Below are 72089 nucleotides of genomic sequence, written 5' to 3'. Positions count from 1 at the left end.
ATTTGTTGTGACTCTTTTGCTTTGCAATTTTGTGGAAAATGTCAAACACTCACTAATCTGTAAACATACATGATGAGTGACATGCAGCACAGCGGTTATAAATGACCACTGTTGTCTTTCATATCAGTGGTTGACAGGCTGATGTATGTCGCCGTTCAGCCCTTTGAGGTTTTAGTGGCACTGAGCAGAGGGCTGTAGTTGACTGTATTGAATTCCCCTGGTAATCGTTACTTTGAGCTGCACTTCCACTGCACCAATTCTCAAATCGCACTGACAGCCGATTCATCAGCCTGCCATCAGAATAGATCACAGACACTCCACACACCTTCAGCAGCATCAGTGGTGGGAGAGGGACTGGTTTGAGGCTATTGGATAAAGTTTTATTATACAGATGGAAATGCCATATTTATCTTTTCCTTGTATTAAGATAGCATGATATTTCTTGATGTGGATTTTTTCATTAAAATTGTGCATGACAATTTTATGTTAATATTAATTAATTAATGCATTTTTTTATGAAAGAAAAAGAAATAGGGATGCACAATAGATCAGTATCACACCAGTTATTGACCACATCAGTTTTAATGATTTTTTATTTATTTATTGGTTGTGGTTTATATTTAGTATTTATTGGTTGATACTGAATAGGTAATTATGCATGCTCATTTCCCTTTTTTTATATAAGATTTGTGCCATCATCTAACGCTTAAAGTTGAAAGATGTAATGCTTATCAAATCTCACAATATGTATAAATTGTACATCATAACTTACATTATATCTTATAATACAGCATTATTGTGATGACTAAATTCACTTTTTAAAATTTGAACCATTTTTAAACAGCATTTTAAATATTTGCTGTTGACTTTTTGTATTTTATTTTTCATTTATTTAGACATTTGAATTGATTGGCCCATCTGTGTTACCAGAATTTTAATACTGTTGCACATACGGAGAACAGGACTGTGTTTATATTATTGGTTTGGACGGGTCTCACTCACCAGCTTCATGACGACACACACAGCCAAAGATTCACTAAACTCACCCAATAATCAATTCACATTTGCCCCGTCGGTTTCATCTATCGACACATGGCTGTGAAATGACTTCAGTGCACACTGATAGTGGGCCGTTAAACGCAAGAATTACACATGTGCACACATCTGTTACTGTCAGGGCACATCTGTGCATGGCTGACATCAAACTGCCCTTCAAACATTTCCCGGTCGCTCAGTGGTTAGCTGGCTAAAGCGCTTGTGAAATTTAGATGATTTTTTTTTCTGCAATCTCCTTGCGTTTATAAAGTCACTTAGTGCAATTATCATATAAATTTCCTCTCTTTCCATTTCACATCCTGCATGTCACCCTGCACCTGGCCAAATAACTGAATAATTTCTATTAAATATTTTTGCAGAGTGAACTTTTTTCTCCAGCGTGATTGTGTGGATGTGCATGCTTATTAAAAGTTCTGTGTTTGTGTGACGGCGCTTTTGTGTGTGAGGGAAAGTAACTTTAATGTGTTTGCCCTTGTGTGTGTGTGTGTGTGTGTGTGTGTGTGTGTGTGCACGCAGAGAGCATGGCAGAAATCAATTACTCTTCTGCAGGTGTGAGTGAGCAACTCCAGCTCCCCCTTGCTTCTCTCACTGTCTCTCACACACACATTTAGTGTGGCAGTGTTGGTTTTCCTATGGTAACACCCAGTGGTGACTCACATTTTCAATAAACTTTCTTTGTCTCTTTTTATTACGGATTTAAACAAGTGGTTTGTTGACTAAAACCATGTAGACACACTGCGAATTATAGCACACATGAGATATTATTCATCAGACCAACAGCTGTGATTATTGGAATTACTGGACTCGCTCATACACGCACACACTCGTATGAAGGAAATGGAGGCTATTTCACAGTGTTAATGGATCTGTAGTTCACCAACACACCTGAGCCACTGGACGCCATATTACAATCACAGGTGCTCCATTACTCTATGACAGTTTGTGTGTGTGTGTGTGTGTGTGTGTGTGTGCATGTGTGTGAACATCCATGGAACCTTTCATGTAAAAAAATTAATAAAAAGAAGTTATTTATGGTCGAAAAAGGTACTTTTGATTTTTAAAATGTTCTTCAAAATGGTTTTTTTAGGAACTGTTCATTGAAAGGTTCTTTTGGGAACCAGAAATGGTTCTTTATATTGCCTCACTGCAAAAACACCCTTTTGGAACTTTTATTTTTAAGAGCGTTGTTAAACTTTACAACTACCTTACTGTCTTTTAATATGCAGCAAATTAGAAGTCCAGTTAAAGGGATAGTTAATGACCCAAAAATGACAATTCTGTCATCATTTACTCACCTTCATTTCGTTCCAAACCTGTATGAGTTGCTTTCTTATGTTGAACATAAAATAAGATATTTTGAATATTGCTGGTAATCAAACAGTTGGTGGTTCCCATTGACTTCCATGTTATTTATGTTGGAACTACTATGGAAGTCAATAGGAACCACCTGAACAACTGTTTGATTAACAGCAATCTTCAAAATATCTTATTTTATGGTAAACATAAGAAAACAACTCATACAGGTTTGGAACGTCGTGAGTAAATGATGACACAATTTTTATTTTGGGGTGAACTATCTCTTTAATAGTTGGTTAATTGTGAGAATATGACATTGAAATGAAGTGTGACTTTAATTTTTTAATTGCAGCATGGGACCTTAATCTATGCTCCAACAACTTTTGGTGGCCATAATGGATGCACGAGCAGCATATCCAACTGTTTCAGTGGTAAGTAATTTATGATAAATGTAACACTGTATAGTGGCTGTTTTATTGCCATTATTAGTGGTTTGAAATTATTTATTGTCTGGGTTGGCCATGTTAAAAATTATAGTGATTTTTTATTGGATATTGCTTATGTAGAGCTTGTGTTCACAATGCAGTTATCGTTGCTTTGGGAGATTCAAGGACTGATCATTTCCTGGATACATTTACAAACTAAGTGGCTAACTAAGAAGGCTTGTTGAGAAGTGTCGGAAATTGAAACGATTAGTTGCTCAAAAATGTTAATTGTAAAATGAATCTGACTAATTTTTTTACAAATGCATGAAATATTTTTACATTTCTAAAGCTGTGCATAAACATTTATTTTTTTTAGATGCTGTTAATATGTGTATGCTTCATCATATATCTAAATGTACAAAAATATGCATGCAAACAATCCATACAAATAGCATCCTACTAATGGGATCAGTCTGCATTATCTTAACTGTGAGCAGAGCCTGGCTGCCAGTGACCGGTGGAAGAGTAATAATAATAATTTAATAATGTTGATAGCCTGACTGCACATAAACTGACCAGAAACATCCTGACACTCAGATACACTACCTGTTTAATTAGAGCTAGTGATGACTGAGTGTCAAGCACATTAGTTACTAAATGCACTTATGTTGCTCGGAGGATAGCAAGGTCTGTGAGCTAGCATTATGAAGCCATCACAGACAGTCGCCAAACACCAAAACACCTCATTTAACCCCGGAGATGACAGCAGAACGCATAAACCAGGGCTATCAAGAGGCCAAGGCCAGTAAACATTTATCTTACAGTGATCTCATTTAGTCGTGCGCTGAACTCTACTCTCACTAACTGTCTATTTAGAGAGACGATTCCTAGAGCTGATTTCAACTGAGGCTTAATGCATTTGGTGCACTTTAAATGATAAGCATAATTGACCCTTTGGTTTGAAGGGCTTTAAGTGAAGAAACAACTTGAAGTTTAATAATACCGGACTGGATTTATTGTGTCAGGGCAGCTGCCATTTTACTTTATCACATTTACTGCTTAGAAGTCGTCAGGGACGAGGCGAAAAGGAGGCCAAATGGAGAGGATGGGTGGTGAAGGGACGGAGAAGAGCGAATAGCAGCATCTGTTGTGCAGTTCACACCGTAACTGCCTGTGGAAGAATCTAATAACGGCCCACTGCATCAGAGCACATTATATTCATCTCTATAAAGCTCAGCGCTGGGCGGCGGATGCCATGCGAATTCCCATGGAGGTACTAAAGGGAACCAGCCTCAAAACCCCATAAACAGCTCACTCATAAAACACATTCTATTTTAAAAGCATCATTTCAGTAATGCGCCATTAGTAAGACTCGTAATCAGGCCGCTGCATTTCCTATCTGCCGTGTGTGATGTGTGTATGTGAGCGCTGGTAATCTACATCACTGCAGCGCTCTTTCAGAGGCCGGATTTGTTTTTCCCCACAAATCACACAGGAAGAAAGTGGTGGCTAATGCAATAACTGAGTCTGAGTAGTTGTGGGAGCGTGTGAGAGAGAAAAAGGGCTGTTGGGTAAATGGCCTTCGGGCAGGGAGCGAGAAGAAGAGTAACGTTTTCATTAGTCATGCTTCCGTTTTGTGTTTCTCTCTCCTTCAGTTTCATTTTCTAAATCTCTTTTTCTCTCTTTCAATGGTTTGTTGGGAGGGTAGGAGCTTTCAAGTGGTGTCCTCCTGTCTGTCTCCCCCAAGATGACACTTGGACTATGACCTCACGCCACTTTAATAAGTCCTGTTAAATGTATAGTAAACGACTAGCAGCTCTGTTTGCTAAATATTATCTGTAAAAAATATGGTGGCAATGTTTCAGGCAAGATGGAAGAAATTCTGGTGCTCGTGAAGTTTATAACTGTATATTTCTTTGATCAAAAATAAAGCAAAAACTGTAATATTGTTAAAAGGATTCAGTGCTCAAGGAACATTTCATATTATTATCAATGTTGAAAGTAGCTAGTATTTTTGTTGAGTGATAGACTATTTTAGGATTTATTGATTGATGAATAGAAAGTCCAAAAAAACTGAATTTTTTTTTAATAGAAATTCTGTAACTGTATAAAAGTCTTTACCACACCACTCACACCAAATTTAATGCATCCTTGCTAAATAAAAGTTTTACAAAACTTTTGAATGGTAGTGTACATTAAATATATGTTAGAAAATAATTGTAACCAACGGAAAAGTAAAATAATAGTTGTTATCAGTGCCTTTCAATATAAAGTGTTTTTAAGCAGTTCAATATTAACATTTTATCAGCTAATGAAATGCATATAAAGTGAGCATATGAGATTAAAAAAGATTTAAAACCATTTTAATCCCCAAACCATTTTTACATTAAATTAAACTGTTAACTTGACACTCCATTTTTCTTAAATCTTTTACAAAATTAGTATTTGAGTTTTGTACAAGCATTTTTTTTTTGGTTTGATTTCAAATGGGTTTAACAATTAGGTGTTTCTCTACAATGTAAATTATTTTATTAAGCAGAATTCTGCAAAGATCATTGAAGTTATGTGGCATGTGTGAATAGATAATATGCACAAGATATATGTACCAGAAATATTTGGCATTCTGTGTAGAGAAAACAGACTGTGAGAGCCTGGCAGACAGCGAGATTGCATTAAATCCTGTACATAAAAGGATATCAGTTGAATTTTCTTTCAGGCTCTGTTGAGAGAGTGAGTTTTGTAGTGTGGGAAGAATATTGTAAATATTCACCCCCTCCATGACGATGAATAGCTTGAAACTTTCTTAATAATAAACCATTTTCATGCAAAGTTTGTGAGAAATGTTTTGGTGAAAGTCTTGAAAAATGAACGAAGTGTCAGGCCCTGGGTGGTGTAATTCTTCACTGATATTATCATTATGATGTTTGTGCTTGGATCAGTTTAGGATGAGCTGTGTCTAGTGACTGATAGCCCAACAATCAGCATTCATCCTGTATTTCATGATTAAACTGAACCTCTAGTGTGTAGTGCTTTTCACTTTAATTGGGAACAGCAATCAAAGAAACAAGACAACTGCAATAATTCTCTTTAAACTTCATGGCCTTTCTTGATCTGTTGAGTCATGTTGTCAATTTGTAGAAAGACCCGGAAGGCTAATTCATCATGGAATCTCTTGGATATTCACTCTGTGGTGAACATTGAAACCGTTGGAAACCATTTATACACTGCCATTCGAAAGTTTGTGCTTGATACAAGTTTTAAAATGTTTTTGAAAGAAGTCTCTTATGCTTATCAAGGCTGCATTTATTTGGTAAAATATGGTAAAAACAGTCATATTACAATTTAAAATCACTGTTTTCTTTTTGATATATAAAAAAAAATTATTTACTCCTTTGATGTCGAAGCTGACTTTTCAGCAGCCATTACTCCAGTCTTCAGTGTCACAACGTCCTTCAGAAAGAAATGATTCTTCATTCATGCAAGGTCAAAAAACTTTTTTATTTTCTTGTAATATGGATTTATTTTTACCTTATTTGCTCAACGACTCCCAAACGATTCACTCAATTATTAATTTTTCCAAAACCTCTCCTCTGCATGAACTTTTAAACAGTAGAGCATAAAAATACTGATACATACAGATTAAATAAAAACTAAAATTATACAAATAAGGGCATGAAAAAATAAAAAATAAATATTATCATTGCAGATAAAATTATTGTAGTGCAAAAGTGCTTATTTAGGCTGATTCAAGTGACAAAAGGCTGCGTTTTAGAAACAAAAATGTTTTCTATAAGTAATGTTGACTGCAGACTTTATTTTATTCTAAATCAAAAACACCTCTCTACCATTTTTTTTTAGCAGTACAAACTAAACAGCTCTGTTTTTGTTAGTTGGGCACTTTATGCTTGAATGGTGTTGTACAGGTCTGAAAAAACACTAAGGTCAGCAGCTTTCAGGGACCATCTGTGAAATTATAAAACAGCCTTACTTATATAGCCTGAATCAGTTCACAGCAGGCAAACTGAGTGTAAACAGATGGGCGGAGCTTATCAAGTTGTAGGCTATATAGGAAAACTGACAGGTATTGCAGCTTCAGTTGAAATGATGCCAGGCCGGGACCCTAAATGCACTCTGCTCTCCACTGCAGTGCTGATTTCCTGCCTGTTCTGGCTAAAGCAATAACACAAACATGGATCCAGGATCAGCCTCCCGCACTTTTACGCCTCTCCAGTCTACTGTTTGAGGAAACGGCACGCTGTTCTGGGTTCAGTGGGCAGGTGTGAGCCGAACTGAAGCGAATGCAGGGTTCAGAGGTGTGAAATAGAGATGGGTTTGTCTCACTGGGCTGGAAATTGGCTCCCGCTGCGAACCCCAATCCTGCTGTCCACTCATCCATCTCATATTTCCTTCTTTTGTTTCGCTCTCTTCATCTTTATTTGTGTACAGACTACAGATCTAGTCCATTTCCCAAACGGCGTTCTGTTTTTTCGTTTTGGTTCTGCATCTTCAAGCTTCCGTTTCCTTTTTTAACTCAAAGCCTCTTTTGTTTTACAGAGCCGAAGATAAATGGATCACCTGGGGAAGAGAACTTTGTCTACCACTGTTAATTGAGCAGATTTGTTTTCCGTTAGGCTGCAGATAACTATTCTTTTTACTGTAGACGTCAGATGAATGGGAAAAGACAGAAAATGAGAGCGAGAGAGCGAGGTACGGGTGAGGCGAAGCACTCTCGTGGGTTATCAGTAGATATGTTGGCCGTGGAAGAGTGCTGGCAGGCTCAGTTATCCTGAGCCATAATCACATTTGGAAGATTGACCCTAGGTGGAACTCAGAACTCGGGAGAATGTTCCGGAACTCGGTGCGGGGGCATCTGTCACTTTCTCTGACTGATGTGCCATTGGCTGCTGCACTGTTGGATGAGATGTATTGGGCTTTGAGCTGGGAAGGCAGTCTGCTTTTATGAATACACTAGAAAATATTAATCTAAAGCTGCTTGCTTTCGCAGCTCGCGTACCGAAGCGCTTCCCGTGCATATCTATAATAACTATGATCATATGCTCATTTTATTAAGCCCATTAAATAAAAACTCTAATGCAATTCTATGTAGATAGCCATTTGTCTGAGGGACTGCCTGTGGGTCTTTATGTAACCCACTCTTAAATCTCTAATGACATCTTATTACATTTACATGCTAATTTGTTCATTTTCTCCTTCATTTACGCTGTTATGGCCCTATATCGGCCATTCAGAAATAAACCACGGTCATTTTAGTATTAGAAGGCTTATTATCCCCTTCATGCTGACAAAAGAGGATCAGAGCTGTGGTTTATTTATGCCTATGTTTTGTGAGTTTTAAATAAAGTATTGACCATATGCAGGAAAAATAGCTGCTTTTTTTAGAATGCTGTATTTTTTTATATTCCATATTGCTTAAGCACATAAAAAGCTTTCTAAAACAAGTGCTAAAAAAAATGTCATCCTTTTTATTCAAATACTTGACATTTGTGTATTTTTCCCCAAACCTCAAGGATTATTGACTGAAGTGGTCACATCCTCTGTGTGCCTGTACTTTTATTGATTTGGATGACAGCATTTCTGATATTCCCAGAAAATTTGCAATATGAAGCACCACTCTTTCCTTTAAGTGATGAGTCCATCTCTCAAATTTCCCATTCATTGAGGGAGTGGAGCACATCTGCTCATCAATAGTACAGTATGTTGGATAAAGAGGGAATAGAACTGAAGCAAAGGCACTACGGCTGTCATTTTTGAGGAGAAAATGACACCGCCACACTCACACACATATCACATCACTGATAGGCCTATTTGTGAACACACTCCAGCTAAAAGCCATAAAATGTACACACACACACAAATCACTCAATAAAAGTATAAATATTGGGTGTTTCTTTAACTATGGACACTTTTGGGCCTGTGGACATCTAGAAAATTAATTATTTTGTCGATTAGCAATGTCTAAGCGTGGATATGCATCACAAGATTTTTGTAATTTTTCTGAAACGTCAATCATATTTCTAAAATAAAATTACAATTAAATATCAGAAGTAATAAAGTAAAAGAAAACACATACACATAATTTATCATTTGAGCTGTGATGGAAATTATTTAAGAAAAAATAAATAATGCATAGACAAATAGTATATAAATGTCATGTGAGATGCAATTCCTCTGTTGGATATTTGTTTTGTTTTTTTGTTTTTTTTGCATGTTTGTTTTATTTCTCCATTTGATCACACTTTATTTTAAGGCCCAATTCTCGCTATTAACAAACAATTAACTATAACTTTTTTCCCTTAATAAACTTCTAATTTGCTGCTTATTGATAGTCAGTAAGATAGTTGTTAAGTTTAGGTATTGGCTAGGATTAGGGATATTAGGAACATGATCAAGCAGAATACGTGCTTTATATGTACTAATAAACACCCTATATGTTAATAATAGGCATGCTAATAAGCAATGTAATAGTGACAACTGGTCCCCATACTAAAGTATTACTGGTCATTTATTTTTATTTTGCAGATATGACATTTTTTCCTATAGGTTACATTTTCGAACCATGATAAAAGCAATGTAAGAAGAAAAAGGTCAATTGTTTTAAAAAGTTGTAAAAATGTTAAAGTATATTAGTTTGAATAGAAATCAATCCCTGGACATAAAAGCACCCATAGTTGAAGCAACAACTAACTGCCCACTCACTAGCATATGCACATTGCCTTGTCTCTCACACACTCAAACTCAGCCTCCCACACACAAACACATGACCTCTCACAGGGATATATCTACTGTCGTTCTTGAGTGAGAACTTGAAATGAGACAGAGATGCTCCCCGAGGACGAGAGTTTGTTTGAGATCCTGAGAGTTTGTGAGCGAGACGGAGAGTTTGTGTTATTGGCTCTGAATCACTTTAATATCCGTGAAGGGGGGATGAAATCGGCCAAAATAAGAGGAAATAACGCAAGCAGAATGGTGTGATGGTGAACATGGATTGTATCTATCCATGTGTTACTCCGAGCTCTCTTTCATCTATGTGATAGCCTTGAGGTCAGACGGCTGTCTGAGACGCTGACCTCTCTATGCTCTGGGATTCTGAAGGAATGTTGTCTCTTTTCAATAATCATTTCCTCCAAGGCAGATGGAATTATTACATCCAACTGCAACATTTTAAACAGCACTGCAGGACTCAGCAGCTGGTAAAATTCTCACATAGACAGACAGCCATCCAGACAGAATGAAAATGTTTATCACCCCGAGGGGAAATTTTGTAGACAACATCTGTTTACAAAGGATACTTAGATTTGGAAGTTTTGTTAAATTAACACACACACACACACACACACACACACACACACACACACACACACACATATATACATATATATATATATATATATATATATATATATATATATATATACATACATATACATACATATACATACATACACACACACAGTGGTCAACATTTGAAGTGGATCAATATATACAGTGGGTACGGAAAGTATTCAGACCCCCTTAAATTTTTCACTCTTTGTTATATTGCAGTCCTTTGCTAAAATCATTTAAGTTCATTTTTTTCCTCATTAATGTACACACAGCACCCCATATTGACAGAAAAACACAGAATTGTTGACATTTTTGCACATTTATTAAAAAAGAACAACTGAAATATCACATGGTCCTAAGTATTCAGACCCTTTGCTCAGTATTTAGTAGAAGCACACTTTTGATCTAATACAGCCATGAGTCTTTTTGGGAAAGATGCTACAAGTTTTTCACACCTGGATTTGGTGATCCTCTGCCATTTTCCCCTTGCAGATCCTTTCCAGTTCTGTCAGGTTGGATGGTGGACAGCCATTTTCAGGTCTCTCCAGAGATGCTCAATTTGGTTTAAGTCAGGGCTCTGGCATGGGCCATTCAAGAACAGTCACAGAGTTGATGTGAAGTCACTCCTTCGTTATTTTAGCTGTGTGCTTAGGGTTATTGTCTTGTTCCAAGCTCAACCTTCGGCCCAGTCTGAGTTCCTGAGCACTCTGGAGAAGGTTTTTCGTCCAGGATATCCCTGTACTTGGCCACATTCATCTTTCCCTTGATTGCAACCAGTCGTCCTGTCCCTGCAGCTGAAAAACACTGACACAGCATGATGCTTCACTGTTGGGACTGTATTGGACAAGTGATGAGCAGTGCCTGTTTTCTCCACACATACAGCTTAGAATATAATTTATTTGTTTATTTTTTTTAGTTCTCTCGTTCTTTTTTCTGTATATGGTAAGAAGAAAATATGAAAATAAATAGTAAAAAAAAAAAAAAAAGAATTAAGGACAAAAAGTTCTATCTTGGTCTCATCAGACCAGAGAATCCTTTAGGTGTTTTTTTTTTAGCAAACTCCATGTGGGCTTTCATGTGTCTTAAACTGAGGAGAGGCTTCCGTCTGACCACTCTGCCATAAAGCCCCGACTGGTGGAGGGCTGCATTGATGGTTGACTTTCTACAACTTTCTCCCACCTCCCGACTGCATCTCTGGAGCTCAGTCACAGTGATTTAAAGGGTTCTCCAAAACTTCTTCTGTTTAAGGATTATGGAGGCCACTGTGCTCTTAGGAACCTTAAGTGTAGCAGAATATTTTTTGTAACCTTGGCCAGATCTGTGCCTTGCCACAGTCCTGTCTCTGATCTCTTCAGGCAGTTCCTCTGACCTCATGATTCTCATTTGCTCTGACATGCACTGTGAGCTGTAAGGTCTTATATAGACAGGTGTGTGGCTTTCCTAATCAAGTCCAATCAGTATAATCAAACACAGCTGGACTCAAATGAAGGTGTAGAACCATCTCAATGATAATCAGAGGAAATGGACAGCGCCTGAGTTAAATATCTGAGTGTCACAGCAAAGGGTCTGAATATTTAGGACCATGTGATATTTCAGTTTTTCTTTTTTAATAAATCTGCAAAATTGTCAACAATTCTGTGTTTTTCTGTCAATATGGGGTGCTGTGTGTACATTAATGTGGAAATTTTATTTTTACATAATTTTAGCAAATGACAATATAACAAAGAGTGAAAAATGTAAAGGGGGTCTGAATACTTTCTGAATACTATATATATATATATATATATATATATATATATATATATATATATATATATATTAGTGGTGGGCCGTTATTGTAACGCGAGACTCTTATCGGGCGATAAAAAAAATATCGCCGTTAATCTATTCTCAAAGTTGGGTTGGGAGCTGGGTCTATACTAAGCAAGCTATGATGACTTATATTTTATATAACCGACTGGTTGAGGCCAGCCTTACGGACAGCGACACTGAACTGAGCTCTCTTCTGCGAAGCTCTCCTCAAAGTCCCTCCTGCTACGGAACGAACAAATACAAATCGCAGTTTGAAACCAACAACAAGATGTGAAAGAGCCCAATTCAGTACTCGCGGTGTTCTGGTGTTCAGGGCTCACGCAGAGAAAGGCGTCTCGAGACGCTAAAAATAAGCGTTTTCAAGTGTTTTGATCAAAACACTTGAACAACAATTTGCTTATTTTTGCTCTGAAAAAACTGACCGTTATTTCTTAAGTGAAAGTAAACAGTTGAGGAAAAAAATGGGATGTGTATTATATTGGATGCGTTCATCGTCTCTTAAAGAGACCGCGCCTAATTTAGCTTCTGGGCTGCTGTAATGTTAATCCAAGAAAATGAAAATGAAAATCACTCACTGCTCTTTACTACTTTGGAGTTTTAACAGTCAAACCAAAAATTATTCAGACACCAGATATATTTTTTTATATATATAGCAAAACTGTAATAATGTGAGAAATGTTGAAGGTGTCTGAATAAATATAGGTTTCATTGTATATTTCATTTTTACATTGAAGACTATCCAGTGCTTTTTTACATTTAATTATTTAGTTTCTGTACCTTGACACCTACAAACTTGAAAAAACCTTAAACATTGTGTAAATCGCACAAATAAATAAAAATAAACGAACATACAAATTAGACAATTTCAAACAGGGCCCACTGGTACAAGCTTCACCGGGTCCCCGCTTGTGCAATGTGGAATTCGTTTACAGCTTTTTCAAGCACATTGTGATGCATTTTGGAAACAGGAGAAGTACATTTCTAATGCACCATCTAGCTTGATAAACCCCTTCTCAAAGACTTACTGTTTGTCAATTTTATTTGGGTAACACACATATTCTGAATGCCGTCGGCAGAATTCGAATGAGCCATTTTAATCTAGATTAATCTAGATTAATTTCAAGATCACAGTGAGATTAATCTAGATAAAAAAAAATAATCTATGCCCACCTCTAATATATATATATATATATATATATATATATATATATATATATATATATAAATAATGTCAATGAATAAGTGCTACAAGTACTTGAGCTTTATGATGTGGCTGAGGCAAAAGACAAATTTTAAAAATAGTATGTAAATCAGTGAGCAGCCAAGATGAGCAATTCAGTGCAATCAAAATCTATTCATACTGATTATCTGTACTGACAAAGGTTAAACCTATTAATCACAACCAATGATCTCTTCATCATCTCTTTTATGAAAGGCAATGGTGTACTTCATTCTCAATTACGGTCTGTATGTGAATGTGTCAGGCATGTGTGACCTGTTGCCTGCTGGCTGACTGATCAGTGTTTTTCTCATCTGTGTAATTGAGATGTGAAATACTCTCAGATGTGCTTGTGTCCTGCAGCTGACACAGTTCTATTTATAACCACAATTCTCTGCAATTAATGGGACAGCTCACCAAAGAAGGACAATTCTTTTATTTTTTACTCACTCTTACTTCATGACTTTCTTTATTCAGTAATTCAGTGGAGAAATCAGATCTTTTGAAGAAAGAATACTGGTTGCTTTTTTATTTAGATTATTTTTAGTCCAGATTCAGCTATGAAAGTTTGAAAAAGTTAAACTGATTTAAGTGCTCACACTAAAAAAAAAAAAAAAAAAAAAAAACGAATTATTAATTTTATTCGACAAAGATGCATTCAGTTGAAAATAAATGACAATTTAATTCTAAATAGATTCCTATTTCAAATGAATACTGTTAGTAATCGAAGAATCCTTAAAATCATGGTTTCCACAAAAAAAAAAAAAAATATTAAGCAGCACAAATCTTTTTAACATTGGTTATAATAAGAAATGTTTCTTGAGCACTAAATCAGCATGTTAAAATGATTTCTGAAGGATCACATGACCCTGAATACTGGAGTAATGACAATGTGCATCACAGGAATATATTACATTTGAAAATATATTAAAATAAAAAACAGATATTTTAAAGTGTAATAATATTTAAAAGTATTACAACCCCAAATTTTCAAACAGTGGTAAAACTTCATATAAAGTAAATCTTTATTATCTCATTTGAAAAAGGGAATATCCACACTATAAAAATATGCTGGGCTAAAAACAACCATTTCTGGCTTATTTGGCAACCCAGTGCTGGTTAAATATTTAAATACGGAACAGAACACATGCTGCTGGGTTATTTTGTCCCAGCTGGTTGGGTTAAATGTTTTTAGCCAACATGCTGGGTTGTTTTATTTAACTCAGCTGTTATTTAAATAATATTATGCTTCTCTCTTAATATGGGTTGGAAATTAGAAACCGAGGTACCACTTTATATTAAGTGGCCTTAACTACTATGTACTTACATTTAAATACATCATTTGGTACCATGCGATTATTGTGTACATGCATGTTTTACATTATACTTATATTATCTGCATGTAATTACATCTGTAATTATTTTCTGTAATTACATTTATAATGTTGACCCATCCCTTACACCTTAACCTGCCCATAAACCTACCCATACCACCAAACATGTCCCTAACCTTACCTGTATCCCACCTCAATAGCAGCAGAAGTATTTTGCAAAAGTATTGTACTTATTGTTGAAATAGCCCAGCATTTTTTAGAATACATGAGACAATCTTGTGTTATTGGTTGTGCATCAATGACTCCATTTCACTGTCTGGAGTATATAATGATGATGATTATCATGATAATAACCTTTCATAAATATCACACATTTAGAAATGCTTGCACTTTGAAATGAGTTGTACTGTATTTTGCTATATCACTTATCAAGAGACTTTTTTCATCATATTCAGGGAGAGTATGAGAGGTGAAGCCGGGGTTATTTCCATGGTTAATTTTGCTGTAAATTTCTGGCACGTAAGCGGAACGTAAAATCGCAGAGAGGACACGGCCTCTGATCCTCAGCAACAAATGAGAAAGAATCACTTTTCTAAGAGTCACATTATTAAGCAGCGCTGGTATAGAAGGTTTAAAGTGGTTTTCCCAGCTATTACAGACTTATTTAGTTCCCATCGGAAATAAAGAATATGGAGAAACATGACTAAACAGAATGATAAATCTCTCATTTGCTGACACATAATTCAATTCTAATAGGAGAACAGAGCTTTCTATTAGACGGATGAGACAGAGGAAGATTTCCACCACACATTCAGTTATAACTCAGTTTTTTTGTTATTTCTTTTTTGACAGACAAAATTATGCAGCTTTTTGCACTGAAATACCCCACAGTAAACTGTTTAGCGAACTTGTCATTGAATGTTGTACAGATAAGACAGACAGAAGCCGAGTTTTGTGTTAAGGCTTCTCTCATCCTGGCAGTTCTACACAAAGTAAATAATTAGCAGCTTTGAAAAGTCCATTAACAAGCTTAACGAGCTTAACGAGGGCCTCTGTGGTTGAGTTCCACCGTCCCATGGTTGCTAAGACTTAAAGCCTGTTTTCAGAAACAGGATTATTTAGAAACATTAGTATGAGGAGAACTGGCATGACTGAACCTAAAATGACTTAATAAAGTGAATCTCCCCTGTGGCAAAATGATGAATTGGTTAAACTTTGGCTCATAAACCCCAGTGGCTGTTCTGCTTGTGGATTGAATTTGTAATTTTTCTTAAGGATTTAGAGTGAGCAGTGGTAAGAAGCATTTGTAAGGGAGCCAGGTGTTAGTTGTATTGCTCATACTGTAAGTTCACTTTCAAAGCTCTGCAGGTCATTGTGTTTCATTGAAGTGCAGTTTGTGCTTTTTCTGAAGTGTTCCTCCTAAAAACAGAAATAAACTGGCACAAATAGAATTAGAAGCTGGCATACGAGAATAGAGAGGTATGCAATATGAAATTTGTGTGAATAGCATAGCCAGGGTAATTGGCAGAAGTTAATGAGAAACATTCGCTTTTATGTTAAAATGTCTGACTTTTGATTGTAGGCTCCTGTGCAAATCCGAGTACATGTCTTGCCGAGATCTCTTCTGTCAGAAATATTTAGTTATAGAAATATTTATTTATAAACCAAACTGTATTGGTTAAATAAAGTAAATAGCTCTTTAAGGTAAACAGTAGCAGGTGAGTGCAAAAAAACACACAAGAACTCTAGATTACTTTCAAGTTACTTTAAAGAAATAATTTTAAAGGCTATACTTGAATTTAGCATCACATAAATATATTGTATGAAAAATTGAGTTTTTAAATTATTGGTGTTTAAATGGACACTTTCCTAGCAAATTATAATTATTTTGCATTTGGCAAATTTGTATAAATTTATACATTATCATTTGTACGTTTTCATACAATCTGCTTACGCACTGATGGTCAAGTGCAGAGAACTTCACGTTTATTTTTATTTTATTTTTATTTTTTTAAATTTAAACAAATTTGCCAAAATACAGTTCACCAAATGTCAAATAATTTCACAAGGAAACATCCATTAATATATTTTGTTACATCATGAGATTGGTTTTAAAGATTAACTTTAAGTGAGCTTTGACGGCAAAGGTAATATAAATGTTAAAATAAGGGAAATTAGCATTCACAATAAAAACAGTAAATAAAATGAAAGAATCTGCATTCTGGGTATATCGATATACACATAACACGGTTCCCTAATTTTAAAGAGATTTTACGTTAACTGAGAATCTCAATTAATGTTTTTTTCTAACTTATAAATTCTTGAATGAATTCTTTCAGAAATGCAAACTCCCATGATGGTCTTGATTGATGATCGATCTTGGGTAATGATCTGTGTGTGAGAGAGAGATCGATGCAGTTGTGGATAATGCAACTGTAATTGATATTAGGCTATGTGTGATTGGATTAGTGCATTGCTTGTGTGAGAGGCTGTATTGATTATTCAGAGCTCTGAATGATACACAAGTTAATAATCCTGTAAATTCCAATGAGAGAAGCACACCAGTTACGACAAGATATCGTAGACTAGGAAAAGCAGTAAACACAGGCATAGAAAGCTCATATAGTTTGAACTCATTTGACTTTCAGAAGCAAAACTTTCCAATAAACGAAAGACCAGAAACCATATATGTATTTATACAAAGAGGTAGGCATTATTTCAGGTTGTCATGGAGAAATCCATCAGTATGCATCTCAGACATATGGTGGTATATACTGTAGACCTATACTACGTGAGAAGGATCATTGAACAATCATTCAAAAACGTCTTACCAATCAAATTTTAAGTTATCATTCCTGCACAGAAGATTGTTTTCATCATATCTTTTTGCACCTAGTTTGTGATGGTGGGGTGTGGAATTTTAAGAAACACTGTGAAGATGTTTTTTTCTGTCTCAGACTGTGTAGTTGTTCCCTTGAGGAATGCCATCCCAAGGGATGTTCAAATGCAGTTTGAAACGTTACTTTAAACATTTCAAAGCTGCATATATAGACTGAATTTTTGCCGCCATATCTGAGCTGATATGAAACATATGGCAGCTGCTTCAAAATGAAGCAAATTGAAAGATACCTCATTTTTGCCTAAATTTTAGGTAGCATCACATGCCTTCTTTGTGGAATAGGTAAACCCGCAGTGTACTACAGCAGCCTCAGCAAAAAAAAAAAAAATAAATAAATTGACATCTGAGGAAAATTCTTTATGAATGTCACTACTTTTATATACACTAATGAAAAGTGTCATTTTTTTAATAGATTTTTCTTATTTTCTTAGTATATGTTCTTTAATTTAGTATTTGTTTGTTATAAATTATTTTTGTGTTTCAAAAATGTCTGTTGCTTTTTACTTTTATCATGTTAATGCTCATATTTGCAACAAATTTTCTGACTCTTCTGACTCAATAAACAAAGTAAAAAAAATCATGATAAATTCAGAAACTGCAGGAAAATAACAATTTAAATCAGCTGCAATAAGAAAATGTGTCTGTGTTAATAAAGTGTTGACTAGCAACAAAGTATAAAACTGAAAAAGATATGCTAATTAATGTCTGTTAGCATTTATGCATCTGCAGAAGCACACTGAGTTACAGTAGTCTGGCATTATATAAATAGCTCCGTCAACACCTGTCGGTTTTCTTTTAACACACATGCTGTTGTTAGATAAAAGGATGAATGGGCAGACAGACAAACAGATGGACAGACGGACAGATCCCTTAACAAGCATACTTACAATATCTTCTAAAAACATAACATGCATGCTGAACTGCTTCAGATATAATTTCGAGTAATTCATGTCAGAATACATATTTATAGATCTACTGGAGCTGAAGAAAAAAATCTGCAATATTAAATGTCTAAGTTTAAATCAGCTCTCAAGAGAGGAACCTGCTCGGAAAATATGAGCTTTGAGGAATGATTAATGAGATTCAAAGTGGTTGAAGTGCAAAGAGTTTAATATTCCTCACATGCATATCAAATGCTGTTTTCACTTAAACCATGGTTGTTTATTAGACAAAAATGATAAATTAACTTAATCATAATATAACAATGCTGCAGCCATATGAAACATATAAAAAAGTAGAGATTTTGCTAAAGATATTCTAAAGATATTTCTTTCTAACCAATATTAGAGGTCAATCTAAATTGGTTTTTACAGATAACAATAACCAATGTAGGTTGGACTGCATTGACTGATAACCAATACTCTTAAGCTGACCAGACATTGGCATTTTTTAGATCTGCACTACAGCACAATCTGAATATTAATGACATTATAATGATTAGAAAATTTAAATCCAGAAAAAAATTGAGTCCCCTGCTCTATGTAGCAAACTGTATCATGTGTGTGTAAAAACTCCAGCAATCGGTTATTAGTGCCGATCCTCTAAAATACCCCTGAAACAGAGAAATTGTAGGTGTGTTAGACGTATATATTGGCATTGTGTTGTCCAGTAATGAGTCTATTGATTTGATTGAACTGCATTAGTGGATGTAACAGAGGTTTAGAGTTTTATGATTAATTAGGGAGAAAATCACCTAGTGAGTCCAGAAAGAAACAGAGGAGCGGGGGTAAAGACAGAGTGAAAGAGACGTTTAATGGACTTGGGACATGATTATTGATTAGCTACCCTGCAGCTAAATTAATTTTTCCAATCTAGCATTAATTAACAGAAATCCCCAGTGAGAGCAGCATGTGTAAGTGGAATGAGAGATCCTCTGTACTGAGTTGGGGTTTTACACACACACACACTTTTTAAGCACTTGCATAATATGCCAAACAAAATATATGAAATAATTTTCATTATTTAAGGGATAGTTTACCCAAAAAATAAAATTCTGTCATTGATTACTCATCCTACTGTTGTTCCTAAACCATAAGACCTTTGTTCATCTTCGGAACACAAATTAAGATATTTTTGATTAAATCCAAGAGCTTTCTGGGAGTCATATATTTGTTTTCTTTGCATAAAAGAAATATTATCGTGGCTTCATAAAAATTGCGGTTGAACCACGGATGCCACATGGACTATTTTAACGATGTTCTTATTTACTTTCTGGGCCTGGAATCCTTTCAGCTGCATTGCTGCCTAAGCAGGGTCAGAAAGCTCACGGATTTCATCAAAAATATCTTAATTTTTGTTTCTGAAGATGAATGAATTTTTGGGTGAATTATCCCTTTAAAAACCAAGAGACGTCCTTGTTACCATATTTTGAAAATGACCCTAAATCATCTTCAGAGCCTGAAAATCTGACTAAGATAGACTCTCCTACAAACATTCCCCTATGAAAGAATGAAACCAAGCCTAGTGACACTTAAAAAAACAGACTTCACAGGCAAACACAAGACAGTACAGACAGAGTTACGGTGTCACTGAGAGTTCATCTCTGTCGCTGCAGCCCGGTTACGCCCCTCACTGTGTTCATCAATAGCTTTTAATTAGTGAGAGTGATTAGAATACGTCCGAGCGAGAAAGAGGGTGAAGCTATTAATTTATCACTCTAGCATGCAGATCAATCACAGAGAGAGTGATTAGTGTTCCTGTCATCCTTCATTATTCTGTTGAGAATTTCTCATTAATCGATCACGTCCCCCCTAAAAACCGTCCACAAAAGAGGTCAGATCTGATGCCCAGGACCCAACTCCACAGAAGAGGAGGAGGAATGGAGAGAAAGAAAAGGAAAGAAATGAGATAATCAGCATGTCTTTTGTATTCGAATTGAGACGTCACGTTCAGCTGCAATAAGCAGGATATTGAGTGATGTGTGTTCAGTTGAGCCTGTGACTAACTGCTGTCTCACATGCACAGGTGATCAATCTCTGAAACATTACTGATCACTAAAAAGCATGTGCTTTAAGAGAAATGAGCTTTAAATGTCACCTGATTCCTGCCTGTCTATCTGTCCGTCTGTCCGTTCGTCCGTCCATCTAGAACAGGGGTAGGCAACATGGGTCCTGGAGTGCCGCTGTCCTGTAAAGTTTAGCACCAACCCTAATCAAACGCACCTGAGCAAGCTATGACGTTGCCTACCCCGGTCTAGAATATCAGATATCTAGCCTCTTTGGAAAATCTCGTTAGCTGCACTACAAGCTACTTACAAAATATCATTAATTTGGGGGCATTGGATGCCAAATTCACTTTTACAGTTTGCATATAAAAGTGTCTTAGCAGTGTGTGGACACAACCACTACAATAATAAAAATCCATTCACTCCTTTTTTAATCCCTAAAAAACTTAAACAGTCTTAATTATCCAGCCGTTTTGAATGATTGTCCCATATTAGCATATTTCCACCCATTTTCTCCATGCTCAAGAAGCTGTTGTGACAACTATGGCCATGTTCACACAGCAGCAGAATATGGTTGTCAGTCCTGTATTCTAATCTCTAATATGGTAACGTTCACAAACAGTATGGTTATTTATGGGCATAACCAAAATCACACTGTACATTTTCAGCACTCACAACTTAATTCTATGAGGCTATATCCAGTGCTCCTGTCAGTTTTGTGTTCTGTGCACGACTCCGATCTCCACTCTCCAGGCAGATTTAAAAGCTGCCGTTGGTTAATGAAGGTTTGATGGATGAACTTGTGATGAACTTTGATGTTACTTCAATCACTGTTGTTGCTATGGTTACTGGTAAGGAATATGGGCTTGACTCCTGTGGCAGGTTTATACAGACTGTATTAAAGACCCTACTGTAAGCTGCTGTGTGAATGGGACATTTCGAGACTCACACCTGTAAGTAAATGCAGTTGTCATTTCCAAAAACGTACAGTGAATGTAGCCAAAGTCTTGTAAGCAATGCAGGTGTTTTGTAATTGTATATAAAAGTGAACTTAAGAGTCTTGATTTTCTCATGACAACAGAGCAACTGAAGACGCTGTGGATTAATTAGTTTTTTGATGATAATGTGCCACTGAATACACAAAAAGCGGAAGAGAGGGGCGGTCTGAGCAGCAGCTCATTATCATTTAAAGAGACATGCACCCAAACAGTTCTCTGTAAACAGAGCTGTTTTTGATATGGTAAAAGTTTAGACTTTCAACTTAAGTAGTTGTTGGTACTTTTAGTTAGTTACATCCAAACACTGGGCCTTAGTAAATGGAAACAATCATGAAGTCTTAGAGAACAGATCTCAGCAGGCGAAACCTAAAATAATGTTCTTTAATAAAGCGGGATAGTTTCTGATCTCTGGCAGCAAGTCCTTGTTGCTTTCTTATATTTTGTTCATTTACACACAGAACTGTTCTCATCTAGTCTGCTTCTCTACATCTTCAGAATGCTGCTCTCCGACAGCAAGAGGGAATTCTGGGTAGGTGAGAAATGCAGGTCTGATTGGATATTGATCCAGCTTGGAACATCATCGTGTGACAGCAAACAGCAAATACACTATGACATGTGTCTCACTCTCTCGCTCTCGCTCTCGCTCTCGCTCTCGCTCTCGCTCTCTCGCTCTACACAGACAAACACTCCCTGCTGCCTATCTGAAACTTGAGAGTCAAACACAATGGGAGTCTTTGATCAATCCCAAAGCAGAAAATGCTGTCAGCGGAGCATCATTCAAAATTGTATTACTCAGACTGTAACCTATGCCAAAAAAACAATCCTTAACTTCTGATTTGATTTTAATCCATTCAGCCATAAATAAATCAGAGAACAGAGAATGTTTTGAATAATTCTGAGTGATCAGGGCTGACAGCACATACTGTAGATCAATGCTGTTAGTGCTCATTGTTTCCTGATATTTCTCAGACAGGTGGAACTGACGGTCTGTGGAGAAGAGAGATGCTTTATAAAGATCCTAATATTCCATCATTTCTTTGAATGGAGATCTCTGTTGTGTAATGCTATCCCACGATATAGAGCAAAACTTGTTTTTAGCTAGAAAAGCTTTTGGCAGCCTCACACAACACACACACACACACACATACACACAGATTTTTGTCTTATTTTCTTCCATTTTATGATTTAATAATATATATGAGAGAGAAAGATTCCAGCACAGGTCAATTTTTTTATTTATCAGTACAATCATATATGACTTGAATTTAAGTCATTTTAAATTACAGAGGTATATTTTTTCATTATTTTTGATCATCCCAAAATTTTATAAAAAAAATATTTATTATAAATTGTTACATTTATTATATTAAAATTAATCTAATTTTTATAAATAATTTGTAATGATAATTGTTAATTTAATTATAATAATACTAACATTTAATAAAGTAAAAAATAATTTTATTTTATTTTATTTTATTTTATTTTATTTTATTACTGTGAAAGTTGGATTATTCTTCATTCCACCTTTTCTGTTCCCCACATGGATTAATCCAGTCAAAAATGTCTGGTCGAAGACAACAGCCTAGTGGGCCTATTTTACTTAATCTTCAATTTTTTTTTGGCAAAAACACAACCATTTTTTAAGTATATTCCACAGGATGCAATGATGGGCGGAAGAGGGAAAACTGGATTATGACACGACATGATCTGACTCGAAACTGTATTAGCACAATGTAGATATGTAGCGTGCTAACTGCAACCCTTCTGCTCCAATACTAGATTTAACGTGAACTCAAATATAAGAAAACTGAATCTGCTAGGAGAAACTATCCTAAAAACAGCACATCCATCAGATGTCTTCTATAGGTGATTTCCATGAGAGACATGAGACTTCTTAGCATGTTTGCAACATCAGAGGGGTGCACGTGGTCCTCACTGCTGTAAATGAGCTTCAGGCCACAGGATTTCAGTTATCATCACAGACCAGGCTGAGCTTACAGCAACTTCTGACCTCACAAACACATAATAGTACTAACTCTTCAAAGAATCGTTCGAAGAATCGGTGAAACAAAATGTGTTGCATTCTTTAGCATTTAGCATCCTGAGAGGATAATGTGGTTTGAACCCCAGAGCTCAGACACAACAGAACGGCTTTCAGTATCTCAGAGGAGCCTGATACAGCCTCAAGCTCAAACGCTGTGTGTGTGACAGAGACTCCTATATTTTACAGTACATCACTGTGGCAGTTCATTGTGTTAAATCACATTAATCTTATAGCTATTCCTTTATCTATTCACCCATCAACCCAATCATTGATCGTTCTGTTTATCTATTATAGGTGGAACGGTACACAAAATTGATGGCTTGATACATATCTCAGTTTTTAAGTCACAGTTCTGTGCGTTTTCAGTCAAGCAGGGGGAAAATAACTAAACTTAATTTTTTTTTTCTTTTTTTGTATTAAACAGTAGTTTCCACAACAAATTGTGATGTTTATTTGTGTTTATTTCATACTATAACTAGTAATAAAGAGAAAGAGATGAATGCCTTCACTCACTGAGCTAGAGGACCTTGTGATCTGTCAAAAAACACATCAGAGAACTGTTTGAATTTCCTAAACATATTGACAGAATTTTAAAGATTAGTCTTTGAGGGCATTTATAAATCACCGTTTTCAACTAAAAACTGAGACATTTACGTTAACAGGTTTAACAGGTCTTTGTTTCTCATCAAAAGTAACAAAAAAGCTTATTGCCATTATTGTACAGGAGGCACACTATAAAATTTACATTTTATTCACTCATTAACTGAAACGGCATAGACTAAATAAATTATCCTGGGATTTGAAAATCTATATTGAATCATTAAAATGAACATGTACAACTAGGAATTTTATTTAGGAGTTTTGCAGTGCTGTATTTTTTCACTACACCTGTGTAATAAACCAGACATTTTCAGTACACTTATGTGCAGAGATACACCCCTACAATCTGTCTACTTTCAAAGCTGTCTCACCAATGTTCAGGCATATTTGTGCTGAGATATACAGTGGCTCAACCTTTAATTAAACTTTGGCTGTCTTATGTGAGAGGACTCTTGAATTTCTTGATGAAAAGAAAGAGCCAAAGAAGATGAGCAGGCCAAGCAGGGTCGGGTCAGAGATTTCCCACTGGCCATAACTTCATTAGAAAATAAAATGATCAGAGCAATAAAAGTGCTTTTTATTTCGAAAGAAGCTTTTATGCTAATCCAATAACTCTCTCAGGGTGCCTGTTGCCCACAGAGATGGGAGGATGGAGATGCGTTTCCTTAGCAATTGAAAGGCATTCATACACACACAGCCGGTTGTTGCCTTGCTATTCTCAACTCACAGCCTGGAGCAGGATTTGGGCCCAAACTTACTGTGCATCAGCACACAGTCTATAAACTCCCCCAATCTCTCTCTCATTTGCCCAGCAGTGCTGTGTGTGTGAGTTAACAGTGCTCTGAGGAAGAGCCTCGTCCGGATCTGTGCTGTGCTGTTATTAGGAGAACATTGATCTGAGGCCCTTGCCACCACTTCCTGCTGATATTATCCTTTCCCAGAATCAGAGAACAACTGTTGGTGTGTAAGTGAAGGGTGTGGTGACACTTTGCCTGTCCTCGCATGCTGTTCTACAATCAACATCCAGTTATATTACTTCATATATCAAACAGGAGCATTTTAGATTACATTTCTAAAAGAGTTAATTCTGTCATTGTGTAATTTCAAGCTTTGTATATATAAATATATGTGTGTATGTATATATATATATATATATAGAGAGAGAGAGAGAGAGAGAGACAAAATTGCAATCCTTAAAAAAATGTTTAAAAAAGACATTACAAATTATCTGATTTTCATGAAATAATTTTTTGATAAATATGTTTATAAGTCATTTGGCATTGATCTGAGTCTCTAAACCATTTTAGAACATTATTTGTGTTATTGTGAAAACACATGACACTTATTCTGCCAGATCATTCTACTTTAAGCCAAGTCAAGTCACCATTAATTCTATAGTGCTTCATACAATACAGATTGTGTAAAATCAGCAGAAAATAAATTATGAAAACAGTTCAGATTCTGCAGCTCTAGAAGACAATAGTGTCATTATTTAGCTAAGTCAGTTCAGCGTTGGGTGTGTTCAATCGGGGCTGCATAATAAATAATATTTTAATTGTGATCATGATTCCTGCTTCTCTCAGTTTATTAAGCATAATCGTTTGCAATATTTACCCACTGGTTATTTATCCTGAAAACTTATTTGCATTATCTTGCAAATTATATAAAGCTGTTTGCATTATCTTGCATTGGTAACAAGCCTCCACACACTTTCATGGCTGTGGTTGCCAGATGTCAAGAGTTTAAATCCACCAATCAGATCTACCTTAAACAGTGACGTGGCACCTTACTGTTTAAAGATTGAGATTTTAAAAATAAAATAATAATAATAAAAACAAAAGAAATATCAAAATAACTGATCAATTAACACATTTTAATTTTAATTCTACCCAAGACAAAACATCACATATAACCTGTTTCAGGTTATTCTTGACAGAATTGTAGTGGTCTGTATGAAGTGGTTCATTCAGGACAAATTCTCAGTTCTCTCATTTCTTTTCTCTCTCTGTCTCTATTTCTAGATTTTGTCTCTTTCTCTCATGGGTGAGGAAAATTACTCTGCTAATCTACTCTCATAAATTACTTTCCTGATCTAATTAATATTTCACAGGGCGAGATCAGCCTGACATCGCACCTTTATCAAACATTAATTATTTAATTGACTGTTAAGGAGAGATGAATGGGGAGTAATTAGCCAGCAGACTTGAGAGACCCCCATTGAGTGAGCTAAGTAGCCCTCACTAACCTGCACAAGCTAATGAGCCCGCGCTAACCTCCGCTAGCTAACGAGCCTTCGCTTGCGGCTTTTAAACAATCTGAGAAAAATGTCCAATATTTGCGGTTACAGCCAACCATGTCCCCCGTTTCCATTAGCTTTCTTTTTTTTTAATCACAGTCTGAAATGAACAGTAATTCCAAGAGGGTCCTCACACTCTATTCACCGAAGCTGTTGGTGATTATAAAGGGACTCTTATTTTAGATGACATCCCACCATCTTTTGTTCTTCCAGAGACTGTAGCTTTAAAATGTGTCTGTTTGGAAACCCCCAGTAATCTACTTGTATCCCGTCTCTGTGTTTCACGACTTTGAGATCCTCCTCTACTGCTCTTTAGCGTAACAGTGATGGGGTTGTCCTACTGTCGTGATAACTCACTTGAGCAGGAACAGATGCAGAACAGTTTAGAGGCAGACTTTTACTCAGTCAGTCACAGAGGAGTCTTTAAGACACACACAAGCGTTTACTTAGCAATCCAAATCAGGACATACCTTAGGACATGAAGTGCTTTTATATAAGACTAATTATAATCACTACAGACTTATAGTATAGTCCTAACTATTTATTTTAAGGGAACTGAAACTGGATGTTCTTTATGATTATAAAATCATGATGATATGTTTAGTATTTTTACTTCATTGTTTTATTTTTTGTACTTTTATTTTATTTTTCTGTGTTATACTGTTATAATTTAAATCTGTCACTTACCTAATATGAGCGAATATTTATTAGACATGCTAAGTTAACCAGCATATAAAGTTGAAAATTAAGGATTTTATTTGTTTGTTTGTTTATTTATGAAAGTGAAAAGAAAAAAAATGTTTTGGGATTTCGGAAATAAAAAACAAAGAAAAGTCATTCTATGAAGCATTCAGTGTATTATGCTGATGCAATTATTTAAATGAAAAAAATAAACATTTTAACTATATATTATGTATACTTTTATTATATTGTGCAAATAGTTGCTTTTATATTTGCTTTTGAAATATCTATTTTGAAAGTTTTAAAGTGACCTTCATGTAATAAAAAGAAAAAAAATAGTAAACATTTGTTTAATGATAATAAAAATCAACCTCTTGGAACACTGACCATTAAAAACACTTATGTATGTATGCATAACAAAAGGTCTAGGCTATAGTATATGCTGCCAACAGGATATCTAGTATGTCTTTCTGATGATACTATTATGAAGACAGAAATGGTTGGAGGAGAGCCTCCGGTGAGTGGTGGTTAATATTGCAGACCTCTGATGCCACAGATAGCACTTTAAACAACGGCCTGACATCCGAGACCTTCTCACACAGGACACTGTCACAGAAACACACAGGACAAAGACAGAGAAGGAGACAACTAGAAGCATGAATGAAGCATGCAATAAAGACAGAAGTCCTTAGTTACTGTATCATGATTATGCTCTTACTGTATATCATGTCCTGTATGATACAAATCCGCTGCGTAAATAAGTCTTCATTTGACAAAACCAAATTGACGTAATACATACATACAAATGTTTTTATTTTTTATCAATTTTTTGCTAATTTTATTTAACTTTAAAATACGGAGAAAAAAATTAAATGACAATTAATTACATAAAATATTCAAAATGTTGAATTTTTTTTTCTTTTCTTTTTTTAGTAATTAAAAAAAAAAAGAAGAAGCTGGATGGATTATATTGCATCAATGAAGGTGTTGGTGTGGCCAGAGTTTGGCCCGGATGTAGAAATGGTCACAGAGTTACATGGTTTATTATGAATTTAAACACTTGGCAAATTGAAAAGAACACTCCAACTGAGAGCTTTCCTTAAATTAAATGGCATCCACTATTATTCATTATCTCTAAAATATGTTTTTGAGTCATGAGAAGCCATTTTATCAATGTCAGACAGAAACCCTCTTGCATGCTTTTCTTTTTTCTTTTTTCTTTATTCAATTACACGCACTCTCCCCCTCTTTCAAAGGTCAATTTAGCTGTCTCTTTTTTAGCCCAGTGATCTCCCTCTCCGTTTCTGTCTCACACACAGGGGTTAATTTCCTGCTCTCACCTGTCTGTCTCTGTGGGGCTGCAATAATGCCCCTGTCCACTTATCTTAATTACGTGTCAGTGAGCGTATCTGTGTGACAGTGAGGAGTGTGTTTGTGAGTTTATATGTGTGTGTGCACACTCAGGTGCAGTTGTGTGTTGCATTTATTGAATTTGGGACCTTTAATCTCCTCATCAGGATGGACTCAGGGTCTGTCAGGACCACTGTCGAGGAGAAGACCATTCACTCTCTCACTCTTTCTGTCTCTGTCTGCATGCCTGCCTGTAAAAGAAGTCTTACTGGCTCTGACAGCTTTAAAACTTTATTTGAAAATCATTTAAACTAAAACTGTTTTAAAGTTTCAAATGACAAAATCATTCATTTGTAAAGCTGTCTCTGTCTATTTTGTTAGTGTGTTCTGATACTGAATCCCTGATCTTATGATCTTGAAGGCAGAATATGTTGATGACTTATTCTTCTTTGGCTTTTTGGGACTCAACATCCATCTGACGAGACTTTCTGCACTAATCCTTCTAATCTCATCTAATCTAATCTATTCTAATCTAATCCTGCAGGTCTACAGTCAAAACGCTGACTCTGTCTGACCTTTACCAGCTTTCACTGGAAGTAGTTTTCTCAGTCATCTAGTCGTTGTATTATGGGAAAGACAAAATCAGCACTCAAAGGAATTTGACTTTCCGCACTGTGTTTTTTAGGCAGTTTAGAAAACAATTGTTGTTGTGGGAGACTGCAGATCTTATTCTTTTTGGCGTAAAAGCATGTTTTGGGGAAGGAAAACTAATGTTTTAGTGTACAAAATCAGCTCAGAATGTTGGATATGTCAGTATGATTCAATTCCAATAATTCTTCCAACAGTCTTGAAGGAGTTCCCCAAGAGATGCTTAGCACTTGTTGGCCCTTTTGCCTTCTGTCTGCGGTCCAGCTCACCCCTAAACCATCTCGATTGGGTTCAGGTCCGGTTTCTTGATGTCAAATGTTTGTGGAACATGTTTAAAGTTATTATGCAGAACTATAAAATAATCACATGTAATGACATTCATAAGTGTTTAAATGTGTTCAAATATAATTTGGGACATCTCTAGCAAGTCAATAGCTCACTGGAAATATAAAGCATTTGCTTAAGTGAGCGTTTTCTTTGTTTTTATGAGAATTTTTATGGAAGTATAAAATGTGTGAATGTAATAAGTCTGTAATGTACAGATTAAGAGAGCAAGACTCTATGCAAAGTTAATGTGTCAATATTTTGCCATTAAGTGAATACTGATTGTATGATATTCTCACCATCCCTCAAGTGCTATCAGGCTATAATTTATCTCGCTTTGTCCACTAGAGGGCGCTAGTTTCTAACAGGTAGATTCATCTGTTAGTGTCAATACATCAAATTATATTTAGAAATATTGTGTAGAGACAGTTATTTTATGTTTGCTAATTCAAAGAGGTTTATCTTCACATATTCCCTTGTGTAGAAAAAAAGTGTTCTTAATTGTATTGAACATGCATGTGTGTCGTGCTTAACAAATGTTGAAAGTATATAAAAAAAAAAAAAAACCAGTCATTATATAATATTAATATAAATGGCCACTTAAGTGTACTTAAATTGAGCACGTTAATGATCATGTATAGTTTATGGTTTCAAATAACTTCAGAAAGACAGTGATACATTTTGCCTGGAAATGTAGTAGCTATTCATTAAATCTTTAGCAAAGAATTTCAAAAGGTTAAATTGAAACCTCCTAATTTTTGCATGTACCAAATTAGAGAGACAGTCAGTGTTGTTTAGTTGAAAAATGAATCATCATTTCTCTGAGTTGCACCTGGTGTGAACATCTGATGCTGAGTAATGAGCATGAAGCATGAAGAAACCCAGCGGCCAACCGACAGTTCAAGCAATATCCAGAGAATGTGTCAGAATCTAAACATCTGTTCACTTACTGTCATACATCTGCAACTAAACACTGAGAGATTTAAAAAATAATAATAATAGTATAGGTTGTTTCAGTTTTATCTTTGAAATGCGAGTGGAAATATTTCTTAACTTATATGCAAGCTAAATCGTTATTGTTTCTTTAAGAAAATGCTCGTACAAATAAAACAAAAATCGTTCACTTTTTGAAAATTATAAATTCGTATATGTTATTTGGATTAATAATCAGATTCCAAAAATGCAGCATTTTGTATTATTAATACCGGTATATTACATATTAAAATGCTTGTAATCAGATTACAGTTACTTTTTATGGATTACATGATTACAATCACACAATAACAGTAAATTATTATTATTTTAATTTTCCTTCCTAAAAAAATCTACTGTGTGACATATTGTTTAGCTTTGAATATTCACAGAACAGCCATGTACATATTATGGAAATTAATTTGCGTTCCATGCTTCTGAATTTGGACACGAAAGCACCTCTCAGTCAATTATACCATGTACAAGACAAGTTACTAAAGCTGACGTATAACTGACAAAAAAAAATGTGGAAATGTGGAACCTGGAAGTCTTCAGCCAGATCATTGCTGTTTTCATGTTTACATGCTGCAGCGATTCCTAATTTATTTTTATTTTTTATTTATTTATTTTTTTCAGTTAAAAAAAAAAACAGTCAGTTAAACTCCTTGTAAAATGTAACAGCACAATAACGTTTAAAGTCCTCTGATGCCGACTAATGGTCACATTGACAGCTAAACAAAATGTAAAAATTTCAACAAAAAAAATAAATAAATAATAATAATAATAATAATAATAATAATAATAATAATTTCACATTTTAATGATTTAATTGATTATTAGCTTTTCATCAACTCATATGGAATGGGATTTTTATGATGTAATTTGTAATCAGTAGCATACTACAGTTTGTAAGTAATCTATCTAGCACTGACCATACATTTGAACATCAAATTCATTCATATCGTCCAATCGTCTGTGAAACTCCTGATCTCCACTAGATGTCATCATGCTAACATAAACCGCAGCTGTGGCGCTCTGGCACTGCTTAGACTGGATTTCCTTTCGGAACTGACCATTCTCAGTCCTCATTAGCATCCTGCTATATCTCTTACAATACTGTGTCAACTCTGATTCCATTAGAGAACACTAACTTTAATACAGTAAATTCACATTAACTCATTATTCACATTATTCACTTTCAGTTAAGTAAGGCTTGTAGTGGAACAATCGTTTATTCAGGTGTTTCTTGATTAATGTCTGTTGCTCAGGTGGAGTTTGGAAGGTCATTTAACCATTTACAGACATGTAAATATGGTGGCCTATGAACTGGAGATATCAGAGTCCTGTTTTATCACAATTTTGACCTTGAAAAAGGCGCATAAGTATAGTATTGCTGCTATTTCTTTTTCTCTGAAACAAAAATGGACTACAAATGTTTCTTATGATTTGTGCGTGCACTCAGAGGTCATTTGCCTGAAAGAGGTAAAAACCAAAATGAAAGTTTTTTTTTATTCCAGCATCTTTAAAATCTCAATCGTTTTTGTGTGTGTGTGTGTGTGTGTGTGTGTTTATGTGTGTGTTTGTGTTTCTGTACTTGCTCATATTTGAGGAGGAAAAAAAGATCCAAACTATGCAAATAAGCAATTTGGTGCAGTGTCTATATGGTAGGATGACCATATAGTAGGATGACATTCTGATTATAACTTGTGATGTAAATCAATAGCAGACCACTTACATAAAATGTACAGAAATATAAGCTATCACACTCTATATACCAATAATACTAATAGGTGTTAGAAAGATGATATGATGTCTAAATGCTTTTATGATCAAAACTGTTGTTATTGATGTGAGGGCAAAACATAATACTACGCAATACAATAATGATTGAGAGACGTACATATCAACATTCCTCAATAGACTGATGAATCATATCTGCTCTATATATTTTAACATTATTTTTCTTAAAAAAAAAAAAAAAAAAAAAAAAAATATATATATATATATATATATATATATATATATATATATATATATAATTGTATAGATAATCAAGTAAACCTTTGTTGCTTCAGTCCAGTAAGTGTTCAACTTGAAACATCACTAACAACATATAAATTATTCTTGAAGATTTACTTAATAAAAATAAATAAAGATTTCACAGCAAAAAGACAGAAGATCCCTGGTCTGAAGTGGGACATTCTTAGAAAGCCTTCTGTATCGTATTTGATACTCACATTTTTAAGGCCCCTATAAGGCCATTTGTCTGATTTATAATTCATATTTTAGTTACATTGGGTAAAACAGAGTATTACTGAATGACAAACTGATTCTCGTGTTCTCGAGCTGATTGCGCTTGTCAACGCACTGGAAAATCAGCAGCACTGTTGCTATAATTAGTATATTAGAATCTCGCTCACGTCATGCACTGTTCCACCAGGACTACAGACACAACACCTCACACACACATAGTGAAACCGACTCCAGCCTGTTGGTTCTGGTTGAAACTTCCCACACCAGGAGAAACATGTCAAGCATTAACACTCAAATTCATTACAGACACTAAATAACACTTATGCATCAACACTATATATATATCCAGTTCTGAAGGCAAAAAGAAGTCCTAACATGGTAGTCTAGACAGAGGTCAGAGGTCAGTCTGCAAATGCTGATTTAGGCTATGACGATCAAATCATGTACATCTAAGCAGTTCAAAACCCCTGCTATCACCCCATGTTTAACCACATACACATACTCACAAACACATTGTCAAAGGTCAAAGTCAGCGGCTAAGATCTCTCATTTCTTTCACAAGCTTTTTGAAAAGCTACCACCCCCTACACTTTCAAATCCCTTCCTTAAATCAGACACAGATGGCCACACACCCATCTTCTGTCCACCAATCACAGCAGAGGCGCTGTACTGAGAAGCCTGAAGGGTGACAGAGTGCATGTGGAGATGAAACAGCCCCTCTATGCTGTAAATATGACACGCATGATAGTCATAACAAACATGCGCACCTATACACACATGACAGGGATCAGCAGCATGGATGGATACGGCTGATCTTATGTAGTTTAGAGCAGTAATTCTGAAAAAGTTCCTTGGAAAGTAGGTGGCATATAGTACAATACACCATGAAAGGTAAAAAAACAAACTGTATAGATGTATACAAGATTAAGTGCGTCATTTTATGATGTTTATTGTGCAGAGACAACTACAAGTGAGCCATTCATAAGTCAGCTATCCAAAAAATTTGAATAGTGTGGAGGTGTAGTGGCATTTATACGTCACTATGTTTGATCAGTCTGACTGGCAAAGGAATGCTACGGAAACCTGTCTGAAAGCAGTTGTACCCTTTGTGTTTCATTTAAATTACGCACTGCAGCTTTAAGGCACTTGGTGATCTAGAAATACAGCACTGTTTGTCTCCTCAAGTAGTTGAGGTTTCTAGGAGGCCAGAGAAGGGTTGTGTTTCCCCCTCAAGGGAACTTCGAACTGCGTCCTCTGAAGGGACACTATGGGGACACCTCGTCGTGACCATAGACAGTAAAAGAAATGGACACAGCGACCCCATTGGAACTCAATTGAGACAAATGAAGCCCAGTTTTAGCGTTTTTTAGCACTTCCGTTTCTGACGCACAGACTCAAACGAAGCTTGACGACGTCAGCAACCTGTCTGACAGATGTAAATCTTCTAGTAGCTGTGCGTGCAAACTGCCATCGTTAATCTTGCAGAGACGGCGAGCTTGAGCGGGGAGTTCTTTGTCGTGAGTGAGCAGGAGTAAGTATACTGATTAATTATTTTGTATAGTATTTTAAAATGTAACGCCAGTACGCCATATTAAGTTAATTGCCTGCGAGCTTCTCCTCCTGTCTGTACGGTAATGCGACAGAGAGCCGAGTGGTTATGACGCAATCGTTAGCCTATTTTTTACAAAAACTGTTTATACGGGGCCATAATGTAACATAGAAGGTAATGGAGCCCTTTATAAATTGTCGTGTATCTTTAGAAATAAATAATGGACAGACAGAGTCTTTAAACGCCTCAGATGTAAAGTTATTCGCTGTCAAAGTGACGCCAAAATGAATGGGAGTCAATGGGAATGCTAACGCAAGTGAAGTTCTGCTAAAAGATGGCAGCCCCCACCCGACTTCAACTTCCGGTCGAGTTCCTTGCCCCTTGGTCGTGACCCGTCTCTGAAGCATACTTTGAACAAACGCCAACTCGTTGGCCGGCGACAGCGTCTGACGTCACTACCGGCGCGACTATAAATAAGCGACCGGAGAGCACGTCATTTATCTTCTTCGTCTTCATTTGACTGTTTTGTTTGAAGTGTGCGTCTGAGAAACGACCACGGTAAGAGCGATCTTTACTTTTGTTATCATGGCTTCCACTAGCAAGGCGTTTAGACAGTGCGTGCATCCCTGTCAGCGTTATTTGACACCGGATGACACACACAGTCTTTGCGTTTTTTGTTTGGGCGAAGAGCACGCGCGCGATGTCCTTGAGGGGGCGATCTGCGTGCACTGTGAGCGTTTTTCCATGAAAAAGCTCCGCTCTCGTTTGTCTCTCTTTTCGAGGAAAGAGGGACAGCCATCTGTCTCCCGCGGCTCAGGACCCGCCGCTGTTGAGGCACGGAGGAGAATGAGCTCGTGGGGATCACAGGTGGACCTCGTTGAAGAGTTTAGAGAGGGACTTTCCCTTTCTCGCTCTTTGGCGGCGGACGAGAATGAACTTCAGGAGGAAGACGTGTTATCATTAACCCTTTCTGATACTGAAGTTAGTGCTCTGCTGGGCTCTACCCAGGAAGAGCAGGAGATGTCTGAGGTTGGCGAAGAAGCTGAGGCTGAGCCTTCTCAATCCTCCTGCCCTGCGTATGAGGAGCTGTTAGAGGTTATGGATCGTGCCACAGCAAAGTTAAACTTGCCATGGAAACGTACCAGCAAAATAACGCCGCGAGGTCGCCTTGATGAGCGTTATTTATCTGACCATAGCCCTCCAGCCCAGGTGAGCCTTCCATTTTTGCCTGATTTACATGCGGAAATCAAGAAAGAATGGAAGAGGCCATTTTCTTCTCGCATCCATCGGTTTCAGCATACGAGTTATGCTAACATCGAGGGCATGCGCGAAAATGGCTATGAGAAGATGCCCCCTGTAGAAGAGACGCTGGCTAGCTATCTCTCTGTGGGGGAAACATCCTCTCTTAAATCTCCCTCTTTGCCATCTAAGCCCCTCCAGGATACATCCCGCTTAAATGGCAAAGCATACGCAGCAGCAGGTCAGGCTGTGGCTTCATTGCACACTATGGCGGTGCTTCAGGCCTATCAGGCTGACCTGCTGAGGGACCTGGATAAAGGCGAGGGCCTTTCAGCTGATCAGGTGGCCGAGCTGCGCCGCACCACAGACCTCTCTCTCCGTGCTACCAAGCAGGCCGCCTCCGCCATGGGTAGGTCTATGGCTGCCATGGTAGTAACGGAGAGACATCTGTGGGTGAACCTGGCAGACATCGGGAAGAAAGAAAGGGGCTTTCTTCTCGATGCTCCGGTCTCGCCTTCTGAGCTTTTCGGTACCTCCGTCGAGATGGTGGTCGAAAAGTTCAGGGAGGCAAGGGCGCGCTCAGCTGCTTTTAAAACCTTCATTCCACGAAGGTCCAGGTCCGAGCCCGAACAACATAGGGGTCCTGGCCCGTCTCGTTCTGAGGATCAAAGACGGGCGCAGAAGGCTAGTGTCGCGGCTCGCGCTCCTCCCCCGCCTATGGGCAGGGGCAAGAGGAATCGTGGGTCGCGAGGAGGTAAGCAGGACCTGAGGGATGTGATTCAGACGAGGCAGCGTTCTCGTCCGAATCAGAGCGATACCTAGAGAAAATGCTTTCTATGTTTAACTTCTGCTTTTTTCCTCCCTTGCCTGAATTCCCCTGCGACCACCAGCTCTCCACCTGATCGAGGTTAGGTGGGGGAGAATTTCTCTCATAACAGTCTCATATGCTGGACCTATGATGTTTTTGGTTGGTTCTATATTCATAGTAACCACCTTACTGATGGTCCGGACTATAAGGAGGCGCCCTGTGAGCAGGGTCCCACTACAGGAGGATGGGTGAGTATGTAACCCTTTTTCTGTATATACTTATGGGTTGAATTGCTGGTGGTCATATGTCTACTAACTTTCTAAGTGAGTCTCTTTTACAGTGCTCAGTTATGGCATCTACTAACACCCGTCAGCACCGTCCTTCCGGCCTCGTGCTCTGGTATTAGGCGGCCGAGATCACGGGCTTCTGTGGGAGCCTCGCTGATCATCAGAACTGGCACGGCACTGCAGGAGATTTCATGAATGTTGGCCAGGTCACCCTGAGGGGCCTCCTGACCGCTTATACAAAAAAAAAAAAAAAAAAAAAAAAAAAAGGGTCACGTGTTAGTACGCTACTCTGAATTCAGAGTTCCTCTCATTTGATGGTGTTCTCTGTTTTTTCCCCCTCAGAGTGCCACGAGAACCCCTCCCTAGAACAGTATTTTAAAATCCATACTATGGTAAGTGTGCACGTGTATTCTTTGCGCACTTTCTGAAATCCACTCTGTGGTAAGTTCGCACGCTAAGGCTCTGCGTTCTTTCTAAAAATCCTTTATGGTAAGGGCTTCGCGCGGTTGCTTCGTGCCCTTTCTTGAGTTGGTGTAAAGCCCCGTTCATCTTGGGCGCCACTCCATTCAGGTATCCTTGAATACCTATCTAGCAGGGTTTTGCTACCAGGGTTCTGTTGAGACAGCTCCTTCGAAAAATTTTTGCAAGAGCAAACGGTAGCCCCTGTGTGACAGGCAAGACCTTGTATAATACTGGTTTCTTAGCCGTATCCCTTTAAAGGAATCCTTCCTATTCCAAGCCTTTAAACTCTAGCCCGGGTCGAGGCCCTGATCAATTAAATTGGGTATGTAGCTTAGGCCTTTGGCCGTAAGGGATAGTGTCACAGACAGCTGTCTAAACGTCCTAGGGGCAACTCCCATAGAAATGGTAGAGTTGGTACTTAGTGTTCGCCATGGTCTGGCCTGCGCTCCCCTCAGCATGGCGGCGTGGGTATACTGTTCCCCATAGTGTCCCTTCAGAGGACGCAGTTCGAAGTTCCCTTGAGGGGGAACGTCTCAGGTTACGAATGTAACCATGGTTCCCTGAGAGGGAACGAGACACTGCGTCCTCTGAAGGGGTCCCTTGCCATGCTTCGGACGCAAGCTTCACGAAGAAGATAAATGACGTGCTCTCCGGTCGCTTATTTAAAAAAAAAAATACAATAGATCATTGTTTGAGTTTAATGCAAGATATAAAGTAACATGCTTAATATAAAGTTATGTTGCATTGCAATTCTGTCTTGCAGTTACAGGAAATGGTGTTGAAATCCTGAAAAGTAAAAATAGTTAGATAAATAATATTGCAATTTCCCTAACATAGCATCTGTTATTAAAAAATACATTTCAGGATTACAGAAGTTTAAAGAGCTGAATGTTGTTCAAAATCCTCCGTTTTAAACTAATGAATACATGACTTAGTAATTCACTGGATACATTTGCATGATATATATATTTATATTATTCACAATTTATACCCGATTTAATGTTTTAGAACTTGACATAGCTAGAAAAATATATATTCTTTAGAAAACTACCCAAGGCATTTTAAGATTTTCTTAATTCCAGGTCTTTAAAATTAAGCTACCTCAAGTTTCCAAGTCTGAATTAGGCATTTAAATACATTCTGTACTATCTAGAGCACGTCACATGCTTCTCACTCCACGTCTCCCCTTAGTAACAGGGAAAAACTTCTTTGCATGTCTCTGGTCAGTGTCATAGTGACAGTTATGGTCCTGCAGAAGGCTATCTGGCCATTGTAGTAAATGCATATCTCTCAAACTGTATTGCACTTGATATTTCTGTTGTACCGAGGGTGTTGTGATGCAGGGTTGGTGATTTTAAGGCCTTGAAACAATTCTTCTATAAAGTAGTCATCCAATAAGTTTAAAGAGCTGAATGTTGTTCAAAATCCTCCGTTTTAAACTAATGAATACATGACTTAGTAATTCACTGGATACATTTGCATGATATATATATTTATATTATTCACAATTTATACCCGATTTAATGTTTTAGAACTTGACATAGCTAGAAAAATATATATTCTTTAGAAAACTACCCAAGGCATTTTAAGATTTTCTTAATTCCAGGTCTTTAAAATTAAGCTACCTCAAGTTTCCAAGTCCACAGGAATCCTGGTTCTTAAACGTTGTTCAGTAGGTGAATTAAAATGAGAAACAGCTTTATTTTTAGTTGGCTTAGCTTACTGTAAAGCTTGTTATTTCTCACGTTAAATCACTTCAAGTCATCTGAAGGCCCTAGAATAGTCAAGAACCACTGCTTTACATCATTTTTATTTTTTCACATAAAGTAGAGGACAAGACAGTCTGGCTGATGTATACATCTCATTACATATTTGCAGCTAGAACATTTTGCCTGGAAGTGTTGAATATTGTGTTCAGCATTCAGTAGTACATGCTGATGGGTATTTAGCGATCATTGTTGGCCTTGATCATTGTGTGAGTGCTGAGAATATCCTTTCAGCTCACAGTACATCATCAGGGGCCAGCACGTTCTTTCATTTGGTGGAAAATATGTGTGCAACTGAATTAGGCATTTAAATACATTCTGTACTATCTAGAGCACGTCACATGCTTCTCACTCCACGTCTCCCCTTAGTAACAGGGAAAAACTTCTTTGCATGTCTCTGGTCAGTGTCATAGTGACAGTTATGGTCCTGCAGAAGGCTATCTGGCCATTGTAGTAAATGCATATCTCTCAAACTGTATTGCACTTGATATTTCTGTTGTACCGAGGGTGTTGTGATGCAGGGTTGGTGATTTTAAGGCCTTGAAACAATTCTTCTATAAAGTAGTCATCCAATATGTTCATGTTTTTACTTGTTTCAGACCTCAATGGACTGAACAGAAGGTGTTTTCAAGCAATCTTTCCGGCAAGTTCACTCTGGCAAGCTGTCTTCAAACTCACCAAATAAAAATGAATACCAGTTCATTCTTCAAATTCACTTTAAGTATTTCAGGGCCTTTCATCTGTATTCAGTGGTGGTTTGAACCAAACTAAGCAGTGGCCTCTCATCAAAAATCCTCCTCATAAATAGAAACCTTAGCTTTTGGAGGAAACGTCCAGTACCATTAGAAGCACACAATAGCTTCTTACATGAAAAAATTATTCTAATACAACCAGATTACACAAGGATTTTCAAACTGTGATGTTCTTCCACTAAAAAATTCTGGAAATGACTTTTAGATAAGCAGAAGGGATATTAGAATGTGCTTATACAAGTTTAGCCAAGCCAAATGAAATAATAGCAAGCCATCCACCCCACTAATGGCCATGACCGTATCCACAGTTCAGTATTTATCACATTGTTCTCCACCCATCTACTCTGCTGATGTAAATATTTGGTTTGTGTACAGAAAAATAGACTTCTGTTGATCATAAGTGGTACTGAAACAGGAGGAGATACAGGCGGGTTTCCTCGTGAACTGCAGGGGATGTTTTAAGAAGGACTTGTGCAGAGAAGAGCTTCAGTGTGAATAAACAGGCCTGTCGGCTAGCTTGCGTGTGTTGTGGGTTAAAGTTCCCACCTCTGACCTGTTCAAACAGAGGCAGGTCATTCTACATCTGCAGTAGTGAAAAAATAACAGACAGAGGGAGAGGGTTTGTGTGAGAACATGCTGGTTCTGCGAAATAAGTAAAATATACACTCTCAGAAGAAAACAAAAAATATGTTTTGATATTCGAATTGAAATATTTTGTCCATTTGTCCACTGATGATCAATGTCAGTGAGGACCAAAACAGCATTGACTAAAAGAAAAAAGAAAAACTTTTCTTTTGTGTTCCACAGAAGTCATAGGTTTAGAATGACATAAGAGCGAAAATTTAATTAAAATAAAAATTCAAATGCATCGCTTTTAAAATAGTTTAATTATCTATGGTAATGGATCCAAGCTATCAAATCTAAATATCTTTAAACGTACACATACGCAAATTTCTGGTAATATTTTTGGGGCTTGCTCATTGTGAATAACATAGCTCACCCAAAAGTCACTTTAAAACCAAGCAGCTTTCTGTTGGTCACTGCCACAAATTCACATGACAAAAATAATCCCATTATTAAATTTATGTGGAAATATTTTGTCTTTTACTCAAAATTGACCATTTGCAAAGAGCTTGATTGACAGGTGATCTGACTAACCATAATGCCAAATCCGCCATCTTTCCCGACAAAACAACCAGACAGAAGAGTATATCACCTTTGGTGAATTTAAACTTGAAAAATTGTGTTTAATGATGTCTTTCCGCAGTTGAACTAAAATACGTTAAGATGTTCATTCGTGTTTATTTCGTGCTTTAAGTAAATATGAAAAGACATGTGTGCCACTTGAACTGAGGCAGGACAGTGATCTGTCACGACACATTAAAAGAGCCACAAAATGGTGTTTATTGGAGGTCAGTTGCATAGATTTCTATTGAAATGACTGGATTACGCACACAAAATTTGCCAAACAACAGTAAATCTGACTGCACCTTAAACCTACCACAGTATTTAGGCCCTAGCGCTAACCAAAGACTTATATTATGTTATCACTATGTGGTTCTGACAATTCTTGGCTTTGACTCATCAAATAACCAAAATAATATTTTACCTGTTAAGTCTCATGGGTGTGTTTGATTCTGATAAAGCTGTGCTCATGATCTCAGAACCCTTAAAGATGATAAAAGCAGGATATAAAGTATCTGGTATCTGTTTTGAAAGTGAGAGTGCAAGGAAAAGAGAAAGGTTAGCATATGAATAATTTATATACGCATTGAATGGATATGTTCCATAGTGCTCAGTTTGAGAACTCTTTCAACTTGGCCTACTATAAGAGTAAAGTTATTTCACCTTTGAATTGAATTGATTTGCACATGGTATCAGTTATGTTTATACCTGTAGCCAATGACTAGAGATTTGAGTGATTCCACTTGTATTGATTTCCTCTTGTGATTAAAGTTGGAATGCTTCAGAGGGGATTTTCTTGGAATTTAATTCCTGTTGCATTCTTTGGATCTTCAAAATGATATAAAAGATATGGAATGGAAATAAACAGTCACATTAAGATGTTTGGTATGTGCTTTCTTTAAGAATGTTTTATCAAAACTGATTGCAGGGTTTGATACTCAGGGGACTTTTATGGAAATATCAGATCCTGTAAGAAATCCTGATCCTTGCTGTCTAGCATATATAAACTAAAGACATGGCTACTCTGTCAAGGTGAACCTTTGTAAACTGCAGGTCTGTCAAATGCTCACACAATTATTTCTCTATGCACATTTTGGAATTCTGTAGTGAGATTCAACTTTTGATTTGCAGCTTTTGATGTGCAAAGCTTGGAATCTCAAATGATTAATGCGTTATTCTGTTTACACAAGTAGATTCCGCATAGAGCTTCATTGGTTAAGAAATTGTGGTCACTGTCTGTTTTGCATTCTTGTGGACACCAGAAATATTCTGATAAACAGAATAAGTGGTTTACCAAGACTTATTTTCATATTCTTATTTCATTTCAGTGCTCTTGCATATGGCAATCTCTGCTTCAGTGAAGGAATTTGTTCTCTTTACTGCCGTGACTGGAGCCCATGCTTATTAACAAAAGATTAATTAATCTCTGCTGGTGCAGCACAGCAGTTTCACATGCTGTCAACTGGAAATTAAAGAAAGGGGCACAGCCGAATATTGGTGAATACAAAGAAGCTTCACAGATATTAAGTAGCCTAAATCTTTTCAGTTTACTTAAGCAGGAAACATTCATTAAAAAAGAAAAAGAAATCCTAGTTTGAAGGATGTAAAAGTACAAGAAACGACACATAAGTTAAAGTATACATCTTATATGTCCAAATATTAGGCTACTCTATTAAAAGTCATAGCCAATACATACAGTACACACACAGGCCTACTTGAGTTACAGTCAAAAGTATCCACATTTATCTTAAATATTTACTTAGTAGGCTACTTAAATATATTTTTCCCCTTCTCAATTTAATATATTTTCTTTAAGAATGTTTTGTTAATAGTTTGAGTGTTAAACACAACTTTAAAAGTTCAAATTAGCCTACTTGCTGTCTTGTTTCCTCTCTCGTTATCATTTATATTAGGATAAGGGAAGATTGCAAATAATATATAGCTTAAGCTTTAAAAGGTACCGGTGAGGTTTTAACATCACGGTCAAAGTCATAACTCCTTGTGTCCTTGTAACCGGAGACTATTGCACCACACAGCGCTGGCGGGGCTGTGCAGCAATTGTGCGCATGTGCAGCAGGGTTCGTTTTAGAGTCAACTGGATGGAAAACTCACGGAGCCATTCAGAGCACTCCATGCCGCTCGGTGAACCGGGGCTGCAGTGAACACCGCAGACGGATCTCGTGAACTTACAACCGGAGTTGGTGAATGAAAAGCGCAGGTATGTGTTTCATTGATGTATTCGTAAGAAAATTGTATGGACAATGTGGTCCTACTGGAACGAGAAGGGGTCTATTTAACTGCGCGTCTTGATTTTTATCACAATGAATTAACCTGAACTCTGAGTCTAGTTGGTGCAAGCAACACTTCTCTTTGTGATATCCTCTCAATGTTTCGGGTGAGTTGCATCATTCGCGATGTCGCAGTACGCGCAGACTTGTAGATTGAGACATTGCGCCGATATGAGACAGAATAGTGGGCAAATACGAGGTTTGTAAACAATATCATGGGGAAAGACCATTTTCTTAAAACCAAAAAGCGGATCTCCATTGTCTCATTGGTCGCCATTTGAATATATCTCTACGCGCGCGTGTAACTCTCTCACGTGCGCAATGAAGGAGTGATGATACTAGAGGGAAAAGTAAAACTCATCATATTTTCTAAAACATATCTTGTTTTATCATGTTGAACTTTTTTTTTGTTTGTTTGTTTGTTTTTGTTTTTGTTTTTGAATACTGGGGGTTATTCTGAGGTATGAGGAAAGTATAATGTCTGGACCAAAACCTGATGGGATGCCTACCTAAAATATTTAGCAACTCAGTCCTGTCTAGTGTGTTGGGGTATATAATATGATGCCCTAAAATTCCATCTAGGCAAGATTTTCAAAGGTTTTTGAGACATTTTTGAGTAGCTTTCTTTTCAGAGAAAAACTCTACAGTCCTATTTCTTCTCAACTCATCAAGAAACTTGTAGATGGATAGCAAGTAAGGGCCTGATGATGGCCTGACTACAGAAACCTGCTACTTGCGTTAACTAAATTATAGATCATCTTGCTTTTGTGAGAGATTTAAAAACTTATAAACAAACTCCACTCTGCTTCACTTGTATATTTGGGTCTAAAATGCCAGAAGGAAAATACCAACTTCAAATTCATTTTTATATGGACAGTGGATTTTTAAAAAGAGCATCTGATTTGGTTTATGAGCTTTTTATTGCATGCAAGTTATTTAATGAAACTTTTTATTTATGAAAGTTTCAACATCTATAATGTTGCATCATGAGCTTATTGATATAATCAAGCTAAGGTTAAATGTAGGTTACCACAGACTGAGCCTAATATAGGTTCCTACTCAATAATGTAGAGATAGCACAAAGAAGAGAAGAACAATGGCTGGTAAAGAAATGTAAGAGAGATTAAAACAACCAGTTTTTTATATAAATAAGGACATCATACAGATGTTGCAGTAACACTGTGCTGCTTATAAATGCATTTCTGGACCTTGCATATTACAACATGGTAGCTCTTCAGTAACCAGAGCCATTAATCTTTATGGAGCACAATTAGTGCCACTTAATACTCTGGGTGGTACAAGATAAAGGTATTTGCATGCCAGAAATCTGATATGAATTTGAGTCTATGTAAATTGGATTGAGGCATAAGATGTACACCAGTTCCCCTAACCTGTATCTAAAAACAGTACTTTACAAAAGAGCAACTTCTACGTCTTATCAGTAGTAGCGTTCTGATGCAACTTCATGTTCAACTTTTGCCCCCATTGAGAGTCCGACAATAATATTCCATCAATGAAACTGGGTCTGTATTGCAGTAATGTTTGCTTAAAAGTCCATTTGACTGAGGTGTTTTCGTGTTGTTTAAGATCCTTTTCACTGACGTAACATTCAACGTGATTTGACGTAAAGTTCACCGTTATGTCTGATTTGTAATTGATCACAAGGACAAATGTTGAGGTTGTGGAAGGGAGGAGAACTGGTTCAGCTATTCAAAGGGGTCACGAGACTGATAAAGAACACACAGTTAAATTGATTTGTGTAAGGTGCCAAACCCTCCATCTAGCACACAGCTATGGCTATTATATTTCTTTACAGGTATTGTTTAGCTATTTTTGTTGAGACAACCACAAGCTAATTATAGTTTTGTTCTGTGACAGTTTGGCAGATCTACACGTGTAGTGTCACAGGCGGTGTTCAATAGTGGTTTGTGTGTGCGTATGGTTATGTGTCCTTCTATGAGGTGCCAATTGAATATGACAGAAAGGTCATTCTATTGTTGGATAGCTATGCTGCAAACTCCGCTGCATGTCAGAGATTTAACTGCATCCACTCTTCGAGTCGATGGTTGTGACATTCAGTCTTGGCTGTGGTTGGGAGTGTTTTGGGTAACTTAAAGGTTGTGGTTTGATGGAGGAAAAAAAAATTAAAGATGAAATAATTGAGGTATATATTATGAGCTTTAAGACAAGACTCCACTCGTTAATTAGAGGGTGAGAAATCAAGTTGGAGAATAGAGAGTAAAGGAAATGGCCAGGAAATTTGAATGAGAATGGAGGGCCAGGAAGGTGTATATGGCTTGGGGCCGGTCTGTCTGGCTATTGCACTGTTCTCTTGGTGATAAATGTTATTTCTTTTGAGATGCGCACACACTTGTCAGCATCATTAAAGCAGTGGTTCTCAACCTATTTGACTCTAAAGCCCCCCACAATCCATAATGATATTCGTAAGCCACATGACTTTTCATATTGTTTGTGATTTACTGGATAAGGGATTTATACACTTTATTTTAAGGTGTCCTTGTTACAGTGTAGTTATACATTTAAGTACTGAGTAATATCAATTAACTACATGTACTTATGGTTTAGGGTTCAGTTTAGAGTTACTTGCATGAAATTTTGCATAAGTTGTTATTATAATAGTAAGTACATGTAATGCAGTCTTTCCCACAGCCTTACGCTCTGTTTGTGGCAGCACTCCCTTGCTCCCATATCTAAATATTAGGGCTGCACGATTAATTGAAATGGAATCAAAATCGTGATTTGACAGAACCTGGGATTGTCATGCGTATCTTTCAGAGAATCACAGTTCTGTGATCAGCAGTAAATCTCCATCTGAAGGTCAGGGGGTGCTCTCGCGCTGACAATCTAAATATGCCCCGAAGAAGAAACCCAGGAAATGTCTATCGCTGCAGCTGAATAAACATAAGATTTAACTGCTTTCATTGATTTAATGTGACTAATAAACACACACTACGACAATATATAGTTTATCGGAGTTATACTTCTTATTTTATATTAAAATAAAGTATATCTATAATGCAGTGCCGTTATCACCGATTCGAATACTGCTAACTATGTTGCATGGCTTATTCTGTGTAAGAAGTCACATCATCGCACAGAAGGAGGTTTTAGAGGTTAGAGGTTTCTCCAGTAACGGCTGTATACAAAGCAGTGCAGAGTTCACAAACTCTGATTTATGAGGAATTACTCGTAAGATGGAATGAAAATGACTGTTTTTTCTTTTGAAATACAGTGATATAAAAACACCAGTGGCGATTTTTTGATTTTGAAACGTCCAATGCTCATATTTATTCACCAAAGTCAAAGCCTTTTGGAAAATCTATTTGTGGCGGTCAGTTTGATATTGTGATCAATGTATGGGAAACTCTTTAACAAATGTAACAAGGACACCGCAAAATAAAGTGTTACCAATTTTTCAGTGCATTTTTACATGTAATTGCAATGAAGAGGAACTTAAATTATTATTATTAAATTCTGTTCCTCACACACAGTTATGGAATGGCTCAAGGAAACATAAAAATATAAGAGGGAGTACTTCTGTGAAAACAGCTTTTTTGATTTAAAGTTTAAAGCATCAGTCCCCATTTATTACCATTCTCAAAGTAATTTTCGTATTTGGGTTAACATATTGCTTTAACTCACCGCCTCTCCTCACATGTAAACGTTTAGTGTGCATTAGTCAAATGTTTCCTCATCTGAGCCCTGAGGAGACAGATGTTTGGAAGTCAGAAACCAATGAATGAAGGGGGAGTGTTTAAACCCACCTCTCAGGCCTCAGGTCTTTGAAAAGGCAAGTGATGTTATGTATGTGTAAGTGCCTGTTAAATTTCTTTTTATGGTTATTCCTTAATTGTTACTGTGTGTGTTACCTGTTTCACTGTTAATATGTGTATCAGGGTCATAAGTATGGTTCTCTGTGAAATGAGTAGTTGTGTGGGCCCACTTTTATATTTCTATTAGGTGTTATACAGAGCAAAAAACTGATTTTCGGAGCAAATAACCTGGTATGAATGTTTGTGTATTTTTTATATATATATATTTTTTTGTGACATTTGTGATGATAATTTATGTGTATGGGGGTGGTGATGGCGCAGTGGATAAGACGCATGCCATTGGTTGGAGAGACCTGGGTTCAAATCCACTGGTTGACACCAATGTGTCCCTGAGCAAGACACTTAACCTCTAGTTGCTCCAGAGGCGTGCGACCTCTGACATATATAGCAATTGTAAGTCGCTTTGGATAAAAGCGTCAGCTAAATGAATAAATGTAAATGTATGTGCACCCCTGAATTTGTGACTGTTAAATGACTAATCATTTACACTTGCAATTTCTCAGATCAGGACATTTCAGGAAATATTCACTTCCTTCTTTTGAGATGCAGCCAACTGCCATCCATCTATTGTCTTTTGTTAAAGATCATTAAACTGAGGGTTTACACCATTTATTAACTAAAATAGGCAATAATAGCTATTACTTTTACAGGTTTTTTTTTTTATTTAAACAATGTATGTATAATTTAGCAAGTGGTGTCCAGATAATGTCTGGAAATTAAAATGGTTATTTCACATTATGCCTTGTTAACTTTGGGCAGCCCAGCCTTAGGTCATATAGGCTAATGAGTCAAAGACACTGCTCTATCAGACTGGATATAATAGGTCAAATAGTGCATTTTGTATTGTGGGATACAGTATCCTCCACATTTCTGCAAAATTCAAATAGGTTATGTTTAGAAATAGTAAGAGTAGCATTAACATAGGTGATTATAATCACAGCTCTAAACTGGTTGAACATTTAACATATTCTATAACATTAAGAAAAGCTCTAGAAAGCTATAAATTGTCATATTTCATCAGATCTTTGGATTCAGGTGTAGTTGTTCGTCTTTGTATCTCCATGGATTGCTGTAGTGGTGATGTAGGCGTCAGTATGATGCGGAGTGATTTTTATCCTCTGATGTGCTGAATTCAGTACACAGCAGAAGTAATGGAGGAGGATATGTGTAAGTGTGGGACAGGTGTTTAGTCAAATGTAGGTCTCAGAACAGTTGATAATAACAGACAGCATTGTATGTGCCAAATTATTTTTATTCCTGTACTTGCATTGATCTTCCCTGCCCAGCATACATCAAGATGAATGTCAAATTTGATATGTTGTGTACTGAATAATAATAATTTTTAATAATAATAATTGCTTGGAAGCAATTCTGCTGATTGAATAAAAATGATTTGTTTAGGTTAGAGTTGAATGAAAAAGCTGAAACTTCAGCACCAAATGTTGTTGAAAATGCCATAAATTACTTTTCAGTTTCTAAAAATAAGGTGAAAATTCATTGAACAGAAACTGTTACTTTAGTACCTTGTAACATTTTTATTTGACATAAAGCAGCATGCACGAGAAATGATCCAGGTTTAATGTCATTTATTTAATGCTGGCTGATGATGGACCATCTGTCGACTGAAGGCCCCTGTATACTTCAAACAAAGTTTATTTTCTTTCTTCGTTTGGGGGCAAAAAAGAAGTTTGAAAAGTCTGGGCAATGGCATTCTGTTTTTGAACATTCCGATACCCCTGCACTGCTGGAGACGGGGTGTAGATTAATGTAAACATGACTCTCAATGCTCGCGCATATCTCCTAAACAAAACAGCGATGAAATGAAGTGTAGGCAATCTAGGTGTGAGACTGGCACCAATGGTCAGTATATTATAGACAAAAGAATAACGATTAGCAGCAGTTCAGAGTCAAGTATCATGTTTGCAATACAAAAGAATCATTCCATTAACATAATCAGTTCTCAATGGGAAAATAAAACAGGTTTATTATTGTATGCCTGTTGTCATTTAATTTATGTTGTATACGCTTTAAAAAGAACAACGGCAGCATACTGCTGGTATGGTGTAATGTTTATTTGAAACGCATGTATTTGGTACTTAATACCTTATATATTTACTCTTTTCATGGCTTTGGAAAACGTGTCTCGTCAAGCTTCGTTGCAATTTCTTTCTAGGATTTAAATTCGTTGAATGAGAAACAAACCGGGGAAAAAATTGCACGTTAAATAAGGTGGAGTTTTTGAACACACCCAAGAACTGCTCAATCGTCAAGGACCAATGAAAGCTTGAAGGTGTTTAAGAGCCAAAACAAACTGACCCAGAAAGTTTGCTTTGGTCCGCTGTTTCGAACTGTCGAAACAAACTCAAAACGAACTTTGGCATGATTTTGTTCAAAATTTTCATATCAGTTCGTTCTTCAATTTTGTTTAAAGCATAATCGAGGCTTGACTGGTCGACCATCCTGACCTCTTCCTACTTGAGATTTAAACACAACACCTGACCTACACTGAGTTGGTAAGTTTTGGACATTAGCTATCTTTTTAATGCTGATCTCTTGTCTCGTCACATGCACAATTGTCATCTCTCAACCTTTGACTAGTCAGCATCCTGCTGCCCCAGTGGAGAAATATTGGGTCGTAACCTTTACTGTTGAGAGCCTGACTGATATACACACACGCTCACATGTGTCCACAAGGGAGAGCAGTTCAGGACATCCACAGACTCTCAGGAGACCACAGAACCAGCAGCCTGTCCAATACTGCAGTCTCTAGAGGAAAGAGCCTCTTCATGGCTTAATTGGGCCATACGGAAGGATGCTGGGAGATTTACAAATATTTAATATTAGCCTGGTATTCATGGTCTATAAAAAGAACCCATTTCAGAGAGATTAAAATGAGCAAATTTTTACAAAAAATATGGACATGTGCTTCATCTAGATGTTGCAGAAACATTATGCTGCCTTTAAATGCATTTCTGACCATTACATATTACAGCATGGTGGTTCTTCAGTAACCTGAACCATTAATCTTTGGTTATGTTTTTGCAAGGACATCATACATTTTATTAATTATTTATAAATAACTGTACGCCAGTTAAGCTACATTGCCCTTTTGAGGGCATTTGCAAAGTCAACGGAAAACAGAAACGCTTAAAGTCTTAACACACACACACACACACACCTTAGTTTTTCCGGTCTCAGATTTCAGCCAGATTAAATGCATACGTTTCTGCAGCATTAAAAGAACAGCAGGTAGGAATGAACCAGTTTTATGTGTGAGGTGATCTGGCATTCTGCTGGGGTTTCTGTCTGAAGTGTGTTAGGAAACAGATCAGCATTTTAAAGTCCTCAAGTCTGCAGATGTTTCGAAACCCGTATGTTTTATTAGTTTGTGTAACATACAGTATCCAAATGAAATCACCAAAAAGCACAAATCAGCAGCTTGTGAAGGTGATTGGCAGATTTGCAGACCAATTAGGATTAAGAGGAGGGGTTAATGCGTCAAAATAATACACCAAATAGAGGTTCGTCAGTAGTCATCAATAAAACATCATGGGGAAGTTGGAGAGCCTGGTATCACGACAATCAAGTCTTGATTCTCGGTTTGTTCCCAGAACAATCCAGCTAGTGTGTCTGCGCTCATCTAACTGCAGATGTTTGTATATTAGACCGCATAAATACAAGAGGTTGAATTCACATACTGGAGTGACACAAAACAAAAATGTACTCTATTTTCTTAATGCAGGTTTCTGGTCTGTGAACAATTTTATTTATTAATTTTTTTGCATGTTATTCCAATGAAGCCTGACATTTCCAATGTGATTGACAGTTTTCATGCAACAACATAAAAATATTTTCATTTCACCCAGAAACAAGAAGTTTAAAATGGTTTGCAAATGGCAGTTCACATTGGATCCTCCTTGTACTTTTTAGGACAATAATTTAAGATTTGGCAAGGCAGAACATAGTATAGTTGTGTAAATATTTGTGAGAGTCAGTAAGGACTTTATCCTGGCGCCAGTGGAAGCTGCTCTTTGAAATAGTTCAGCGGGAGTTTCTTTCTCCGAACATGAGTGTCCAGGATTTCAGTGTTGGCAGTGATGGAAAATGTGTTCTAATTCTTGAAGAGCGAACAGCTGCTTTGATATTTCAGTGTCTCATAAATCATTATCTGTGTAACTCTCCAATATTTTGGCTGTGTATAACATAACATTGATGCTCTTGAAAGAACATCATGTGCCCTAATGTCAAAAGAGAGACATGCCTTTAATGTTAAACCAAGTGTTTGGTCAACTTTGATGTCAGTCAGGTGGTCTGAGACTAGAGGTCGTAGCTGTGTCTGGTGCCACGACAAAGCTGTGCTCTCACAAATTTGTGACAATTATTTTTCAAATGTATAGATGCATCTTGACTTTGCTATCTCTCATATTTGTACTGACTTAACATGCAGTAACAGGGTTAGTCTCAGTTCATCTCTCTTGAACTTTTCTTGTTTAGCACCAGTTTACATTAACCATCACTGTACTATTTATGCCAAAAAACACTGCCCACTGCATTGGATTTCACCAACAATTAACCAAAACGGTGAATGGCGTGGGTGTACTGTGCACTGTCATGCTTTCAGTTTTTTTTCAGACAAGCATCAGCAGGCCTTGACAATTCCAATGATTCTGCAAATACCATATGGCCTTAAACCGGTTTAACACAGAATGAAACCATGTCCATTTCCTGTAGGGCTGGGCGATTATCATAAAATGTTTCATATTCTCTATTTATTTTTTTGAGTTGAAGTCAGCTTTGTGTATCTTCAGAACAGTTTGCAGTACATGCTTCAATATTAAAAAAATATTACTTTTTTCTTTTCCTCTTAGAAATGCACATAGTCAGTAGTAGTAACTTGAGTTGGGATGCAGATGTAAATTTATGTTCATTATCAAATACTATAACATCTGTAAAAATGTTTTTAACAATCTAATTTTATTATGGTGAAATATAAGTTTTATTAACATTTGACTGTTAATCTTCCATAGTATCATACATTTAGATCATGGCGACCAGAGATATAAAACACACACACATAGCACCTCAATACCATAGTCAGCAGTCTAAATACATTTAGTATTAATGCACATCTATTGGAGTGCTTGGGTAAATTCTGCCTGAACCAACAGTGAGAGGACTTGATTAAAAATTGGAGTCATTACCCCAATGTGTTTGATCCTTTCTGATACATTACCCTTCTTCAACTCTGAGGCACTTGGAGTGATTTAGCCTCGACCTCCCAGAGCACACATACCAGTCTGAGAACATGCCTTTCACGCTCAAATGAATGTTTTCTGTGCTCTGGAGCCTAAGAGACTCTGTTCAGTGGAATTAAAGACTGTGTGTGAAGGCATCTGAGCCTATTCTCTACATTACTTGTGGGGGAAAGGACATTTGATGTGTCCAGGTCTTGTATGTTTGTGTATTTTGACATCATCTCAGTTAAATAGTAACTGACTAAAGCAGTTAGATTCAAACTACAAGCTGTTTACACAGTGTTTGTGTTCACGCTTTGTTCATTCACATGGTGTGCTCTTGCCCTGTCCACGTGGATAACTTTTCCTAAATTGGATCTCATCCAGTGTGGACTAGTATCTGACACTGTGTGACTGTGAATCATCTTTTCCAGTCTGTCCTTGTGTGCGTTCTCCTCTAAATTCTTTTCTTTTCTTTTTCCAGTCTTGATCCAGTGTGTTTGAAGCTCAGCTGATCCTTCTCCTGTTCGTCGTTGTCAGTGTGTGAAGATGCCGCCAGCGACAGGTGGGCCGCTGGGCTACGATCCTCCCGAGGGAGGCTGGGGCTGGGCAGTGGTGGTTGGGGCCTTTATCAGCATTGGCTTCTCCTATGCCTTCCCCAAGTCCATCACAGTGTTCTTCAAAGAGATCGAGGTGATCTTCAATGCCACCAGCAGCCAAGTGTCATGGATCTCGTCGATTATGCTGGCTGTCATGTATGCAGGAGGTCAGTTCCATTTACTACTGTCACTTCTGTTCATCCTTGTACTTACTGTACTTATTTATCCCTCTGTGATTAATTAGATTTAGAATTGTATTTTGTCTCAAAAACTTGTGATTTACTTTATATTGTGTAATTTTCTAGCACATTTCTCTTCCTGTCGTAATTGAATGCCATCCAGTTGATGTGGTCAATTGAAATTCACACATTAAATGTAGAGCCCGATCGATATGTTTTTTTTGGGACCAATACCGATATTGGGGAGTAAAAAATGACTGATACCAATATAGTGGCCGATATTCTTTATGTGTGGGCTATATTATTGTACAGTATAGCTAAAAGTTTGGACAAACTTCCAATTCATGTGTCCAAACTTTTGACTGGAACTATATATAGAATAAAGTCTATAACCTACATAAATATATATATTTTTGCAATGATAACTCAAATGTGGTTATCAAACACTTATGATGTGACAAACATAGGCCAGTATAGTAGAGGCAGGGTATTTAACAATTTAACAATACACTTTATTATTCAAATTGAGTCTGACATTAGAGCAGTTAACAGTAAACTTCACTTCACTTATTATGAATAACACAAATAGAAAAAAAAATAACTTTAATTAAGAAATTAAACCAGGCAACTGTGTAGGGGAAACCAATGGGGATTGGTTTATGCAGGAAGCACAGCTTCTCCAAATGTAAACAACTCAAATTTATAAATAATAATAATAAACATGCAATTCCGTTCTTATGGCTGCATTCCACAATTCCGTCCATGTTTCCTGCATTGCGGAAATCATAGGGCCCTACTAAAGTAGCAAACGAATATAAGTTCATTGTGACAGTAAAAGATGGGGACATTGTTTATTTACTTAGCATTGAGTCTCTCTAACTAGGTGACAATGTAGCTTTAAATCCCCATTCAAAAGATTCAAGCCACCACTGCGCTGCCATCTATTGGACTGCAGAAAGATACGAACTTTTCAATCTGCTATGTTACTGACATATTGACAAACTATGTTGACACCATATCTTTACCGTAACAGTATGCGACAAAGCAACCATTGAAAATCATTTGAACTTTGTGTCAGCACGTCATAAATAGATCGAGGCATCTGTTTATTGCATCCATGGGTTCTGTTCTACACCGGACGCGAGCGGTGTGGCATAACAAAAAGTAATAGAATTCATGTGATGTGACAGATCATCAGTGCGGCCGATGTAAACACCAGCATTGACTGAATAACTACGATCAGCTGTGGTGGCCGCAGACATGTGCCATGATGTGCAGATCAGCTCTAGTCTCTAACGTCATTGAATCAGCTGTTAAAAATGAGCCATCTATTCAACATATTTATTTCATTAATTTATTTGTATTTATTTATTTTTGTCCATTGTCAAATTATTTACAATTTCTTAAATATTAATAATTAAAAAAAAAATTATATTGGTTTTATATTGGCTATCGTCCACCTGCTTTACAGGATATCGGCTGTCAAACATATATATATATATCGGTTGACCACAAATCATATCATCATGCAAAACTAAGAATTAGGATCATTATAATGTGACGATCAAATATAGGTGATGGTGGGTGGGTGGTGGATAATTTGAAGCAGCAGCGACAGGCTCATATCGACCGATAATATCGGCTAAACAATATCGGTCAGACTCTAATTAAAAGGGGCCCAATTGTAATTTGTGACATCACATCCTTGTTTGACATCACATCCTTATTCTTATGCCCATCTGGATGACAAAACAGGGTTTTGTACGTAGTATTAATGTACTAAAATTAAATCTAGTACAGAGCGTATTAATAAATATGTACATACTATGTACAGGCAAGCAGATAAACCCGGAATATGAACACAATGAGCAAAAATTTAATGTTAAGCATTTTCAAATCGAAAACCACAACTTTAATGAATTTGCAATTTAGTCCATCACAATCATATTCTGGGGTCATCTGCTCACCTGTACTACAGAGTGTGCATCATAGGTAAAGAGTATGCTGTGTGAACATAGTACATTATGCCACTTTAAGCACATTTCATTTTAACTTGCCCAGAACTTCTAGTTTGTTTACATATATTTATTTTAATAGGGTATCTAAATATTCATGGTTTGAATTGGATTGAAAATTGACAGGCCTGTGCTGCAGATCAGTGGATGTTGTGCCCTCTGGATCTCCGTGCCAGTAAAATGAGAGTTGTTCAATTCTGTATTTTGGGTGCCGCTCTCTCTGTAGATGTTTTATTTCTGTTGGGGTTGTGTTCTGGTTGAAATAAGGTCAGAACTGAAACAGCTGTGTGGTTAAACCATGACTTGCTTTTTGTACTGTTGTGCACTGCAGGGCTGTGCATCTGTTTGCTTGCTTGAAGTTTTTCTTTAGTGAAACTGGTTTGGTAGAGGCATGTTTAAACTGGTTTTCTAACCTGATGTTCTTCCAGGTAATCACCCAGAACACTATGCTGATCAGATGGATAAAACCACACTTCTTTACTACTTTGTAGTTAATTTTTTGGAAAGCATGGCGATGGAAAAGGCATTTGAGACACCTAGTTAGGTTGATGGGTAACGTGAAGGGACTGCTGGGAAGAAGTTTTGGTTTATGGTTTGAAGAGTTGAGTCACTTGATGCCACTCTAGGGAGGATACAAACATCTAGCATGACTAATATTTGCAGTCAACTGCCGCGTAAGTGCATTTGGGTGAGGACGCTGTAGACTGATGATGTCACTTCCTGAAAGAGACCATGTGGTTTCAGTACACTGACTTCATTATGTTCATGAGGCTCTGCACGTAGCCTGAACACAACATAGAGGCTCTTCCAGTCACCTATAACCTGAGAAAGGCAGAGAGAGAGAGAGAGAGAGAGAGAGAGCAAGTGAGCGAGGTGTTTTTTTTTTTTTTGGTTTTTTTTTTTTTTTTGTACCAGGTGGTGTAAAAGTGCATATCTTTCAAAGTAGAAGTGTAGTAAATGTAAATGTTAGCCAAATGCTTGTGCTGTAACCTGGTGAATTAATGAATCTTTCTCTCTTTTCTTTTTTTTTCTTCTTTCTGTTGACAACAGGATATGAAACAGGATATGATTTTTACTTCTACAAATTTTTTATCCAGAAAGTATGCATTAAAGTGATTTAATTTATAATAACTTTGAATAATTAAATTTCAAATAAATGCTGTTCTTTTGAACTTTGATAATATTGAATATTTCTTGAGCACCAAATCAGCAGATTAGAATGATTTCTGAAAGATCATGTGACACTCAAGACCAGAGTAATGGCTGCTGAACATTCAGCTTTGCCAGCACTAAAATGTAAGTTTTTAAATATATTAATAGAAAGAGTCATTTTAAATTGTAATAATATTTTACAAAATTAAGGTTTACAATATTTTTTTGATTGAAATGTGGCTTTAACTTTCCTGCACTTTATGCATTTGCCAACTGTTATATTCATGTCATTTTTTATCTGTGTTTTTATGTAAAATGAGTGATAACCTAGCTTTATTTGAAAAATGATTCCCAATGCACACAAACTTCCCAGAATACTGAGTGCTCTGTTGGTTACAGTGTTGACTTCCTTTAATTATATTGTGTGACCCCAAACTTTTGAACAGTATTGTATATTTTCTGCCTTTTTATAAAAAAAAATTATATATTAAACATTTAAAATACACTGCAAACAGAGCTGCTTATAATTAGTTTTATTTATTTATTAATTTACTTTTGTAGTAATGTGAAATTGTCAAAAATGAGTTTATCACATCTTTCATTTGACCAAGAGGTCGATCTGTGACCTTTAGTCCCTGTATTGGTCAAACACTTTGTTGCTGTAGAATTTGCAGGTGAGAGTTCACCAAACTTGAACTTTAGTATGAAGCAAAATGAGATCAATGCGAGCGATGAGGGATTCCCAGATTTTTTGTCTGCTGAACCCTTTTGACAGGAAATATTTACTTTAATCCCCATTTAAAATTCATATTTAAATGTAACAACCTATCTGCATGTCTACATTTGTTGTTCACGCTCACAAGCGTTTGATTATTCTCCAGTGTTAGTGGGACTCGCGCACTGCTGCTCCTGTAAGTTGTGCACTTTAAATTCTCTTCGTAAAACTACAAGCAGCCCTCAGACTCAATATCTAAAACGTATCCTCTGGTAACTCTCACGTCTCTGAACCAGTTTATATAATCGTGTGTGTGTGTGTGTGTGTGTGTCTATTTGAATCACTGCCGTCTTTGTCTCTTTTCGGCTGGAAAGGATGGCCTGTCTGAATAAATTAATTCGAGAAATGTGACTGGGGGACGAACAAATTGCTTTGAACTCTGATTGGCTGTGTGAAACGTACGAGAGAGTTCCTCCTCCTGATGATAGATTAGCTTTCATGGCAAACCGGCACGTGCAAAGTTTGTAGATATTTAATTTTATAAACACACAAAGTAAGAGTTTCTAACATTTTTGGTGTCTATACATTTCTGTACACTATTCATCAAGCCTTTCTGAAAGCTACATGACATTAGCATTAGCTGGAGTTGTATGTACACAGTTCTGTTTGCTATGACGTTTTTATGGTGTTTGCACTAGATTCCTCTGCACTGTCCGTGCCAAACATCACTGCGTCTTTTCTGTTTTTAATCATTTAAAAGTTTTAGTTACCATGTTGAGCACACAACCACTTTTTTAAAGACTGTGCTGTCTAGCCTTGAAAGAGAAGTTATTCATCTCTGACGCTGCTCTAAATGGAGCCGTTCACAAGAAAAGTAGAGCACTGACCAAGCAGTTTTGAGAATACCTACATTTATTACTGCACCAATACAGCCCAGGAGTGAATAAATACTATATTTAAGTATTTCTTTAGTATTGCTAGCAGTTGTGTATTTGTGAAGGAACTCCCATTGATTGTGTTGAGTAAAGGAAGGTCATATAAGCTGAGTTAAATGAACACTGGTCTGCTACACACTGGGACACAGAAATAGCAAGTTCCTGTTCTGATCGCTGGAGGTCAGCTTGATTCTGCTGATTAAGATGTTGTCCTTCACAGCAGCTCAGCTGATCACATGTCATGTGAAGTATCACAGTTTCCTTCCTCTGAACCGTCTCCTATGTCCTCCTGCAGTCCGAGTGGCGTGAACTGTTAATGACTCCTGGTGTGATGCCATCTAGCGGTGGAACTGTATGATTGCAACATTAGAAGAGTACAAAATGCGGCCTTCCTTACGAAAATTAACCAAGATTTTATTATAGTAAAAAGAAAAACGTATTTTTTTGATGTGTTGATTACCATTTCTATAACCACTTTTACCACAAATAACATGAATTAAACTATTGTTAGTTTAGCTAAAACATGGTTACAATGATTTTAACTACAGTAACCTTTTTTTTGTTGTTGTTGTAAGATCATAGTTAATTTTCAAAAGAGCTGAAAGATTTTTTTTTCCAACAAATTGTGAGTAAAATTTCAGCATCAAGAGGACAAAAATATTTTATGATTCAAGTGATTAAATAAATATTTTTTGCAACAATGTGTGTTTTTTTTTTAAGGTTTAGCTTTTTGTTTTTTAATCCAACTGTTTTCGCTCAAGTTGATGAGTTTTATTAAAACTACATATCAAATGAACAGAATATAAAACAATTACAAAATTGTTAACCTTTTTTTATTCTATATTTTATTCTGTTTTAATTTAATTAATACAGTTTAAAACATTTATTTCTAAACATTAGATGAGCATGAAAGTAATTTTTATTTTATAAAAAAAATATCACAATGGGTGACAGGGTTGCAGTTTTTTTTTTTTTTAAAGCACCTGTTTTCTCTTAGGTTTAAGTAAACTTCATAACATGAAGAATATAAAAGAACAATTACAAAAAAAATTAAACCTCAACATTCAAATGTATAAAGTACGGTATATATCTAACAAGTTTTCTCTCAACAGGACCAATCAGCAGTATTCTGGTGAATAAGTTTGGAAGTCGGCCAGTCATGATTGCTGGGGGCTGTCTGTCTGGCACAGGGTTAGTCGCCGCCTCCTTCTGTAACACCGTGGAGGGTCTGTACTTCTGTGTGGGAGTTATAGGTGGTAAGTACACTGATTGACCGATCATAACAATTCAGAGACCTGAAGGTCGAGTGAGTACAGTTAAATAATCAAAATATCAGAAATCAGTTTTCTCCTCCTCTCATCTGTTTCTAGGCCTGGGTTTGGCTTTTAATCTGAATCCGGCATTGACCATGATTGGCAAATACTTCTACAAGCGCCGGCCAATAGCTAATGGCATCGCGATGGCGGGCAGCCCAGTGTTCTTGTCCACCCTTGCCCCGTTGAACAGCTGGCTGTTTGATTATTTTGGGTGGAGGGGCAGTTTCCTCATTCTGGGCGGAGCTTTGCTGAACTGCTGCGTTGCGGGGTCACTAATGCGGCCCATTGGACCAAAAGCACAACCTGCCAGTCCAAAAGAGGATGGCGAGCCCAAAGGTCAAGAGAAAAAGACATGCATGCAGACCATCAACAGCTTCCTGGATCTGACCCTGTTCACTCACCGAGGCTTCCTGCTGTACCTGCTCGGAAACGTCGTCATGTTCTTTGGCCTCTTCGCACCACTTGTGTTCCTCAGTAACTATGCGAAGAGTAAAGAGATCTCCAAGGATAAGGCTGCGTTCTTGTTGTCCATCCTGGCCTTCACTGACATGATCGCTCGGCCGTCCATGGGCCTGGTGGCCAACACTCGCTGGGTCCGGCCACGTATCCAGTACTTCTTCGCCGCATCTGTGCTGTATAATGGCGTCTGCCACTTGTTGGCACCACTCTCCACCGATTACGTGGGTTTTGCCATTTATGCAGTGTTTTTCGGTGTGGCATTCGGCTGGCTGAGCTCCGTGCTGTTTGAGACTCTCATGGACCTGGTGGGAGCTCAGAGGTTCTCCAGTGCTGTCGGCTTGGTGACCATCGTGGAGTGTGGGCCTGTGCTGCTGGGGCCTCCGATGCTGGGTAAGACCGAGTGACAATACTTTTCACTTAAAGGTCCACACAAAAATGGCCATTTACACACCCTCACGTCATTCCAAACCAGCGACATAAGATTTAAGAAAGTTGGTAATCAAATGAGGGTGATTAGTTGTTGTTGTTGTTGTTTTTTTGGGGAGGGGGCATCCCTTTAATGCTTAATTGTGTATATATACAATTAAATATTCAAATTAAATATTGATATAGCTTAAAAAGTAATGCTGTCAAACGATAAATCACATAAAAAATATACGTTTGTTTACATAATACATGTGTGTACGGTGTATATTTATTACGTATATAGACACACACACACACATACAGCATTTATTTTGAAAAAATGTATATATATATAAACGTAACATATTTTTCTTAAATATATACATGCATGTGTGTGTGTGTTATATTTTTCAGCTTTACATTAATCACTGAACATCATGATAACGTATCATGTTCCAGTGAGTGTGTAAAAGAGACTGACAAATCCATTTTCCATTTCTTCCCTTGCAGGAAAGCTCAATGATGATTATGGTGATTATAAATACACATATCAGGGTTGTGGAATCGTCCTGGTGATTGCCAGCATATTCTTGTTCGTGGGAATGGGAATCAACTACCATCTGTTGGACAAAGAGAAGAGAGTGGAGGAGAGAAGAGCAAAACAGGAAGAGAGGGATGCTGAGACGAATGTAGACAATGCCCTGATCGAGAAGGCAAAGGAGGCGGATGGAGATGCATCAGATGCATAAGCTGACATTGCCAAATGGAGGAAATGTTAATATGTGCACACACACCAACAATCTGTCTTCCGGTTTTGACCGTCCAAAATGATAATGCATCACTTAATGATTCAGCCAGTGTTTAAAACGGCACAAAGGCCTTTGATGCCAAGAAATTCTCCTTTATGCAATCTCACACACGTCAAATGTTACTGTCATTCTCCCAACATTGATACGGGAGTGTCTTCATACCTTAATGTCACAATTCACCTTTTTTGGTATATTTTATAACCATTATGAGAACATTCCTAGATTTGACTCCAGAATAGCAGTTTATAAACCTTTAAATGAAAGCCCAAAATGGCCATTTCAAAATATTTTTTCAGAATTATGATGTGTGACATTTAAGGTAACATACACACAGAATTTGTCAGTTCAAGACATGAAAGAAGAAAGATTTCACTCTTCTGTCAATCTTCCATCTTCAAAACATAGTGTTAAAATTTTTGTTTAGTATGTGTATGTAGTCTTCCCTATTCTGACTTGTTGGTAGAAAATAGTGCCAGGATTTGCTGGACTGCCATATAAAGGCAAAGAGCAGAAATTATTTCAAGACTGATTGGAAGGTTTTTTTTTTTTGTTTGTTTGTTTTTTTTTTTTTTATTGATTTGATATCAGCTTTTGTGCTCTAAACATTTGGTTAAGTCCCTTGTGTCACTGGACTCGGATTCACTCATGAAATAGGGCAAAATGCCTTTGCATGGCTGAAGAATTCACGGTTTGTTTCCATGGGCAGTTAAATGTATTTTAGTTTTGACAGACTGCTTCCTGCTCTGGTGATCTGAGATCTCACACTGGTTATCAGACTCTTTACTCTCTGTACTGTAAGCATTAAGATTTCTCTGGTTACCATTTTTAGGAAGTACAGCAGACACAATATTGCAAAGGTCTTTTTTTTTTCCGTCTGAGGCCGTTCTCACTTCTTCACATGGAAAGACTGCTAGAGATGTGCTTCAGTTTTTACGTTTCTTTTATCATTAATGAAGATGATGAGTTTCACTAGGGTACATTCAAATAGGGGATTCTTTTATAAGTGTTTTCACTTGCTTTTTTGACCACGTTTGTTCTTAAATGTCTCGAAACTAGTTTTAATTACGGTTGCTAACAGAACCTGTGCCTTGATTAGGTGCCTTTCTATCTACTTGCAGGTATTATTTGTATTTGAACGGCCGTACGTGTAAAAATACTAACTCCTGAACGTTTTTACAGAGCTTTCTGTAATGTCAAGAGAATTTGTAGTGATTTTTAATTTGATCGTCTGATAGTAATTAGCTTTTGTGTCCTGTTAAGGAAGAGTAGATTGCTTAATTTCAACCTGTTCCAGCAACAAAAGCGCTACTGAGTTTGCGTTGGCTAGAAATAAAGGCGACTTAATTTCAAGTTCTGCTAGTGTTAACCCGCACTCACCAGGGAATATTCTTGAATTTTCTAAAGCCATTTTAATCCTTCTGCTTTTTAGATTTGCTGAGCATGTGAAAAACAACATGACTCTCAGGTCTGCGAAAAGAACAAGAGTTAACAGCGCTCAAACACATATCAGTGAAAGTGAGTGAATTTCAGGTGAAAACATTGAAACAAAGGGAGGGAACACCACCACCTGCGGGCTGCTGTGATTCATTGCTACACTGCAGTCAAATAGCAGATGAATCATATATGTGGTTTTTTTTTAGAAACCTTTTGTTTCAGCAAGTAGTAAATCTGTTCTAGTGTCGTTTTTTAGTCACAGTAGATGGCATTTTCTGTATCGTGTACGTTAATCGGGTACATTTAAGCTGAAATTCATACTCTTGCGTAATGCACACGTAGCATTAATTGCTGTAAGCCAATAGAAATGTATCAGTGTGGGTCCTGAGGGGATGTGCGCTTGTATACAGTTCTCTGGTAATTTAATCTCAGAGCTCGTCTGAATAATAGCAGCTGTGAGACAAAAAGCAGAAAGAAGCAGGGTAGTGTTAACGACTCTTTTTTTTATCTCAGAAAAGATCAGATTCGCTGCTCCGACTGCACTTCTTTGTACGGGATCAGAGCCGTCTAAACTCCACTCCACTGTGTGTGTGCAGGTGGATTTCTTATTAGTGTTGGTAATTGTGTGAAGGAAGATACTGCTGTATAGAGAAAATGGACCACCCTGAGAAAATGCAATGTGACGTTAGAGGGTGAAGCTTTTTTGCTCTTCTCTTTTAATTTTTCCATAATCGTATGTCCGCTTTTAATTGTGGGCCGAGGTAACAGAAGTAACACTAACCAGCGTGCTTTTAAAACTTCTCCTGTCAGCAAGACAGTTGTGTGAGGTGAAGAGACACTGGTAGGAAGTGTGTTTGTGCACAGAGATTCCATAAAAAAACTCAAGATTTCATGATTAATTTCAGAGATCTCTCCCTGAAAATTTTGTAGAATTTTTAAGTCAATTTGAAGAATTTCACGTGTGAAAATTTTGTATGTTTTGATGTTTTTTGTGTGGATGATCAAATCAATAAACTTTTTTTAATAAAATATAAATTAGTTATTACTTTGAGTGAAATCTATAAATTTTGATAAAATAATGATTTGGGCTATGATGGGCTGAAGGACAAGATGTCACAAATTTATATATATATATATATATATGAAAATATACAGGCCACTGAACAAATATGAACATGTATATCCATCTGAACATAACCAAAGAGTATAGAAGTATATAGTTACTTCCAGTGGCGTAACGAGCCTACACCGGGCCCTTAAACAGGATTATCAAGGCGGGCCCCCCTACTACAACACGTGATGACGCTATGCACACCAAAAAAAAAAAAAAAACTGCTGGTGTGGGTGCACCATAATAACACTTTGTTACTGTTACTGTCACTGCTATATACACATAGGCATAGGTCCAAATACATAAAAAAGATGCTCACTTACATTATAGCTGCATTTTCCGGGCTTTCCTCTGTGCGAAGTTGTCGATCATATCCTTAAGGTCCAGATTGCGTGCATGGGCATTCTCAATTGACAGTATGGCAAGTCCAGAGAGAGGACTCTGTCCCATTGAGCTCCTAAGATAACTTTTTATCAGTTTTAGTTTTGGAAAAGAACGCTCTGCAGAGGCTACTGTCACTGGGATGGTCAGAAAAATCATGAAAGCAGTGCAAACCACTTTTGTGTTTATAATTTGACGACTCCATGTCTGTCTCAAGTTCAGCGTTTTTTACTGTTTTGCAAGCAATGCCACGTTCACCCGGAGATTCACAAGTTCCAATTAGAAACAAATTACACCAAATTCATCATTGTTCGTTTCAAACATTTATTTAATTTTCAGTCAAATATGCTGTTGTCATTATTTATTCAAATCAATTTGCAAAAAATGTTCAATGCGATCAAACTAAAAGTCTCAAATGCGATAGGGGGACCCGGCTGTCAATCAAAATCTTCCAGTAACGCGGGCGGGCCCCTGATTGGTCCGGGCCTGTAAGCAACCGCTTACCCTGCTTACCGATAATTACGCCTGTGGTTACTTCTATACTCTTTGGTTATGTTCAGATGGATATATACGAGTATATTTTGAAAAACAATATCGCTGCTTTACATTTTATTTGGATGTTAGATATAAAATAAAAAAAAGTTGCTGACAAATAACTATAAAACGTGTGTGTGTGTGTGTATATATATATATATATATATAATATTTAAAATATTACAATCGCAGGGGCAGACAAGTCCTCGTCAGCTGTCCCGAGGTCGTCTCCATGGGAACCAATTTGAAAAACACTACTAACTCTGGAGAAACTGGAAACTGGAAAACTCTCTCACTTTTTTTTTTTTTTTATTGAAGCGCATTTTGAAGGTTGAAACCGCTGCGAGTACATTTATTTGGAAAGTCGGCCACCATCAAACCACAGTCAAAGGAGTGAAGAAGCTGTGCGAACTTGGCCAGAAACCTGCAAAACGGCAGTGCACAAAATGCCTGGTCACATTTTACTGGTGAGTCCGTTCGGGTCTTTGTGTTTTTGTCTTTATATGAACCAACCAACCTGTGAGTCATTCCACGAAATCGGTGCCTTTTAAACTTTAAATATTTGAAAAAAAAAATAATAATTTCAAACTGTTTTTTTTTAATACCCATTAATTCAAGACATCTTAACATGACAAGAAACTGTTGGGCTATCTCAAGCTATGCCATTTATTATTTTATGACTGTTTATTTCTTTAATCTTTTGATATTTTCCTCTCTCCGGTTACTGACTAAAGTGATATAATACTTCCAATTGCAAATATTCAACAGTTTGCACATATATAAGTAGTATTTTGGTCCCTCTTTTCATTCAGATTTTGTCATATAAAAAAAAAATCTGTTTCGTATCATAATTGCCATTCAAATGACTAAAAATTTCATATTTCACAGATTACATCACACTACAATTAAGAAATATGTATACTTTGACAAAACATTTATTTTAAAAAGGGTCTTGTCCAAAATGCAGTATAGTACATGTTACTATGGTGAGATCTGTTTGACCGTCAAATGTCATTTTTCTTTTAAAATATCAAATTAATGACAGTTACAGGACTGAGCTCTCAATAACCAAGAGGGTATTTAGTCACCTATTGTTTGTCATTGCAGTTAATTGCATGCATTATGAACTCATTTACGTACTAGTTACCTATATGGAACATTAGGCCATGACAATCTGCTTCCATATGAGAGGTAATCTAGAATTATATAGAAAAATACAACGATAGAAGATAACATATCTTTATTAAAACAAATCAGCTTTGGATGTATGAAATACAACTACAAAAAAAAAAATGAACTGACAGGACATAACAAGGGTAAATACTTTTAAAAAACTGATTGTTTCTTGTATGACATTTTTCTCTGGATCCTGGTCTCTACGAGCGTGATAGCGCCGTTGCTTCTCAGCTGCAGTTAATGGCATGTTACTAACAACTGTAAAAGTGTATAACAAAGTAAGTGATGTTAATTCTATGCAAATAAGACAAAATACAAAGTAAGGTGCATAAGTATACAAATAAAAAAAATGATGCAGAAACATACAATGGTAACTAGTGCTTGATGCTCATATGCTGCTGACTCGTGTGTCGCTGGTTTTAGCTCAATAACACACAAAATAACCTTTATAAGTGTCTATGTCCCTGAGTTGTTGTCCTAATCCTTAAATTGCCTTTGAATGTTTTCCCCTACAAATAACAAATACACCATCTATGACCTAGGTATGCGGCTGGGCCGGAATCTATGCCCCCTATTGCTCTGGTATAGTAACAGGACTGATGGTAATATGCTAATTTCTAGCTAACAGGTCAATGTCAGAAAGGCACATGGTATGTATTATGAAAGGTTATTACTTCCAGATTTTGGTAATATCAGGATTAATAAATAAATGTTTATATGTACACTTTAAAAAATGTTAACAGGACTGATGTTGTATGCCGACCCCTCTCTAACAACCCTGATAAAACATGAAAAATATAATATTTAAGAAGAGAGAAACTTACCCTTGCTTACACTGAGGAAACCACTTGCTCTAAATTATGAAATGTCCATGAAATGATGTCACTTCTGGTTTGTACCATTATTTTATAGGCGGGTTACAGGACTGATATGAAATTGGGGGACAATAATAAAATTAATTATATTTCTAAGAATGAATATATATATATATATATATATATATATATATATATATATATATATATATATATATATATAGTTAAAGAACTGATTATTTGTTAGGGACGCAAAAGGCACCGATTTCACGGAATCAGCCCCTGTGTTAACCAACAAGTAATATAATGCTCCATCGTGTAATTGCGCGTGTAGACAGCAGGTGGCACTGTAGACAAACAAGTCATGCGCACATTCTTCTTGGCCGAGTTACTGCAGAAATGGAAAGGTTGAACGAGTTCAAACAGCTGGAGGAGAAATTATGTGCAGAGGGAAGAGAATAGCCAGCCATGCATGCTTAAAGCCAACCAGGAGAAAAGAGAAAGATATATGACTGGAAAATGTATGTGTTTTGTGTGCATGCGTTTTCACTTGCTGTTTTTAAAGACGCCACCATCCTCACAGCTCTCTACACGGTCTCACAGTGTCAACATGCAAATACATATCGATATATCTTGGACAGAACAGAATGTTCGTTGACGGGCAGCCCTTAAAGCGATAGTTAAATTAAATATGAAAATACTGTATTTGCTCAGCTATTTTGTTTCGAACCTGAATGGCTTGCTTTATTTTGTGTCTGTTTCATAAAAGGAGACTGTTTTACAATTTGGAACACGTTATTGTGTGTGAGTGTGAGTGTTTGTGTGTGTGTGTGTGTGTGTGTGTCTGAGTACAGGGTTATGAGGCACAAATGTGTATAATGACATAGGTATTACAGTGTGAAGATGGTTTATGAGGACACTTCCCTTCTTGTAAACCAGATGGCCTAAAATCATATTAAATTGTCCACTGCAGTCTGACCGAGAGCACCACCACAAACATCGAAGAAACTGGTTTGAATGCACTCCAACACATAAATTGGGGCAAATGGAATGCCAGCAGGGCATATATTTCAGTCTGTGTTTTGTTTGTTTTTGACACTAGAAACATCTAGTAGAGATTGCATATTCAGAGGCGCAGAAGTGGATGTCCAAGAAGCGGTTCCAGGATGTTGTTACCGGCTGCTCTCCTATTCCTGCGCTGGGCCATGTGAGTGTATGGATCCTGTGCTGTTGAACTGGTACCAGCTTATCTTCTGCTCGCACAGGCTAATACAGGTGAAACATACATAGAAACACAATGCTATACCAGTTTTAAATCTCTCTTAAGCTGAGAACACACTACACAATTGTCATGCTTATTATGAATGGAATTTGGTATTGACAACTGATCGTGCCCAGTCGGACCATGTCTGTTCCAGTTGGGCTCAGTTGCTGTGTGCAATTGTCAGAAAAAGTTGCATAGTGTGTGCTGTCTAAAGATTATAATCTTAGAATTCAAGAACCAATTGTTGCCAGTCGTCTTCACAAAGATTTTTTTAACACATTTAATATTTGGGACTGCCACCAGTGATTGTATGCAGTTATGCAATGAAGATGTGTTCACTCTCAAAATCATTTAGGATTCATCTTGTAATTTTGTAATATCTTTTTTTCTTCATTACAAGAAAAATCTCGATTGTTTTTGTTGTGATTTATTTATTTATTGTCTTTCTTTTAATTCATCAGTTAACTGCAAATTTTTTAACTGCAAAACTTTTTTTTCTGCAAAGTATAGACTAGCCAATAAATTGGCAGTGATTTCTCTCATTTTAAAGATTATAAAGAAGTGTTTTATTTTGATCTGCAGTCTTAATAAAAGGCCTATATATAGACTAAAGGCTAATTCCATTTTTCTGAACCTTAAACCTCTTAAAATTTGTTATCAAGAATTTTAAATCAACTTAACAAATAGGCTAGGCTAACAAATTTTCTTCATAACGAATATATGAACATAATGAACAGTATTGTTCTATTCTTCAATACTAAGTTTTCATAAAGAAATCATAAATCAGTAATATGATTATATAAAATTATTATATATTTTTTAATTATATTTAGTAATTTTGTTAAATGGATGAATTTATTAAATAAAGTTTTATTTCCTTTGTAACCTGGAAAAGTGTAATAAAAAATAGCCTAATGTTACAGTTTTTACTTAGAACAAATTAATTTTTAATCCCCAATTTTAGACATACATGAGATAATATATTGTTGCTTGACTAAACGTTTAAAAATACAGCTAGAAATGTTGAGAAGAACTAGGTATAAAATCTACTGAAGCAATAATTCCAGAAAGAAAGAGAAGTGTCAGACTTAATGCAAAACATGTTCAAGACACATTGTTGTGACATTAGAAACATCAACATAGCAGGAAAGCTAATGTTTTCTGTTATATTAAACACAAACTAAGAAAAGTGGGATAAAACAAACCCGTGTTTTCTGCAGTGTTGTCTTTGGAGGAGCAGGAGTGGCTGAGGGAGCGTGGTAGATCCTGCGGTTTTCGTGAGGGTTTTTGGCACAATTGTTAACCAGAAAAATAAAAAATAGCACATCATGCTGAAAAGGTTGCAAATCCATTCTGACAGAACACCTTCTCCCAGCACGATGAGACAAAGCCGATAAAACTTGTTACAAACAAGGCATTTGTTGCATCCATTGGGGACATAATTACTGATTATAATGACTTATACTGTCTTTTTAGCGTTGCGTTGCGTATCATGCTGCGTAAACAGAAAACATTTGTGATGGGAGAAACAAAAAACAACGAGTCTGCCCTACACTGCTCAAAACTCGCGTTTGAATCATCATTGGCAAATTATTTGAATATAAAAAACGAACTTACAGATAGTGAGTCAGAAGCGCCAGACTGTCTTTGCAAAGTTAGAACTGCCCCACTTCATAGAAACAGCCTTTGTGCCACAGACGCATCGTAGGCTACTGGTTCAGGAAACAGTCCTCATCCTCCATAAAATGTGTGGCACACACAAATATTTGTGCAGATTTCTAGTTATGTCTTCTTTTGGACCACCAAAGAAAGTAGTTTCACTTTCACAATGAAACATACAGTGTCTCTACAAAATGGTAGCTGTGATAACTCTGAGAATAAAAGTTACACCTTCTTTCTTTGCATGAACATTTGGGCAGCGTTATGCAAATCATCCCACTTAGTGATGTAGACATGTGGGGGCGTGTTTGAATGAGCCATTTAAGGGGCGTGTGGTTGACTCTTAACTTTTATGAAAAATATTTCTTTGGATTCAAGATTTTAGTCTTTGCAACTTTACAGATCTTCATTATGCACCATACATACAGCTTAACACGCAAGAGAAAGGAAAATGTGAAATCTCATCATATGACCCCTTTAAGATCCATTAGATTTAAAGCCACAGGTAGACTTCACAGTTTGCTTCACTTTCTCAACCTCTCTGGAGGCTGGCAGCCAATAACTTCCACTTCAGGAGAGAATGGAAACAAATGTTTGCTAAAATCGGAGGCTGGCAGAGAGCCCTGTTAACTTCCTGTGGGATGGTCTATTGGTGGGCTCAAGGGCGGTGCTTGGACATGAACTGTAGAGAGAGACAATTGTTATGTAATTCAGGATGTGGCAGACTGGTCATGCAGATGTGTACTGTCTGAGTAAAAAACTCTTACATTGAAAGCTCTTTGTCACGAGCTGCAACTCTGTTTCTGTGAAAAGAAACTGTGCATTAAAATGCATCTGGTATTAATAAACAACCTCACTGTATAATGCGTATAGTGCATCTACTTAACAGCTGTTATAAAATATGCCTGCCCTGCATTTTTTATGTAAAACAGGTAATGTGCAAACATAATAAGATTCAGACAACAACCTAATTAAGCAAAATGATTAAAGTATACAGTAAATAAAACAGTCAGTAAAAACCTTTATAAGAATCAATACTATAATTCAGCAAGAATGTACTAAATTGTTCAAAAGTGAGATTAAAGACATTTATGTTACAAAATATTTCATTTTCAAACAAATGCCGTTCTGTGAACTTTATATATATATAAACAAAACAGTTGTTATTGTAGTATTTCACAATACTTTTTCATTGTATTTATTTCTTAATCAAATAAATGCAGCTTTGCTGATCATTTGACTTCTTTTAAAAACATTTTAAAAAATTATTACAAAACTGCAGAACATTCATAAATTAAAGTTTTTAATTCAAATAAATGTTGTTTTCCTTTTAATTATATTATAATGAATTAAATTATAAAAACTTATTATTTAATTATTACATTTTATAAAAACCCTTAAATCTTTTATGGTCATTAAAAGTTTGCAGGGTGGTTTTTCTTCTGTGAATATTAAGAATAAAAGGTTTTAAAGACAGAAACATAGCTTTGTCTTCATGGATTTACACTTGCACTCATCTTCTCACAACTAGAGAGACTGCAGACAAGATGACATTTCCAGTGAGTGAATATAGTGAGCAGCTGATGCTAACTGGATTTTATGGTGGATTCAGTGGATTTCTTGGGAGTGAACATGGAATGGTTTTGATGATGACAATGGCCCTAGGAATGGCCAACTCCCTGGGCACTGCACTGTTGAATAAGGGAGCGGATTGAGACACACCCCTGATAATTAAGCTTCTATGTGGATAGATGCGATGCGTTGTATGCTGAGAATTCACAGTGGCTGCTTTCATCTTCTGTTTGACAGAGAAGCAATCCAGACAGGAATCTTTAAAACACTGGAAGAAAGAACTTCTAATAGCTAGGCTCACTTAAATTCAAGAGGCATCAAGAAACTCTTGTTCATTACTTTTGTTGATGTGTGTTTAGGTTTAGGTTCGCTCTCCCAGGCACATGAGTATCTGTCTAAGGCCGAGTGGACAGTAGTGAAAACACCAGGCTGCAGTCACACTGTCCTTCATCAGCTACACAGAACCCTGGGCCGCCTGCATGCTGCCATGGGAAAATACACATCTGCTCTCGCTCTCTTTGCCAATGACGTGAGTCCTAAAACATGTGGAACACTGTTATTGGATTGCATGTACATAATTATCTGCTATGACTCATTGCTGATGTGTGTCTGTTGTGTAATATATATTAGTATATTGTTAAGAATATTGCAAGGCCCTTTGAAATATGTAGTTCTGATTGGTCAATTGGGGCGTACTGGCATTTATAAATGTACCAAATTTTGATTAAATGATTTATTAATGTGTGTATTAACTGTACATAATTGACTATATGTCTTTTTTTTCTATGTGTAGGTGTACTATGCCAGTGAGATGTTTGGTTTAGGCAGCACAGTGATGTCTGGAGGTTATTTCCTTATGGCTGATGTGTTTCTGAAGCAGAACAAGCCTGACATTGCCCATTCGCTCTGTAGGCAAACCCACCATCAGCACACATTGAGACATCTGTCTCTGTGAAATATCTTTCATTGTATTGTGTGCGGGTGTACAGGTGGCAAATTCATGGCACGCTCACTTGTGTAAGCTGATGGATGGGATCAGTTGGAGCTGCACTCAACCAGAGTGTTTTGGTGAGTGGCATAAAGACAGTTAACCTCCACAAATCTGCAATTTAATTTTCTGAACACCCCACAGCATTAATGACATATTTAACTTCCTGAAAAACATATTTTCCCACCTCAGGTATCAAATCCCTATTATTATTGGTCATTATTTTAAGATATGGGCACTATTAATCTTCAACCCTGTTATGGACACTATGGAGCTTTCTGAATATGATCATAAAATGTATTTGTTATGAAATCCACATTTTCCTGTTAATCAGATGTCCCTCACACTACCTCAGTATTTCCAAATATAAAATTACACAAAATCTCACAGTTTTGATATACTAAAGCCTGAAATTGAATTTTGTGTGACATCAACCTCATAATGTTTGATCAAAGAAGTGGGTAAACTTCAGAAGTTTAACTAAAATCAGTTTTCTTATAATTGCATTGAACATTTCAGAGTTCAACAAACATTAAATCATTTTTTCATAAACTTTTGGTGTGACGGGGTTGAGACTAGGGTAACAGGGTTGAAGATGGTCATGGGGTTGAAGAGACAAATAGAACTTAACATGTAAATAGTTGTTTTTTAC

The 72089-nt window shown here is 36.8% G+C and overlaps 1 protein-coding gene and 1 pseudogene across 1 annotated transcript; both read left to right on the top strand.

The window, feature by feature from the left end:
* Positions 1 to 42633: 42633 nt before the first annotated feature.
* LOC113078390 (monocarboxylate transporter 1-like) lies at positions 42634 to 62966 on the top strand. Its single transcript, XM_026250720.1, has 5 exons — positions 42634 to 42761; positions 52404 to 52685; positions 58627 to 58770; positions 58885 to 59679; positions 60205 to 62966. Exons 2-5 carry the CDS (start codon positions 52469 to 52471, stop codon positions 60441 to 60443), a joined length of 1395 nt encoding a protein of 464 aa, XP_026106505.1. The 5' UTR covers positions 42634 to 42761; positions 52404 to 52468; the 3' UTR covers positions 60444 to 62966.
* A 1443-nt stretch (positions 62967 to 64409) lies between these two features.
* Positions 64410 to 71879, top strand: LOC113078405 (zinc finger MYND domain-containing protein 12-like; annotated as a pseudogene).
* Positions 71880 to 72089: the final 210 nt, after the last annotated feature.

Source organism: Carassius auratus, unplaced genomic scaffold (genome assembly GCF_003368295.1).
Source record: "Carassius auratus strain Wakin unplaced genomic scaffold, ASM336829v1 scaf_tig00025657, whole genome shotgun sequence".
NCBI classification, from domain to species: domain Eukaryota; kingdom Metazoa; phylum Chordata; class Actinopteri; order Cypriniformes; family Cyprinidae; genus Carassius; species Carassius auratus.
Note: the sequence above shows the minus strand (reverse complement) of the source record. Positions and strands in the feature narration are given on the sequence as shown.

Excerpts from the sequence above, each read along its gene's own strand:
- LOC113078390 (XM_026250720.1), top strand. The coding sequence starts at position 52,469 with ATGCCGCCAGCGACAGGTGGGCCGCTGGGCTACGATCCTCCCGAGGGA. Across the intron at positions 52,686-58,626 it reads GGCTGTCATGTATGCAGGAG|GACCAATCAGCAGTATTCTG; the intron begins GTCAGTTCCATT and ends TTCTCTCAACAG. Across the intron at positions 58,771-58,884 it reads CTGTGTGGGAGTTATAGGTG|GCCTGGGTTTGGCTTTTAAT; the intron begins GTAAGTACACTG and ends ATCTGTTTCTAG.